The sequence below is a fragment of the Benincasa hispida genome, chromosome 5 (assembly GCF_009727055.1).
Source record: "Benincasa hispida cultivar B227 chromosome 5, ASM972705v1, whole genome shotgun sequence".
Lineage (NCBI taxonomy): Eukaryota > Viridiplantae > Streptophyta > Magnoliopsida > Cucurbitales > Cucurbitaceae > Benincasa > Benincasa hispida.
In genome coordinates, this window is record NC_052353.1 from 54,832,778 (window position 1) to 54,904,866 (window position 72,089).

Genomic DNA, 72,089 nt, shown 5'->3' on the forward strand with positions numbered 1-72,089 from the left:
ATTTGACAAGCATCTTGCCAATATACGGCGCTTGAGATAGGACTAAAGTTTTGTTCTTTCGATCTCCAAAGATCTGAATACCTACAGCAAATTACGTCTCTCCCATTAGTTAACGAATGGGGGTTAATTCGGTGTAATGAGTTTAGCCAATTAATCTCAGATCGTTGGAGTCCATGATCTGTAAGTCCACGAGATTCCCCTACTAGCTCGTTAGCTTTAGAGTAGTGTGATAAATTAATTTGAAACGTTCAAATTAGAATTAAATGAATTAGTAATTATATGAGATATAATTACATATTTAATTTTAAGAATTAAATAGAATTGGAGAATTAATATTTAAATATGATCTAAATATATGATGGTGGATTTGTGTAAAATTAATTTAGTATTTGATATTAAATTAATTAAAATTAATTAAATTGTTTAAATAATTATTTATTAATTTTATTAGAAAATTAATTTTGCAAAATTAATAATATTTTCAATTTTAGAAATCAATTGGAAAAAATTGAAAAAGTTAGAAAAACACATAAAATGGAATTATGCTTTTTTCCATTAAACTTTCAACTTGCTCACACAAAACCCACCCATTTGGCTTCAACAACTCCAAGCATGAGCTGCATCTCATGCAACCATCTTCTTTGCATGATAGTCTGTAATATATTGAGAAGATTGGAGTGGAATTGAGGCATGCAAATATAGAATTTTTGCTAAAAAATTCAGGTTGAAGAAGGTATTCTTCAAGTGGGTTGTTGCTATGAGTTCTTCTCCAAGTTCCCTTCATTCAAGCTTATTTTGAGTCCCATAACTCAATCTAAATCTCCAATAAAATAGTGAGGAAGTTCTTGAGGTGGTCTACATCAAGATTTGGAGAAGTTTGTAGTTGAGAATCAAGATTTGAAGAAGTTTTACAAAGGTATAGCTTGAAACCCTCTTGTTTTAGTATGAGCATGCTTTAGTTATTGCCAAAATTAATGAATTAGAGTGATTATTGATCCTTGTTGCTTCCGCTACCTGCTGATAAACTCCAGCAGTAACCACCTCTCGTTCCTTTAAGGTATCCTACAAATAGACATAATTTTGTACGAGGTGACAATTTCTTAGGATTTGCCTCAAGCACATATGTTGGACAACCCCAAATTTTGAAATGACGTAAACTACCTTTACGACCATTCCACAATTCCAAAGGTGTTATCTTAACACTCTTGGATGAAACACAATTTAAAATATAAGTTGCAGTATGTACTGCATAACCCCAGAACGAGTCGGGTAAAGAAGCATAACTTATCATAGACCGAATCATGTTCAACAAGGTTCGATTTCTCCTTTCTGATACACTATTCTGCTGAGGTGTACCAGGTGCTAAGAGTTGTGATACAATTTCATGTTCTATCAAATAGTTCTGGAATGTAAGATCCAAAAACTCTCCACCTCGATCAGATTGAAATGTCTTAATTGTTTTATTTAATGCATTTTCAACGTCAACCTTAAACTCTTTGAACTTTTCAAAAGCTTCAAACTTCAGTTGCATTAAATAAACATACTCATATCTTGAATAATCATCATTAAAAGTGATGAAATATTAAACCCTCATTTTTCTCTAACATTCATCAAACCACAAAGCTCTGAATGTACAAGCTCTAAGGGTTTTTGGGCCCTATGACATTTTCCAGTAAAAGATCTTTTAGTTGTTTTTCCTTCAAGGCATGACTCACACAGGTACAAAATTTTCTTCTAACTCGCTTAGAAGTCCATTCTTAACCAATCTCTCAATTCTTTTGAGATTGATGTGTCCTAACCTTAGGTGCCAAAAACGGACATTTTCTTTAGGAGAAATTTTAAGTCTTTTATTTTGAGTTATCGCAGTTTTAAACATTTCAGTTTTTAGGAGGGGTTTAGTTGTTAACAGTCTTAGCACATATAAACTATTTTCTAGCTTAATAGAACAAATATCTACATCATTCTTAGAAATAAACGCTTTATTTACAGAGAAATTAACAATATAGTTTTGTTCAATCAAACACTTTACAGAAATTAAGTTCGTTTTTAAATCAGGAACAACAAATACATTTTTAAATAAAATATATTTATTCTGTAAAGTAAACTGGAGTCCTCACACTGCCATAGCTGAGATGGCGTACCGAGTTCCCACACGCATCGTCATCTCCTCAGCTATCAGTTGCCGCCAGGAACTAATTCCCTGAAATGAAAAACAAACATGGTTAGTGGCACCTTAATCAATTATCCAGGTTGAATATGATGGAATGAATACATGCGCAGCGGAAGAAAAAATGGATCTAAAGTACTCTAAATAGTTTAATTACAAAGGACAAACATGCAATTAAAACAAATAAAAAGGGGAAGAAGAAATACAACTTTTGTAGTCTCTATTCTTCTCCAAATTAGCTCCAATCTCCTCACAAACAGTTCGTAGACTATCACAAGAGTCTTCCCGACTATTCTCCGACCTTAGAACGGGATGGTGGGATCCAGTGAGTGACTAATTTGGAGAGGAAAAAGCTAAGTATTTGAGAGAAATATTTATGAGATTATCACATAATTCTCATAAATTTCACTTTGTCCAAGAGTTCTAAAAAAATTAGAACACTCTTCTTAAAGGCCATTACAGCAAAATATACAACTTTGAGTTTGATGAGAATTTGACACTAAAAAATCTACTAACTCAAAGTGGGATTTAGTGGGATAAGTGTCTTCAAATGAAGACAACACTTAATCATACAAAAATTGGCATTTCTCACTCACAAATGTTCCATCTTTTCACTAACTTGATCAAGTTTGACTCTCAAAGTCTAAAGTAACAAATTTGACTTTTTGACTTTCAAAGTTAATAATCAACATATTGACTTCCATTGCAATTTTGACCTAGTTCATTTAATTTCAAATTAATTCTAATAATCAATTTTAAAATTAAACTTAATATTAAATCATTAATTAAATAATTAATTAATTTAATTTAATATTAAATCCAACAATAACCCCAATGAATATGAATCCCTATTCATAATCTTGATATTTAAATCTTATTTAAATATCTCATATTTTCCATCTCTTTATGTTTAATTCACAATTAAACATTAGGTTAAATATATCGTATATATTTACCGTTTTACTCGAAAAACCAAATTTGAATACTTCAAAATCGTTCCTCACACTGTTTTAAGGTTTAGTCCGATATGAGCTAGTAGCGGGACCTCGTGAACCTACATATCATGGGCTCCAACGATCCGTAATTAACTGGCTAAACTCTTTAACCTAATTAACCATCATTCGTCATTAAAGCTCAGTAATTGTACTCCTTTTACTGTAGATATATTATAACCATGATTAGTAAGTTAACCCTTCATAGGTTGTTCGTAATAACGGCTGGGTCAAAAGTTGTTTTACCCCCCAGATTACATCTTGCTTCTTAAGTCTCACTAATCCTCTAATGAACAATTGGTTTGTGATCCAATCATTAACTGAGTCCCTCTCTGGCCAATGAGAGGGTGGGGCCTCTTGTTCAAGACCCGAAGTCAGCACTTAAGGTAACAACCTCTCTACTATCCCTAAAAGTAGGTATAAGTGAATTTCGTCTTGCACTCTATGTCCCCTAACTATCTATCTGGTCTAACCCATAAAATGAGAGGCTTATTGAGCTGGCATTGTTGAGCCAACCCTCACCCATGTAAATCTAAGGATAATCCCAAATAAATAGGAGTTCATAGTTAGCTCAGGATTAATATCGAGTTACCTAGGCCATCACTTTGAAATAGTCAGTTTTAAACAGTAAACAATGTTAAAAAGTAAGAGTGACTTAATTCTTGATTCGATCTTATGCAAACTTATTGCATAGGACGCCCCCGCTTCTCATGTCAATACATGAACAAATCAGGATCACTTCGTTTGTAGCACTTTACAACAAATTGTAATAACTACAGACTGTGTCGCATCCTTTAGTGTTACCAGAATAAGGTACCCAACCTTATTCATATACTATAGACCATTTTGGCTATTTACTGAACTTGATCTACTCTTATGTCTCCACATAAAGTTCACGTATTCAAATAATAGCCATGGATATTTAGTTTATTGGATTTAGACTTTACAAGTGCAATTCACATATTCAATAACAGTTTTATTGAATAAACGTCAATAACATCTTTATTGATAATAGAATATGTTTAACATTATAAACTGCGAGTTTTAAGACATATAACCCAACATAATCATCATTCTCCACTAAACAAGTCTCCAATACAAGTAAATCACATTTACCTTGCTTGGCCTTCTTCTTTTCTGCCAAGTACATGGGACAATTCCTCTTCCAATGTCCCTCGTGGTTGTAATGAAAACAGATTTCCTTTGCAACCTTGGCCTTCTTGCTCTTCCGAGCAGCAGCTGGTTGGTTAGCTTTCCCTTTGCCACTTTTCTTCTTCTTTCACTTTTTGGTGCCGGAAGAAGAAGGCACAAACTTAGTTTCAGAGGACGATCCTCTGCAAAACTTCTTTGAGAACGAGGCAACATTTGCCTCTCCCTTTTGTTCCTTGCTTTTCATCAAGAACTGAAAAGTCTGAAGCTCATTGAGTAAAGTGGTCAGTTGTAGTCAATCCTGTTCATAACAGCATTGCTATGGAACTATAGAAAAATTTCAAGCAAAGATTCCAAGATGAAGCTAACCTGACTGGCCTCATCGATGATAGACCCTTTCATCTCCGCCACGTTGAAGTGAACCATCATGTTGAGAAAATGTTCTCTAATAGATGCCCCCTCTTGCATACGGGTATTAAATATGTGTTTTATAGTGTTATGCCTGATCTGTACGAACGGCTGTCCGAACATCCCTCGCAGGGACTCCATGATCTTACGGGCAGTGAGCATGGGCACATGTTTTTTTGCTAAGACTTCAGAAAGGCTTGCCACGATATACGCTCGGGTTTTTTCATTTGCCCTTATCCAACGCTTGTATGTCTCTCGAACATTTCAAGTGGCATTTTAAACAAGAATAGAAGGACCATCCTCCATAAGGACAAATCGAAGGTCATCGATGATTAGTAGTGTTGATTGTATTTTTTTCATGTTGTATAATTTTCGTCGGTTAGTTTGTTGGCAACGAGTAAACTCAATGTAGCGAAAGTCATAATGAAATTTGCTGAAATCATACAATTTATTTATACCAGTACTCTATGCATTACTCCATTTACAAAAATCAATTAAATTGAACAAAATAATCTAATGCACCCTAAGTGACATCTATTTTGCAATGATGTTTCAATGAGACAAGATAAAAGTCACTGTAGGGTGATCATGTGCCCTTCACTAAAATGAGACTATCTCAACCAAAGATAGAATAACTCCTTGTTACTGTAATTATCAGTCACTATTGGATTAAACCTCGCTCTAATACTAATTGAAAGAATCTGTGAAGGTCCTGAGCAGAAACATGGATCGTCCCCAATTTTTTTTTTCACAGAACACTAACTACAAAAACAATTATGCAATTAAAAAAGTTTACAACATGCAATAAAATTGAGAAAATAATTAGAGAGGGAGACTTACCCTTGAAGAACCTTTTCTTCACGTATTTTTTTTCTCCAAAATAACCACGTACTATAACAAACTCGAAACCCTAATGACTACCACCATGAAAATTTCTTTGTATTTTATAGGATGGGAATTCAAGGAATTGTGTGGGCTCTTGGAATTTTGGGAGAGAGAGAGGTATTTCCTTTTCTCCAAAATGACCACGTACTACAACGAACTCGAAAACTTAACGGTCACCACCACGAAAATTACCTTTGTATTCTTAGGATGAGAATTCAAAGGAATTGTATGGGCACTTAGAATTTTTGGGAGAGAGGGAGATGAAATTTGAGAGGGAAAAGAGTCAAGGAGATTTTTAGAGAGTTTATCCAAGAGAACCTTTTCTCTATTTTCTATAAAACCAAAAAGAAGGAGAAGAAAATCGAATCACCACTCAACTCCCATCTTGATCGTGAGATTAAATCAAGAATTGAGTGGAGGGAGGGAAATTTCCCTCCCTTTAAAGTTCAAATTAAAATTAATAAAATAATAAATTAACTTTAATTTAAAATTTTATATATATATATATATATATAAATAATATCTAACTTATTTTATATGTATGTAACATATAATTTATGGTTTAATAATGTATCATATATAATATAACCTATAGCTTTAATTCTTTCATTAATGGTATTTAATATAAATCTCATTTATATTAAATTCAATTATATGAATCCAATTCACATAATTAATATTTGAATCATATTTAAATATTTATTTCCTCTCAAATAAACTTTATATTATAATGTATCAAATACATTATATTAATTATATCATATATAATTAAATTAAATTAATTATATCACATATACTTAATTCCCTCATTTAATTTGAACAATTCAAATTAATCCAAAATTGATTCTCATTAAATCCTTGTTGAGCTATAGAGGGAACCTCATAGACTTATAGATTGAAGCTCCAATGGTACTTGAATAGTTAATTAAACTCATTTAATTAAATTATTATTTTAATTAATTATTCAACATCCATTAACTGTCCGACACTCCACTAAAGACCGACAGCTGCACTCTTCGCACTACAAATATATTCTTGTATTCATTGGATATAACCAGTCAACAGTGCGATGACCCTTCACAAATTGCTCGTAAGTACATTTAAGCCAAAATTACCGTTTGGCCCCTATAGTTACACCTAACTTTTTAAGTACCACTGATCTCTCTAATGAACAATAAATCATAGTTCAACTATGACCAAACCCCTATTGGGCCTAGAGAGGGTGTAGCGTCACATTGTTTAAGTCCTGAAATTAGATTACCCCGACATCGGGGAAGGAGTGAATTTCATCTTGTGTAGCTGTGTTCCCAACTCCCCAATAAGACGAATCCCCAAAATGGTAGATTTATTGAGTCGGCGATCTAGCCACTCTCGCAAGAATTCACAACTCACTCAGGATTTAGATCATGTCACCTATGGTCATCCTAGTGAAATGTAAGTCTCAATTATGAATGGTGTTATATAATGAGACTAGTCATTTCGTGCTCCGGTCTTATATAAACTCCTCTGTATACAACACCCCCGCTCACATGTCTCCACATAAATGATTAGGATCAGATTATTTGTAGCACTTTACAACAATTGTAACATTTACAAAGTATGTCGTATTTGTAGTGTCACCAAGATAAGGTATCCAACCTTATTCATCTACTACAGACCATTTAGGTTATCACTTATGATCCGCTTATATGTCTCTATATACATGTTTAAGCTACAAATGATAACCTTGGATGTTAGTTTATTGGTTTGTGTGTTTAATGCTACTAAATTTCGAATAAAACATCTCATATTTTATTAAATAAATAAAATATTTGTACAATACAATTACAAACTACAAGACTCTACGAGATTTAGGGCATCGACCCAACAAATGTATTGAATATCGTTTTGGCAAGTAATCGAGGATTGAGTAAGTAGCCATTAAGGATCGAGTTTCTTGGTAATGGCAGGCACGCGAATGCATCTCAGAGGCGAAATGGTAAAATCATAAGATCACTTTCCATTATTTTTCTACATGTCATTTTTTATTTGGGACAACAAGACGACGACGACGACAACACCGCAAGCCTCCTGTCTCGACTTGTCTCGTCGGCGCTTCTTAGCTGAATGCTTCATCAGAAAAATTCTGATCTCTTCCTCTTCTTTGATCGAACCACAGGTAGCAATAGAACGGATCGACATTTTCTTTCTTCTCCAAATGCCAAATAAACGATCTACTGGTTCATTCCATGCCCAATTTGGTGATGATTCGCCGGAGTATTTGGTCTACGAAGACCTTTCGTGCAGCTGCTTTAACAATCTTCAATCCTCAGCAGCATCTTCATCGTCGTCCAGTTATATTCAACATTGCTTGTCAGTTGAACCAGACTTGTTTCTCTTTTTCTGCGAGAGCCAACAGTTTTCAGGTTCCGGAATTCTATTTTCTGAACAAGAAGATCTCTTATTTGATACGAACAGGCCGAATAAGTGAAGCGAGGGAACTTTTTGATAGCATTAAGCATCGAAATACGATCACTTGGAACACGATGATCACTGGGTATGTGAAAAGGAGAGAGATGTTGAAAGCACTCCAGCTGTTCGACGAAATGCCTAACAGAGACATTGTGTCATGGAACTTAATGTTATCAGGCTATATATCTTGTGGCGGAAAGTTCATTGAGAGGGCACGGAATATGTTCGATAAAATGCCCGAAAGAGATTGTGTTTCATGGAACACGATGTTGAGTGGTTATGCTAAGAATAGGATGATGGATAAAGCAGAAGAGATTTTCAATTACATGCCAGAGCGCAATGTTGTCACATGGAATGCCATGGTTTCTGGTTATTTAATGAATGGTTATGTGAAGAAAGCTGTTGAGTTCTTTAAGATGATGCCAGAACGAGATTCTGCTTCTCTTAGTGTACTGGTTTCTGGTCTGATTCAGAATGATAAGTTGGTTGAAGCTGAAAAGATTCTGCTTCAATATGGTGGGAATGATGGTAAAGGGGATTTAGTTCATGCTTATAATACTTTGATTGCTGGATATGGTCAGAAAGGAATGACCCACGAAGCCCGTAAACTGTTTGATCGCATCCCTTCGGGTCGTGATCATGAGGAAGATGAATGTGGCAACTTTAGGAGGAATGTGGTTTCATGGAACTCTATGATAATGAGCTATGTGAGAGCTGGTGACATAGTCTCTGCTCGAGAATTATTCGATAGAATGGTTGAGCGAGATACTTTTTCATGGAACACTATGATCAGTGGCTATGTCCAGATCTTGGATATGAAAGAGGCCTCGAATCTTTTCGGTAGAATGCTGGAGCCCGATACCCTTTCTTGGAATATGATGATATCTGGGTTTGCTGAGATCGGTAATTTGAAACTAGCTCATGACTTGTTCATGAGGATGCCAGAGAAAAGCCTGGTCTCATGGAATTCCATGATATCTGGCTGTGAGAAAAATGAAGATTATAAAGGAGCAATTAACATCTTTTTGCAGATGCAACATGAAGGTAAAAAACCAGATAGGCACACTTTATCATCAATTCTAAGTGCTTGTGCCGGGTTGGTAGATTTGGCTTTGGGAACTCAGATCCATCAACTAGTTATAAAAGCCTTTATTGCAGATTTACCCATAAACAACTCTCTTGTTACAATGTATTCAAGATGTGGAGCAATCGTTGAGGCACGGACTGTCTTTTATGAAATGAATCTGCAGAGAGATGTCATTTCTTGGAATGCGATGATTGGCGGGTATGCCTCTCATGGCTTTGCAGCAGAGGCTCTTAAACTTTTTGAATTGATGAAACAATGTAATGTGCAGCCCACTTATATCACATTCATTTCTGTTCTGAATGCTTGTGCTCATGCTGGATTGATCGAGGAAGGTAGGAGAGAATTCAACTCCATGGTTAACACACACAGTATTGAGCCACGAGTTGAACACTATGCTGCCCTCGTTGACATCATCAGTCGACATGGGCAACTTGAAGAAGCAATGAGTTTGATCAATAGCATGCCATGTGAACCGGACAAAACAGTGTGGGGTGCATTACTGGGTGCTTGTAGAGTGCACAACAATGTTGAGATGGCTCAAGCAGCAGCGGAAGAGTTAATGAAGCTCGAACCCGAAAGCTCAACTCCATATGTGCTGCTATATAATATGTATGCCGACGTGGGACGATGGGATGATGCTGCTGAAGTGAGAACGATGATGGAGAAGAGCAATGTTCAAAAGGAAGTTGGATATAGTCGGGTGGATTCTTATTGCTAAAGATATTTGATTGGCTTCCAATGCTTTGGGTGAGTAGTAGATTGATTCTGTCCTTAGTTTCATAACTTATAAAATACAACCATCTTCATTGGATGGATCTTTTGAACCCTTTTGAGAATAATTTTTAAGTTTTTTAAAAAATTGATATATATATAAATCTAGTCGATGTCTTATTTATAAAGCTATACTCAATTTGACAAATTATGGCTATATTTTTTTTACACAATGAAATTTGCAGTTGTGCAAAATTTGAATAAATTTCAAGAGAGCATTTTTTTTTCTTTGGACCTTTTAAACCATAATTGTTGATTTTTCTCTCTTATCTTAATAAAACTATCGGCCACATTGTTCAGTCTCCTGAAATAATTTCTTCATAAAGTGAGTCTTCAAGATATCTTCTATGATCACATTTGCAGACTTAAATATTAAACCGTAAAATTAGCTAGTTTGAAATAAAAATTTGGCTATACTTTTATGTTGGCATAAGTATTTGCCCACAAAGATGTTGAAAACTAGTGCAAGCTTATTTTACAAGTAATTTGAATTGATTTTTCTTTTTTAATTTATGTTAGTGACACTTATTTAGGATGCAAAGAGTATGCTATTATGTTGGAGCCAATAAATCTAGAGTTGGACACGATTAAACAAATTTATGGTTCGTTTAGATTGACTTGAAAAAAAATATTTTTTTAAAAAAACTCATTTTTTTAAAAACTCTTTTATAAGAATGGTTTAAAATACACTTCAAAAACTATTTTGAGTGGTTGTCAAATACTCACTTTTTTTTTTTTTTCAAAATGACTTATTTTTTAAATTAAACACTTAAAAATGTATTCTAAACACACCCTTAGTTTTGAAACGCCAGCCTATGTAGACAATTTTTTTGAGTTCAATAATATATATCAATGTGAGTAGTGAAATGACTATGATGATAGAAAATTTCTAGTACTACTGAAGTACTATATTTCATTTATTCATATTATAAATTTGTCTTCGTAAATATTAATGAACCTCACTTTAATGTCGGTGGATCCTACTTCATTTCTAAAGGCATGTTGATGTGATGATGTTCCAATCCTAATTTTCATTCCGAATCATAGTCACACAATTCTAAGGTTTAATTTTCGTCCAACATTCCAATAGATCTTTCCTTTTTGTACAATTTTAGCTTCGTGGTCTTCAATCTTATTAGGTTATAGTGAGAAAAGCACTTCAACTTAAAAAATTAACTTCGTCTTTGTTTCAATTGCTTCGTAAGTGTATTTAATACCAACGTAATGAGCAGAGCATTGATTTCCATAAAAGATGATTTCAAGTTCTTTGGTGTGTAGGAGGTGCTAGTGTCCAAGTTGGGGGTTTGGAAAGAGAGGTGAAGGAATGAGGCGAGTGAGAGTAGAGACAGGAAGTTTTTATTTAATTGAAAGTTACCTTGTCATGTAGAAAAGGAAATGAATAACGACCTTTTAAACTTATTATTTAAAATTTTTGGGATTAAATGTGCACATTATTAAATGAGAAGAACTAAAAGAACTAATTATTGAAATTCAAGGACAAGGAAAACAACTTTATCTAGAAAAAATTATCCCAATTTAGTCCAAATTAATTTTCAACCCAATCGAAACACTATAAGTAAAGTTAGGTTACTCAAATTTTACTGTTAAAAAATGGATCAACGTTAAATTTGTTTTTTCTAGAGAAAAATTGTATTGATGTCCCACAAAACAAGTATGTGCTTTTCTTGTATATATAAAATTCTCATTCCCTAATCGAGATATGAATTAATCACTCAAGTGTGAAGAGACTCTGAAGCTTAATAGGAGTTGAATTATCATTAAGACAGTTAACCTAATCTTGGTCTTTGATGCATTTAGGAACTTAGCTAATTGTAATTAGATGTTGAGAATTCAAATGACTTCTCAAACAAAATCGAACTCTTGACTTCACCCTTCGAGAATCGATCCTCTTTATACTCTTCCTCCAACCTTATAGTCATTGAGTTCTCACTTGGAGGTTGATTTAGCTCAACTTGGATCCTTGAAGCGAGCCTTGTAGCGACCATGGCTAGACAATCCAATAAATGGAGTTGGTGTTTCCTTCTTTTGGCTAACCTCTAAGGGGTTGACCAAACTCTCTTTTAGGCTTGTTCATTTGGGCCATCAACCAACAAGTTAGGGGTCGACATTCTTCATGTTCAGTCAATCCTTCAAGATTGACAAAAAGTTCTTTCTTCCCTAAATGCGCTTAACATTAAAGATGTCTATTTAACAGACATGTAGAATCCTTGATTAGATGGGAATGGGGAAGAAGCGGGGAGACTTTTCTCTCCAATGGCTAAACAAGTATGGGGATAGATACGAGTTTGCCTCCATTCCCTACCTCACTTTGCCTAATTAATTAATTATATATATATATATATATATACACACACACATTCACAATTAAGCCAGCTTACTGTGACTATTAGAAAAAGTTAATTATATATCTCACTGTAATTTTCTATACATATACATATATACATACATCATAGTTTCAATAATCAATGATTTTCTAATTTTCATTTTAACTTTTTCATATTTTAATACATTTATTTATTTATTTATTTATATATATATATATTTAAGACTTTATTATGTTTATGTTGTAATATTTAAGTTGAAAATTAGACTTGTAATATTTAAAATTTAATTTTTAGAAATTATGAAATTAAATACTTTAATTATATATTTACATATAAAATATTATTGTTTTTTTTTTTATTATGAAATTTTATATTATTTCCTTTAAATTAAAATTGTATTGAAAATGGTCTATTTAATATATAAAATTTTATTAAGGTTGAGAATAAATTTAAAAGTGGTTAAAAAATGAATAAATTAAAAAAAAACAAAAGGGAAAATTTTCAAGTAGAGATGAGGATTGAAATAGGGGGCGGGGACGGGGACGGGGGCGGAAAGCCTTCTTCGTCCCTGCTTTGCCCAATAGACATCTAGTTAGCACATTTGAGCCATACCCCCCTTCACTTGACCTTGTCTATTAAATAAATATACCTCTTCAGTTAACATATTGAGAAAAAAAAACATTTTTGGTCTATAGGTTTTAGGTCTAGTTTTCATTTGTTATCTAAGTTTCAATATGTTACACTTTTAGTTTTAAAATTTTGGGAATGATTTCAATTTAGTTTCTAGGTTTCAAAATATTACAATTTTACTTTTAAAGTTTGAGTTTTGTTCCCATTTGGTTCATAATTTCAAGATTCACACTTTTAACCTCAATTTTTTATACTAAATATTGATTTTCAATATTTGATGTGAATTTCTATTAATTAAAGTTTAGAAATAATTTTAATAGTGAGGAAAAATTTGTGAAACTTAATTAACTATAATTCTTTTTGATTATTTAATAGACATTAACACTAAAGATTGAAAGTGAGTATTCTGGTGAAGAATTGAGGTAAAAAGTGTATATTTTGAAACCTAAGTACTAAATTGAAATAAAACTCAAATCTTAAAGATAAAATTATTACAATTTAAGATGTAGGGACAAGATTGCAATTAAACTCAAAACTTGAACTACCGCCTCATTTACCCCACTGGAATGAAAAATGCAGTAAACTATATGGATTCCAATTGGTGGATCAATAGAAATGGGTCTGAATCGTAAAAGGGTTTATTGTGTTTGATGATGTTTACCCATGTATTCTTTTCCAAAAGGATTGTGATTGTGATTGAGCCTATTTACCTTGCCGCTCTAAATGAATAGTTAAATTAAAAAGACTAGACTACCTTCAACGTTTAATGAAATTTACTCCTAAACGACAGAATACTCATTGAGCAACATTTCAAAAAATCTCCCAACCGTTTGGGTTATCTTCCTCTCTTCTTCACGCCTCAACTTCTGACTTACATTTTTTAGTGTTCATCATCTGGTCGGTTCCACCATCCATTAGTAACTACAATGCGATTTGTGAAAATCCTATTTTGGAAAGCTTCAAATATAAGGAATTAACACTAACAAATACATGCAACATACAAGATGACTAAAAAAACTCAAAATGTCCCCCAATATTTCTTCGAGGGAAATGACACTAACAACTACATGCAACATAAAAGAGCTTCAAATATAAGAATTTGACACTAACACATGCAACATAAAAGATGTTTAAGGGTAAAACATTTTTTTTTTATAATCCTTATCGAAAAATTGCATTGGTAGAACGGTAAGTGTATTAAAATATGCGAATGATAAAATTCCATTCCAACTATCATGGTTATCGATCATGCTCATCGTAAATCGATAATTGTTGACGTCTAAAGGTAAAAGGTGAAAAATCATTCACAATTATTTTTAAAACAATAGTGGATCCCACTCCATCTTAAAGAAGTGGACCCCACTATTTATTATGATTATAGATAGACATGTAAGCAACAACAAAATTATTCATATATGAAATCCACTTTTTGTACTACAATGGATTAATATGAATTCACTTCGTGTAAACATCACTTAAAAGTATAACATTTGAACTTGAGGAAACAAATAAAAACTAGACCGAAAATGTAAGAAACAAAATAATATTATATCTTTACTAATAGGGAGATTCGAATTTTGAGAAATTTTTTTTCAAAAAAAAAATATATATTTATATTAATAGAAGAAAAACTTAAAACCAAAATTACGTGGCTTTAATCAAAGATATTGTAAATGAAAAGGAGCGGTCAGATGAGGCTAAGAGAAAGATGATTTGCATTGAGATGTGTCTATATGTGTGTTCGTAAACGTGGAGTTCTCGAATAGGCCGATCAAATATAATCCTGTGAGCGACTCCGATGCTCTTTTGCTTCTACTTAAAGCGGTGAACGGCGATTTCAGTTCTTCAGAAGGCAAACCGAAACACAAAATCTTGCGATGGCGATGGCCTTCTTCTTTCTCGATCGCCTATTTTTCCTCCTTGTTAACTGATCATACTGAGATTCTTCTTCTTTTTTCTTTGTTAAAACTTGTTTGGATTCAATAATGAACAAGAGGGCTAGAATTGATGATTCCAATAAAGCAGTCGTCAATGTCTGGAAACGGGAGGTTGGCGAGCTTTCCACTAGGAATTTTGCCCACCGTCTTGGTGCGTTGGAGGTATTGCTCACCGGATAATCCTTTTCTGATCATATCTCTCGATTTTCTGTTTTTATGGATTATTTTTTGTATGCACATTTATCCTGTCAGCTATTAGGTGATTGTTTAATATCGTCCACTGTCGTTTGATCAGAACTGAATAAACCAAACGGAAAGAATCTAAGTCTGTTGCATGGTGATTAGGATTTTGTTTTGATTGTTAATATTTTGTTTCCGTAGCTGAGAATCTGTGGTTCCTTTTTATTATTAAACGTCTAGGATTTATCGTTATTGTTGTTACTGTAATTTCAGGATCTCGTGCTCCGACTTGATCTTTATAGGAAATTGGAGAGGCACAAAGGTTGTGTGAACACCGTGAGCTTTAATGCTGCTGGTGACATTTTAGTGTCAGGCTCTGATGATAGGCGGGTGATTCTTTGGAATTGGGAAACCGGGCATGTCAAGCTCTCTTTTCAGTCTGGTCACAATAACAATGTTTTTCAAGCAAAAATCATGCCTTACACGGATGACCGAAGTATTGTGACTTGTGCTGCGGATGGGCAGGTATATCATTTAGTTCAACCATTGTGACTTACTTTAGTACTCAAGTCAAGAACTCTTTATTCTATATATGTAGGTTTGCTGTACATTTAGCTAAAACTCATTGAAGCCCATGTAATTCTCATTAAAAGTACTATTGTTTCTCTCTAGCCAAATGGATCGTAAAGGTGCTTCAGTTACTCCTTTCCACAATTATTTAACTTTGCTTTTGAGTCACCATCTGAGGTGATTCTAGGAGCCAACGTGCAATGCCATTAGGGAAACAACAGTTTTCCCCCAAAGGTTTTCAAAAGGGATAACCACCTAGGCACCTAACTCCAAACACAACAAATGAAGAGGTGATTCATAAACTCTTTATCCTTTTACATTTTGGGGAACATATGAGGCCAGTTAAAGAGGAAGCAATTTCGTCTTTCAATTCTATCTTGATTGTTTAGTGTCTTTACACATCTTTTCTACTTCTACGCTTCTTTTTAATTCTACTTTTCAAATTTACACACTAGAATTGCCTAGTATTGACCATCATTTATTTAGGCATTTGACGAGACACTGGCTTTACAAAAGTTCTTTTGCAGGTGTCTCTGTATATTATCTAGAACTCTTCCCTTGTGACCTACTGATTGATATCTAGAACTCTTCCCTTCCTATCGTGGAAGAAACATATTGTGATGATTATCACTAGAGGCTCTCCTTTCCATATTTGGCTATTCATTCGAGAGTAGATTGTCAGACTTTCGCTACATCTGGCCGCTTACTCAAAAGATTTCTCCTTCCTGATAAGGTTTTCCTTCACCAAAGCTCTTATTTATACCTCTCAAAGAATCGTCTACTCAGCAAAAGAAACTCCTCCAAATGCGAATAATTTTCTCCCCCTAGAACTGCAAAACTCAATCTCTTTCCACTACTTTGGATATTAGAAATCTTTATGAAATCTTGCCTTGTTGAATTTTTCTTGATCCAAATGAAGCCATTTCCACGATCAATCTTCCAAAATAGTTTTATGTGGAGTAGGATTAAAAGGAACCATCATGGGTTGTCCTAGTGGTAAATAAGAGGGCTTGACCTTAATAAAAGGGCTAAGAGGTCATGAGTTCAATCCATGGTGGCCACCTACCTAGGATTTAATATCCTACGCATTTCTTTGGCACCCAAATGTTGTAGGATCAGGCGAGTTGTCCTGTGAGATTAGTTGAGGTGCGTTTAAGCTGGCTTAGACGCTCACAAATAGCAAAAAAAAAAAAAAAAAAAAGTGGGACTAAAAGGAGGTTTTCCAGTGCATTTGTCATCTGAGTCGCTTTTCGTTTTTCCATTCCAAAGTTCTCACCTCTCCATTATCCATCAAACTCAACCATTTCTTCTTGGCGCTGAATGTTGAATTTATAAAATTATGTCAATTTAAGCAAAGCTTTCTGTTCATTTTCTCTCAACAGAATATTTACTTTGTTTCTCCAAACAACATTTACTGTGTTGTTTGTTGACGTTGATTTATCAAATAATAATTTAAAAAAGAAAAATTGTAACGGATAGCATAATATGTTAGTGTATTTGGGTGGTTTTTGAGTTTTACAAATATAGCAAATTGTTTTCAATCTTTATCATTCACTTTTCTTCATACCGGCTTTACCCTTCATTAAAAGTATATTAGCCGTTTGATATATGAAATATAAAATGCATCACCTATAAAATTTTCGCACATTTTGCCCTTTTTTTTGAGTTTCCAATATATGTGATATAAATTTTAGTTTTCCTTGCTATATATTGTTCTTCCATTTTTGTTTGCTGATTCTAATTTTATACTGTAAGTTATGGAACTTTCTGTAGTTGTTTTTTTGGTCAATAGGATGATTATGGACACTGCTATGAGAATTACAAAATTATTGCAGTTTTGGTCTATGACTCAAATTTAGCGTAATATCTTGGACTTTTAAACCAAGATTCCAAAAGAGATTGTCTTGTTAAAGTAACAGACAACATATCAATATTAATACCAACATTAATTTGACATGCATTTCAAGTATAAAATTTATATATCATTATTTGTATATTATGTATTTTAGTACTAAATCAACAATATCACTGGAGTATCAGTATCAATTCATTGGTGTATTAGCAATCATTTAACATGCATGCATGTTAAATTATTCTTGATACATGGATGATATATTTAATTTACTACTGCATTTAAATGAATGTTAATACACCAATGATATAATATACCTGATTTACTATTGTTAAACGAGGGTTGATGCACCAATGTGTTGCAGGTGATACCTGCAAGTTTTAAAACGTCCCTATCGATATTGAAATTGAAATTTTGCGGATATATCGATAAAATATTGATATCAACGATTATTTTTGTAGATCAAAAGAACTGTAAAAATTATTCAAATTAATAATTAAGTTGTTCTTTTGGTTTCTTATATATAAAAAGAATAATTACGTTGTTCTTTCTCTCAGATTAAGTTATAGAGCTTAGCTTGTTATAGTATTTATATTCCTATTGGAATTGATACAAGACTTTTTATATGTTTTACGAGTATTTGTAAAACATATTGGAGATATCGATTAATCCTTAACATTGATGTGGAACTCTTCGATTTACGTATATATCGCGACATATTTTAATCCTTGACCCAAAATGCATGTTAAATGAGTGCTAATTGCTGATATGCCAATGATATACCTAATTCACTGCTATACTTGAAATGCATGTTTCAGGCCCGTGTGTCCCAGATATTATAAATATTTCACGATATGAAAAATTGCTACATCTGCAATATGCTATTTATATTTTGCGAAATCCGCTTGTGCCCATTCAGAAAAGAATTGCCTTGTTTTCTTAACTTAAGTTAAATGGCCTGTTTATTCTGTCAGCAGAAATTCTACTTTGCTTTGTCCTGCTAGAAAGCTTGTCTATTTGTTCTCTGGGCTAAAACATTCCTTCCTTAAAAAGTATTATTTGCTGAAATTCAGGTGAGACATGCTCAGATTCTGAATAGTGGGCGTGTGGAAACTGCACTACTTGGCAGTCATCTAGGGCGAGCTCATAAGTTGGCCTTTGAACCTGGAAGCCCTTATATGTTCTATACTTGTGGTGAAGATGGATTGGTGCAACGTGTGAGTTTTGATTGTTCGTTAAGTTGTTATATTATGTTCTACCAACATTATAAGTATTACTGCAACTTGTTAAGTTTACTTATTCACAGCCAAAGAACTTTTTACACAGTTTGCAAATTTATTACTGAACTTATGGCATGAAATAAGATGCTTTACGATGACCCTTCGTTTATATTATTGCCAAATTGCATGTGATACTGACTTTACTCTTTTAATAGTTTGATCTAAGAACTGGGGCTGCTGTTGAGCTGTTCACTTGCCAATCAGTTGACAATAGGGCAGGTTATATGTCATCGATTCAGCTAAATGCTATTGCTATTGATCCCAGAAATCCGAATCTCTTTGTTGTTGCTGGCTCAGATGAGTACGCACGGTTGTATGATATCCGCAAGTCTGGGGAGGATGGATCAACTGATTTTGGTCAACTGGTAGACTGCTATTGCCCCCCTCACTTGATTGGCGATGAGCAAGTGGGAATAACAGGTCTAGCCTTCTCAGAGATGAGTGAGCTCCTTGTCTCATACAATGATGAATCCATTTATCTCTTTAATAGGGATATGGGTTTGGGTCCAAACCCAAATCCAGCATCTCCAGTATCTCTAAGTAGTGATACAAGTGAAATGGAAGCTGAAAATGTCGAGAATGTTAGTCCACAAGTTTATAAAGGACATAGAAACTGTGAGACAGTGAAAGGTGTCAATTTTTTTGGACCTAAATGTGAGTATGTCGTCAGTGGTTCTGATTGTGGCAGAATATTTATATGGAGGAAAAAGGGTGGAGAGCTGATCCGAGTCATGGAAGCTGACGAGGATGTCGTGAACTGCATCGAGTCCCATCCTCATATGACCATGCTTGCTAGTAGTGGAATTGAAAGTGACATCAAGATATGGACTCCAAAGGCCCTTGAAAGGGCTACTCTCCCTGAGAAAATCGAACAGGTAGGAATGTCATCTTTATTCTTCAGTTTAATACCAATTCTAGTGCTTTAATATAGCTTATTGAATGGCATTGGACTCTTTGCATTATTGAGATTTCTATCGTATATATTAAATTAAACATCCTTTCCAGTCGTAAGGATAATAGCACCTGCCATTTCGTATTCTTGATACTGGTATTTATTGGTCTTTTCATTATTCATACTACTACCATGTGTTACTATTGCTATCATTATCATCATCGTAATGATCAGAAAAAAATCCATCTTTACATATTAACTTAATGCAAGGGAGGAAAGTGGGGGAGACCCGTGTGCCCTTTTTTCCTCTCATTTTTGAGCTTAACAACCAATAATCACTTTGTTCTGTTTTCTGCTTGTGTGGATGAGATTGTGTTGCTTTTTCCTCTTGATTTTTCTGTAGACTTGTAGAGGTATGAATCTGATAGAACCCAAAAGATATTGCAATATATAAGATGAAAGATACAAGAAAATTCAAGTAATTTCATGTACTTGGACCCTCTCTCTCTTGTGCACTTTCACTCAAACCTAAGCCAACTAAATCTATCCATACCTTCATCTCTCCAATCCACTCTATTTATAACAAATCTCTCCTTAGAAACTAGCATTCCTATCAATGTCCTATAAATTTGTCATTCTATATCACCAATTGTAGTTATGTATGATGACTTCAATAAGCGGTTGGGTTGCTTTATTTAACAAATCAATTTGTGCTTTCTCAAAGACATCAGACAGGCATTATGTTCTTTGTAACACGAACATCTAGGAATACCAAGTATTTTCCAAATACATTTCCCTGACTAATTAATGCCATAAGAACATGATACGGGCATGTGGTAGTCTTTTCTTGTTCAATGAAACGAAAGAAAGAAACCTAGAGGCAGTCAAGATAGCCTCATAAGCTCAACATTCATTTGGATTCCATCGGGTTTCCCATGCAACTATTCTCAACATTTGAAGGTGAATAGGACTATAGCTAATACCCACATTCATTTACATTCTGTTGATGATATGAGCTGAGGTTCATTTCTTTGGTGTTTATAAATTATGTGGTTCAATTGCTTCATTTGTTGAAGAACATAGGTTCCATCTTGATTTGTCTCGTTGTCAATGATGATTATAAAGATAATGAAGGTGGTGTTGGGGATGATGATAAGGGGAACTTGGTTTGACAGTGATGTTGAAATGGAATGGAATTTTAATATGGATTTGATGACAATGTTAATGGTTTTGATGAAATTGCAGATGATGTTAGTAGTTGATTCAATGTTCATACCATTCTTCTGATCTAATGGTTTTCAATTCTGCATTTCACAGAAACCAAAGCCTAGAGGATGGATGCACCGCTTAGCGTTACCGGAGGAACTGATGATGCAACTGTTTTCACTGCGAAGACAGATTATGAGCCCCGAACGCGGAAGAGAACCTCCTACTGTAAGTAGGGAAATTTTAGAGTTGATAATGACATTCAACAATGGCAACAGTGATGACTCTTCATATTACAATGGTGATGATACTGCTGAAGATGATTGATATAATTGAGAACGTTTATGCTGACTCTTAGCTTTAAATTTGAATAACGTGATAGCTTAATTGTGCATAAAATAGGAATCCAGGCATATGCCATTATGAATCTTATTTCACAAATTTTCCTCTGAATTAATAGCTAAAAGCTCTCTTAGCTATTATTATTATGAATTCCTCCCATGTTGGCTGTAAATTGAGTTTGTGCATTCTTCTACTCGGTTTGTTTGTTTCATTTTTCAAGTTCTGATGGAATCATCTGTAGTGTATATAATTTCTCTTCGGGATGGGAAAATTACAACTTTAGAGATTTACTTGCTACATAAAGAAATCTAAAATTTTAAAAAAATGACAAAAACATGGGTCATAGTATATGCTTATTGCATTACAAACAATGTGGATTTGAAATGGATGGTTCAATAAAGGCATCAATTATCGTTTGGAAATTACTTATTTTAGTTGTTTGTTCAATAGGTTTTCATCATTAGGTTTTTTTTTTTTTTTTTTTTTTAAAAAGGTTTTATTTTTTTGTTTTTTTTTTTTTTTTTTTTTTTTTTTTTAACAAAGATTTCCTTCATTAATAGGTTCGATGTCATAGCCGTGCTTGTTTAAGGCTTTGTATATTCTTTTAAGTAAATTCTAGAAGAAGAGGACGAGCCAAATAAAGAAGTGAAGGAGGGGAAAGAAGAAACAAAGAAAGAAGAGATCGTAGCAGAAAGCGATGATGGGAGGGTGAGAAAGAAAAGTGGAGAATGAAGGAGAGAGGGAAAAAAAAGAACTTTTTGTTAATTATATTGGAAATTTCACAGATATTAAAATTTTGAATTTAGGCCAAGTTTATCGACTTGTAATAGATAATTGGATTGCTTTTGATCATGTTTATTTAGAATTATGAATCTGTTGCATGTATTATTATCGTTACAACGGTGATAAGTTCATATTTTTTATATTATAATAGTAACAATAAGAGTAATCATAACGGTAATGTCAATAATATAAGCGTAATTGGATTGAGCATCCTTCACTCGTTAATCAGTTTGTACTTTTTCTTTCTTTTTTTTCTTATTACAGATTTGGGGACTGGGTTCTAAATGTGAGTACGGGTAAATAACACCAAATATATTTAAATTGACTCATTATTTTAGATTACCATTAATTTATTACGTTTTTTTTAAAGTAAATATGATCTAACAATTTCAAACATCGAACATCAAAGACAAAGCATATTTTTCTTGGGAAAAAAAAACAAAGATATTAATTCACTACCATCTACAAAAAGTAAAAGAAAAAAGGGATAAAATGTAAGGAAAAAATCAACGAAATATCTATAAAAAATTTCTACGGTTGAAATTGAATTAGTGTTTGTGAATATACGTACTTTTTAATTTTGGGCAACAATACGTGTGGATAGAGAAGAAAAATGGAGGTTAGGAGAGAGAAAATTCTCTATATATGCTCACTCAATTTTTTTTTCAAGAGAAAAAAAAAAGGACATAAGACACCAACAATATAAAATGGTTAAATATTGTCAAAGTCATTTGTGAAAATGGTCAAACTCATGAGTGCCCCTATCATTTTTTCGTTTATCAACTTATTGTCACTTTAACAAAAGACCACTTAAAATTATTTTCTAAATTTTAGAGATTATAGTGTTATTTTTAAAACTTCATACATCAAATAGATGTAAGGTTTAGGATAGTTGATTACATTTGTTGTTAGTTCAATGAATTGTGGGATCTCCCTCCAAATATGTAATCAAATTGTACGATCTAATTGATGAATGAAGGGTGCTCAATTTGATTGTATTTGAAAATTACGTGAGACCTACTACATTTACTTACTGTTATAGTGTTATTGTTACTGTTACTGTAATCGTATGAGAACTATGAATTTATCACATTTACAGTTATCTTTATTATTACCATTATCGTTTAGAATCAATGACAGTGGCAACAGTGTGACAGATATGTGATTATAAATAAACACGATAAAAAATAATTAAATTACGTTTGTGATTCGAACTTATTACGATTGATCAATCAATGAAATTTCATTACGATTATATCAATTTTCATTATGGTTTGGTAAACGTGACTTAACTTCAAAATTCGAAGACCGAAAATGTATTTTACTATATAATTATATTTAATTAATCAATTGGTTGTAATTCCCTTTGATAATCGAGAATAGTAATGGGCCGGATAGACCGAAAATTGAGCCCACATTGGCCTAAAGGTCGTTCGTGTCCTCAAAACTCCGTTCCCACTTCCCCTTCCCCGCGATATTTTCTTCCTTCCCTCTCTGTTCTGCCTCTTCTTTCCGATTCTCATTCTTAACTGCCACTCCGGCGATCGCTTCTCTCCGGTCGAGATTTCGATTTCCCTGGCTATGGAGTCTCTAATCAACGCTTCTTCTGCTGCGATCGTTTCCTCTTCTTCCTCTTTTCCTATACCTTCTCCCAACAGGATGCTTCCCCTGAGATCTTTTCAAGTTCCGCACGCCTCCAAAGGTATTCATCTCTGAATTCTTTTCCAGTTTCTGTTTCTTTTATTTCTCTGCATCTTTTTAAGGATCGTTGGAGTCGGTGTGTTGTCGATGCGGTTGCTTCTTGTGCTAGCTGAACTATCCTACTTATCGTTTTGATTTTGATTCCTCTTGGAAGCAATTTGTTGTGTTGTTTGTTTTGTCTTTCTTGTTTTGAGTTGCTTGCTTAAGTCTTGGAATGTGTGTTTAGGTAACGAGAACGAATCTGATTCAGAGTCTGATTCGAAGAATATCAGGAACCTTCCAATTCTCAGTAAACGGCATCTCTCCCTTTCCCCTCTTCCAAAGGTATCCTCTCTCTATATTATTATTATTTTTTTTAAATTTAATGCTCTCTTGGTTTGGTTTCTGCAAATTTGAGATGGTCAGAATTCATGCTATGTAGAGTTTCCCGCGAGATATAGTTTATAGCCTGTATCATACGTACAAATACTTGTGATTTCGTGGTTTCCAACTTTTTTTTTCCTCAAAAACAAGAAAAGAAAAAGAGAGATAGAGAGAGAGAGAGAGAGAGAGAGAGAGAGAGAATTGTTTATTCAAATTTCTATAAGAAGAAAAATAATGATTGTGGAATTAAAGACTTCATGAACCTTTATATAGGTGCAATTGGTTGGCTTGAATACCATCCATATTCAGTACAGCCATGAAAGATTATCAAAAATCGATTTCCTAAGTGCCGTTTGCACAATGATGATGTTCTCTGTTAAATAAAATGCTATTCGTAGTCTATATTATTAAGTAGTAAATTAGATATATGGACTTTTTGTTTGGCATCCAATCTTATTGAAGCTTCCAGTAAAATTTTTCTGTTTGTTTTCCTTTCTGCATTAGGATGTTGCAATGGGAGTGGTGCTTAGTGCAGCCAGGGGAAGAGGGTGGACGACAGGGTCTGGCATGGAAGGCCCCCCAGCTCCAGCTGGACTGGAGGGCAAATCAGGCACAGAGAATGTATCCACTTTCCCATGGTCTCTTTTCACAAAATCTCCTCGGCGACGAATGCTTGTGGCTTTTACTTGTAACATTTGTGGGCAACGAACAACACGGGCGATCAACCCCCATGCTTATACTGATGGCACGGTGTTTGTGCAGGTGAGATTTCACAACATTCATGGAATGAATTGATGGAAGTCCATATTTGACCATTTGAGTTGAGTCGAAAGGAAGCAATATAGTTTCTGTTTTTGTTTTTTCTTTTTGTTCGGGTTTCTACTGAAATGGTTTCATTTAATGTTCTTTTGGAGAAAAAATAATATCAAAGAAATCAAAATCTGAGCAGCACAAAGGAATGATAGCAGCCTAATTAGTCTTCACTCTTCTGCATGTAATCGGCTGATAGAACCCTAGTTATGGATATATTAGGATTGTTTGTTTGTTTGTTAGTGAGGCCATATTAGTAATTAGCTAGGAGTTGATTATGGTTTTTTATTATAATTAGAGGGAGTAGATTGGGAGCAAGGGAGAAATGATTTTAGTAGGAGTCTTCATTGTGGGACTCTAGAAGAGAGTAGTCCACTTGGATGACTATCATATATTGTAACTTCTCTTGATGTTGTAATTTGTTACTATCTTTTAGTTCTTTGTATGTTTTTTAAGTTTTCTTGTTAGGTGGTGTCCTAACATATTCTGTCAGCTATATTTTAGTTGTTACATGTTAGGTCCTATAAAGTGTGTTGCTAAGCAAGCTTAAGTAGATAATCTGAATTAAATTTGTGGGTAAACAATTTACAAATTGACAGGAAACTAATCAGCTTACTATTTTGTTTCATTCTTATAGTGTTGTGGATGCAACGCATACCACAAGCTCGTGGACAACTTGAACCTATTTCATGAGATGAAATGCTACGTCAACCCGAGTTTTAACTATGGGAGTAATGGATGGGAGGACGTGAACTTCAAATATCTGGACATAGAAGAAGGAGGAAGCGACGATATATTCCCAATACAATGAGGTAAATACTGTGCTTGTTGAGTATGTACATTCTGGCTCATCAGTACAAGAGTAATTATTTGTTATGTATATTGTTCTATATATCAAATAGGTACCCAATTTGGACATAGAAATTGAATACATAGATTCTGCAGGTCAATCAGTAAAACAAGTTTTAAAAGCATCTTCATCTTCTGGTTAGTTTCCTTTATTGGAGCTTAGTTGCAGTTAAAACTAAAAGGATGATGTAGAAGTTGGATTAATTTAAGAATTGTAATTATTAGTGGAGAGAGTTGTTTCTTTCTGTCCTATTCTTACTCCTATGGATGTGAGTGTGATATGGTGGAAGAAAAGAGAATATGATTATTGAGTTTAAATGGATTAAATTACAAATTTAGTTCCTTAAAAGAATCGAAAGTTCGGACATCTCTTGGACATTTTTTAAAGTGTCAATCTCAAAGTTTAGGAATTGTGTGGTGAGGATTGTGGCAGGTTTTTTTAAAATTGGACCAGACAATTTTAGGAAATAAATGGACATGATTGCCCTTTTGCTGGGTTTGGAAAAGTTATGTTTGTGGCCAGATTTAACTTTTTAAGGGGAGATGAATCATTTGGTTTAGTGGATGATTTGGTGCAGTTTTCCTCGAGAAATGTTTAGAAGAAATAGAAGATGGGACGAAAAAAGGTTAAATTATAAATTTAGTTTATGTGGTTAAAAGAAAGTCAATAAAACTTCATAAATGTTCCATAATATTAGAAGCGAGCAAAACTTAGATGCAGATTGGGTTCCACCCAGTTCTGCAGTTCAGCCACGTGGCCCATTTTTATAGCGTCGTGTCGTTCGTTCACCTCCTTGCTCTTTCTTTTTCTTTATTTTTTCTCTTGTTTTTCTTTCTTCCTTCCAAATCTCAACCTCTACCTTTCTTTTCTTTTTTGATTTCACCATTCCTTCATCTCATATTTCTCTTGGTCTTTCTTTGATTTCTCTTTGATCTTCTTTTTCTGCTTTTTCTTCATCTCATTCTCAATCTCCACTTCCATGCCGTCCCTTTTCTTCACCATGAATTTTCACCCTTTTTTAAAAGTTTGTTCCTATTCTTCATTTTCTGCTTTTATTTAATTTGCAAATTTTAATAAAGCATGGACTCTTGTCGGACGTAGGCGAAGGATTTGGTTGGGTTTGGTCTTCTTCCATCCATGGAAAAGCATGGTTTGGTTGTTAGGGTTTTAATACACACCAAAAGATTTAAGTTGGACTGAGAAAATGGATAATACTTCAAAAGCCTAAAGCCCCAATAAAAATTGCAAATTTATAGTGAAGAAGAGGGGCAGCCATAAGAGTGGAGCTTGAGACTGGGATCAAAGATAAAAACAGAAAAAGAAAATCAAAGAGTAACAGAAAAAAGAAGGAATCAAAGAAAAATAGGGAGAAAAAAAAGTGATGGAAGTAATAGTACAAGAAGGAAAAAGAAAAAGAAAGCTGGTGATTGAGATTGAGATTTGGAAGAAAGAAGAATAAAGAAACAAAGAAAAATTAAGGAGATGAACGAAGGAAGAAGAAGAAGAAAGAATTGAAAAAATAAAAATGTCACGTGACATTGTAAAGATGGGTCACGTGGTTGGGCTGCAAGGCTGACTTTAGCCTAGCCTGCAAAGTTTTGCTCATCAGAAACCAGATGGATTGTCACTTTACTAGCCTTGACTGTGTGGCTTCAGTGAAAAAAAAAAAGGTTAGATATAAAATGTGTGGTTGGGGTGTCTTCTCGTCAACGGGCTTAGAGAGTAATTTGGGTGAATCTTAGAACCTTGACTTTTCTTCATCTTTATCTTAGTGTGCCTGAGTGTCTCTTATTTTTTTCATTAACTGATGATCTACTTTCAGATCTTAGATCTCAGTTACCATCTAAACCCATTTATCCAAGGTCTACTTAGTTACGTTTGTTGTTTGTTGTGTCCCATAATTGTAATGAATTGTGAGAATTACGTTTACAAAATCTTTAATTAAACGTGATTGACTCTTTATGATTGATCCATCAATGAAATTCATTACAATTATACAAATTTTTATTATGAATTGGTAAACTTAGTCTTGATCCCAAATAACATATGTGGGTAAATTTTTTGTAGCGGGGCCTCCTTCGCCACAATTTAGTGACTATTTTCTCGGCCTCTAACTTCCGTTTCTCAATTTAAATATAATAATAATAATAACAACAAACAAATAAATAAAATAAACCTTTCCTTTTTCCTTTTTCCTTTTTCCTTTTTCCTTTTTTTTTTTTTTTCAATTTTTAACTTTGGAATTTGTATTTTGAAATTTGATCTATGTTGGTATTCAGTTTTTGGAAGTTAAAATTTAGTCGATATATTTAGGCTAACAATTATTATTGCTTTAGTTTTATTATGCAATAACTTGAAAATTTTGAAACTAAGACGAAATAATATTTTAATTAAAATAAAATTTATATATATGCGCGCTATTTGAATGCCATAATTACTTCCATAAGATAAAAGTGGATACAAAATTTAAATTTTGAAAGAGTGTTTTAAAAATACACATAGTAAGGGTGTGCAAAATGGACATCGTCTGAAAAAGAATCACTAATTTAACTCTTGGATTAACAATTCTAGTGAAGTGTTAAAAACATAGTAGAATATTCAAGCTATGCCTAACATCCTCTAGCCATGTAGAAGTCCAAAAATCTTTAGTCTAAATACGGCTCTAAAATGCAAAATTTTTAGAGATTGAAACACACCGGCAAAACCCAAGCGGTTGCATCCTTTTCGGCCTGCAGACTGCAATTCTCTCATTTGGCCATGTTCTCAAACATCCGTTGCCTACTTGAAATGTGTGGCTGAAAAAAAAAACTTCTTCAAAATGGATTCCATTTTCTCAATCGTAAGCACAATTATATAGGGGAGGTTTCATCTTCAATAGCTTATATATTATGGAAAATATCAATTATGTACCCCTAAATTTTAGAGGTTGTATCAATTTAAACTTTGAATTCTTAGACTTGTATCAATTTAGTGTCAATTTATTGCAAATTTGAGACTGATTTAAAAATAATTAGAATCACTTGTCATATTCAAAACCATTGTGAAACATATCTTTATTCACTCAAAATTGGTTAAGGGTATGATTTTACACTTTTAAATGCGATTTCAATACAATGAAAATTGATTTTGAATTATTCATACGTGTTATTGAGGTATTTTTGAACATGACAAGTTATTTTGACCTTTATAAAATCACTCCTTATGTTCCATTTAAAAACTTTGTGTGAAACTTAAAACTATATCAATTAAACTCCCACAATTTCGTTTGATGACCATTTTTTTTAAAAAAAATTAAATCTATAGACACACTATTTCTACCTTCAAATTTCTTTCTTTGTTATCTACTTTTTATCAATGATTTAAAAAAATCAAGCCAAATTCTCAGAATTAAAAAAAAGTTATTTTAAAAAAGTTGTTTTTGCTTTTGGAATTTGACTAAGAATTCAACCATTGTACTTAAAGATATAAATCATGTGGATGAAATGGACTTAATTTTAAAAAACAAAAAACAAAATGGTTACCAATCGAGATCTAAACTTTCATAGATGAATCAATTTAGACTAGTCAAAATTTACTTTGAGAATCATTTATGCATTTACTATAATAATTCATTTTGTAAAATCGACATTTGAAGAAGTTCACACACGTTTGAGAATTAATGCATGGATAATTTTCAAAGGTAATTATAATTAAGGTTCTAAACGGACTGACTTATAAAAATTCAGGAATTTAATTGAATCAAATTATAAGTTGCACAAGATTTTGATCGAAAGAAATTTGGAGAGTGTAAAATGATATATTTACGAAAGTTCAAGGTTTAAATTGACTCAATTATCATACAATCCTCCAAGTTTAGTGGTATGAATTTTTACCCGATATATTATGGACATATATACCAAGTTCTCAGAGCTGACGACTAGGCTTCTGAGCTACCGCTGCTACTGGGTCGTTGACTTGAACTACTTGGGGACGCCATCATCATGAGGCTTAGAACTAAAGCAATCATCTGCATAACATTTTTTTAATTTTTAGTATAATTTGTGAATAAATGGATAGGGAGAAGATTCCAAGCTGGTACAAGCTTAGGTACTTACTGAAGTGATGGCAATACACAAAAGGCTGAAGCCGGGGAACTTGAAGGGTGGATGGTCAGACAAGAATAAAGCTGGATATCATCAATGAATAACAAGGTAACTGTCAAGTCGAATCTCTTGTGTTCGAAAGAAAAGAATTTAATGAGTTCATACCTGTGAGAGGACTGAAGATTAAGGGAGCGGCAATTTGGGCGAGAGAGCTCAACCCTGAAAGGCATCCTTGAACCTTGCCCTGAAATGAGTTATTATTAGTTCAATGGAGTAAATAAGTTGAGTCATTAGGACAAAATACACTTTTCATCTTTCAGGTTGGTGATTACTTAGTTTATGGAATTTCAAGAGTTATATTTTAGTCTTGAAGTTTGGATATTAGAGTTTTTTTTTTGTATGAATGACCCATTCTTATCTCTTAAATGATTAATTACTCGCCCCCTACAAACAAATGAAATATAACATTCTGCTTATGTCAAAGCTATCGCATTTTATATCGTATCGCGTTAGGATAACCACATCTATCGTAGTCCTAACGTGATGGTCATGTCTATCGCAATCTTCATTTTTCTCCACTCCATTGCAATTCATAGCGAAAGTGAAGTAAAGTGTGAGAAAAATATACGATCACAATAGATAATGGCTATTGCATTAGGATTACGATAGATATGATCATCCCTAGTGTGATTCTATATAAAATATAGTAGTGCACTTGGATATAAGTTTAATTTATTTGTGGGGGCGGATCATTAATCATTTAGGGAGTTTGGAATAGATCATCTATATAAAAATCTCTTGAAAATTATTTTAAAATGATCCTCGAGTTAATTTGACCTCGGTTGGCTAACAAAAACATAACATCATGATGTGAGAAATTTTAAATGGAGTGGAAAATGGTTCCAAATTTAAAACTATAATAGACAAGGAAATGGGATGGATGATTCAATGGTTGATGAATATGAAAACTTCGTTAGTAAGCAAATTATGAAAATATCTTTATTTACCTGCTCATGTTCACCGACTTGTTTTGATACAAGGCTGCGTAGCTGTATAAATCCGAGAACCCAATGAGCAATGATCATGCACCAGCGAGGACAAACTAGTAGAAGAGATAAATTTAAAACTTACACTTGGACTTACGAAAACAGAGAAAATAGAAAATATAGTCACAACATAAGGAACCTGGGGAAGAAAGAAAAAAAAATACATGAGAATTGGGAAACAAGGGATTTTAAAGGAGGTAATCACCCCTCAAATATTATCTCACACAATGCTAATATTTAATGTTTCTTTTATGTAATTGTTAACAAATTCCTCCAAACAAGAACATTCAAGAATAATACAGAATACAAAAATATTAAAATATAGAAATGTATATTGCAATACAACAAAGAACTACGATATACCATAATCTTACGAGACAACAAAGTTCTTCACTCCTTGTTTCCAACTCACTCCCTCTATTTATAACTAAAAGCCTAACAAACTTACTAGCTCATTACTACTATGCCCCTTCCAATAACTATGCTAACAATCCTAATAGTTCCTTAACTAGGGTCTTACGGTGATGAGGTTCAATTTTACACCTCAGACCTAGGGGAAAAGAAGAAAAATAATTCAAGTGCATCCTAAGTTGCACTTATTTTTGTACATTCAATTGTTCAATTATAATTTGTCATGTGGAGAACTTTTTTTATTTTTTAAATTACTTCTTTTCTTCGTTTGTATGTGATTAGAGTGGGATGAAAAGGTAAAAAAAAAAAAAAAAAAAAAAAAAAAAAAAAAAAAAAAAAAAAAAGTGATATTTGAATGTAAGCAAAAACAGGTTTCTGCATAGGATTTTAAGGCAAGGGATTTACCCAAATTGCCCAGGCAATGCTGTTAATAACCATCTGCAATAAATCAACTTATAGTGAGCAATGTTGATTAAATGAATAAATGGTTCACTGGTTATATAGTAGACAAGAAGGGAAAAAGTTGATCATGAAATACTAAGGGCTTGTTTGGATTGAGTAGAGAAAAAAATGTCTTTTAAAAAAGGTCATTTTTATGTGAACTCTTTTGATAAAAAGGGTTTAAAAATACACTTTAAAAATGCTAGTGGTTGCTAAATACTTTAATTTTTTTCTAAAATGACTTATTTTCAAAATTGAATACTTGAAAAGTTAAACCAAGCATACCCTAAGTTACAAGTCTGAGGTGCTTACACCAATGCTGCTGACCAAAAGGCCTAATGAAAGTAACTTATCTTCTGATAGAAGAGGAGCCAACAGGGGCATCAAAACAAGCTGCATATATGTATAAAGCAGTGTATTAAAAACAAGAGGAAGAGCAGAAGCCTCTTAATAAAACACGTAGATTCTACCTGCGAGATGGTTCCTGCAGCCCCTGAAACCAGCATCAAATCTGCGAACTGGTTCTTATCGAAGTGAAATCGAGCTTTCAAATAGTACTGCAGTGCAATACAATTTTTAACAATTGAGAGAAAGCAGTGTTTTCCCCTTTTCTCACAATATATATAATATATATATATATATATATATATTTCTGTTTTATAAACTATTTTCAAGAATAATTAATAGCTAATTTGTAAGAGTAAAGATTATTGTGGGTTTAAATATTTCCGGGTGATAATTGGAAATAAAATATAAAAAGAATTCAAATAAATAGTAATCTAAACATGTTTCTGTCGTCTTAAATTATTGATTGATCAAAAAACTGGAGGAAAAGGGTAAATTTAGTATTTATATAATATAATACTATATTTCAGGGGTTTAAATATAGGATTTTCTAGACCATTGCTCTGATACTATCTTAAATCACCAATTGACTAAAAAACTTAAGCTTCTAAGGGAAGGTAAATTTAATATTATATTATCTAATAACTAGAAAACACTCTAACAGCCTAACAAAGTCCTGATTTGTAGAGGCATTGGGAGATGAAAAATTTTCATGACATTATTCATCTCTAAATTTTTCATCTCTTCAGGTTTCTGTTTCATTAATCTGTCATCAATTACGTATGTCAAACTTGAGTAGAATTTCCATTAGCCGACTTACGATTCTTAGTATACTTATTTCAGATACTTCAAAGCAACTATTACAGGCCTCAAATCTCATTAAATATAAAGGCAATAGCGAAGAAAAGTACTTATATACCAATATCGAGGCTTGCATTCCTCCCTCACCGACGCCGGTAAAGAATACAACAACTGCGGCTAGTGAGAGTAGCGTACTACAAACAATGAAATTGTATCCTATGGTTACTGAATAGAATGGCTTACTGCAGGGTCATAGGAAGAATGAAGTGTTCTCACAGTAAAATGCTCAAGCATATAGCTGACAACTCTCACTTACCTGCTCTTGAATAAGGTAATAACATCATTCAGAGTCGGCATCTTTCTGAAAGCCGGTGTCGGTCTCGGCAATTCATTGCCATCGTCCTCACGGTCAGTAAATTCTGGCACTTCTTCCTTCAACATTGGCTGTACTAAATCACTTCCACCTGGCAAACAATCCTCGAGAAAGATTCTCATGTATACAGTTCCGACCACAGAGAAAATTGCAGCAATCTGATTGAAATCCACAGCAGAACAATAACATCACTACCATTGAATCTAAAAACATAAAGTATAGAACAAAAGATCACTGGACAGTTGAGATCATAGAGGAACAATCTCATTTATATAGTAGCAATTATAGATGAAATGGCAGCAATCTACTAGAAATTTATGGCAGAACAATAACAGTATTACCGCCATTGAATCTCGAAACATAACTATAGAATAAGAGATCAATAGACAATCGGTAACATTCACATTTATATATCTTCACATTTATATATCTTAAATTACCGATTGACCCAAAAGCTTGAGTTAGTGCATAAAGACAAATTTAATTATATTATCAAACAATATAGTATCGATTATAGAGAAGATCACAGGAATATCGTCGAAATACATACAATAAAGCAATAACAATATCACTACCAGTCTACAATTAAATCTCGACACATAACTATAGAACAAGAGATCAGTAGAAAGTTGCAATCATGGAGAAATGTTCTCATTGTAGAGAGAAATCAGCAGTAATTTGATCGAAATAAACAGCAATACAAGAACCACAACACTACGTATTGAATCTCCAAACAGAACAACAGAACAAGAGATCAGTTTCATTTCGCGAATAAAGAGAAGTACCGGAAAAATATAGTCAGTTGCAAGGAAGCGAGATGCTAAGGTTCCGCAAACGAAAGCAGCAGAGCATACTCCAGTAAGCAAACCAAATGCGGACGCTCGTTTTTCCAGTGAAGTGTTATCTGCCTGAGAATGAAATCGGAGGATCAGATTGATGAGAAATTGGCGGAAACTTGCATGAAATTGGAAGAGATGGGTGAAGAAATTACCAGATAAGCGAGAGCGAGGCAAGCAGTCGTGCCCTCGGAGACCATGGCCGTGAGAGTCCTCACAGCGTAATATGCATAGAAGAAGTTTCTCTCCCTGCTGTATGCTAATATCGCTGCACGCCAAGCCAATGATCAAGTCGCCATTAATGCGCCTTTCAGAAGCTAAGTGCGTTTAATTAAATAAAATAAATAATAAAAGTAGAAAAAGAAAAGGGAAAAAAATTCTTTTAAAGGACAAAGAACTCTATTTTCATGGATAAATTGTCATAGACTACTATCATGATACATATAAACACAAATAATAGTCTAGAGATAGACAATAAAAATTTTTACTATATTTATAAATATTTTTATTTATTTTTCTATATTTTAAAACAATCTAAAAAAATTGCAAATCTAATTTCGTTGGTCCAAACTTTAAAAAAATCAAAATTTAATGATAGTAATTTCAAAACAAATGGTCGGAATAGTTTCTGAATACAAAAATGAAAGTTAGACATGATTGAACTTTAAAAAAAAGATTAGGAATGGTCAAAATTAAAATTTTATTTTTTAGGAATCAAATATTTTAAATTTTTCATTGAAAGTATAAAAAGATGTTTTCAATTCAATAAAAATACTTTTTAAAAAATCGTAAAATTATATGTACTTTCAAGTTTGGTGAGAATAGATAGAATACTAAAAACTCTACTTAGATGAATCATGTAGTTGGTTATCTTTTTAAAGTGCTCCAACAAATATTTTAATTTGAAGTATTTTTCCCAAAGGACATTTTAAAAATCATTAGATGTAAGAGAAACTAAAAATTACATATAATTATGTATATATTAAATATCATCGTCTTCTTTGATTGGAGCGTGATTGATTTTTGAGCTTTGATTAAATCATATATAAATTTAAAAAGAAACATAAGTTAAGATGAATACAATTCACTACAATCTAAACTCGAAACATACAAGTGCAAGACCTTAAAAGTTAAATAGGAATTCAACCTATACCATTGAAAATATGAGACAATTAGGCCAATTGTCCACTTCGACCTTAAAGGCCAAGGCAAGTTTATTCCCTCACTCTTTTTGAGCCTTGGGATTACTTTCCATCTAATTGGTCCATTTCTACCTTCTTATTTCCTTTTTGAAAGGAAGAAAGGGAAACTATACATTTGCCCTCTTATAAATGTCGTTATAACTTCATACAACTACATCTTATCTCCTAAAAATCTTGCTACATCTATTATTCTAAGTTAAATTAACATCAAATTTTATGTAGCAAGCAAGTATCACGCCGATGTGTTACTTTTAATTTAGAAAAATACTTGAGTGCATCTTAAGATGTACATTTTGTGCATACCATTTAAGTGTGCAATCATAATTGTCACAATTTTTTTTTTTTTTTTTAAAAAAAATACTCGAGTGCATCTTGATGGACACTCATCTTTGTACACCCTACTAAGTATTCAATCATATATTTCTATTTGTAAATTTTCCTGATGTATCTTAAGATGTACCAAAACATTACTCTTTTAGTACTATATATATTTTGTGATCGAAGAGAATGTACAAAGATAAATATATTCTAACCGCAATTATTACTAAGAAGTTTTTAACAATAATTTCCTCAATCATTTTTGGTACGGAGCGTGCACACGAAACGTGGGCCACCGAACTCGAGGGAAACCAACAAAAACAATAATAATGAGGCAATTCAGTTGACGCAAACGTGCATAGAAATGGAAGTGCAGCACTAACCAGGAACAGAATAAGGCAAGCACAGTAACGAAACACAATCTCAAACAACAATTATTATATTCGTCCTCAAATTTTCATTATTTTTATTTTTTTAAAAAAATAAAATCATTATTTATATTAATTTTTAATAGGTTCTTAAAGTTTCAAATTTATAAATATTAGGAATTTTTTTAGTTTTAATTTTATGTTTAATAAGTTAAATTTATTAGATATAAAAATTAAATTTTATGTCTAATAAAATTCTAAGCTTTATTATGTTAGTAAATTTGTGATTTTTTTTAAAAAACATTCAAATAGATTAAATACATATATACATGTTATACTAAAATTTTGAAAATTCAAATATCTATTAAACATAAAGTTGGAAATTATGATTTATTAGATAGTTTTTAAAAACAAAGGTCATATAGAAGATAGTGTTAATTTAATCTCGAATTTCTTTTTTACTTTTTGAAACAATCGCACAAAAAATAATAAAAAATTAAATTAAAAAAAAGACCATTTTAGACAAAAAAAAAAAAATAGATATATCCGATTGAATTATGTTGATTTTAGATAGGAGAACTTATAATTTTAAAATCGACCATATAAGTATTGACATGTTGGTTTTGACGTTATATGGTAAATTTTGGTTCGATAATTGAAAAAATATTTTGCAACAATAATATGTATATAATTACCGAGTGGGATAATGGAGACTGTCATGGGTAATGTCAGCAGTGCTTTCCTTCCATACTTGTCCGACAAATTTCCTACCAGCGGTGTTATCACTACTGCTCCAAATCCTGATAGCTGCAAATTTCAATCGATAATATTAATTAATTTCACAAATTTTCATAGAATCATCCTTCTATAACATTTATTTTCGTGCATCTCATTAGATAGTATATCTCATTAATCGTTCAACTATAATTTACCGTGTGATAATATCTTCTTATTTTTTTATAAAACAGTTTAATTATTTTTATATAAGTGATGAAAAGGATACATAAGGATGTATACATCTTGGAATGAATCTAAATATTATCATTTTCATATACAGTTATCCATATTTTTATTAAATTATAAGTTCAATCTTTTAATTTTGCTTTTCAAAAGACTAATAAGGTTAATAAATAATGCTTCTATAAAATTAAATAATGATTTAAAAATAACTAATAAATTATATTATACTTAATTCAACTAACTTAAATTTTAATTCAAGCTATAAGCCTAAGTAAACGTGATACAAACTTTTAGTTAAATGAAATGAAAGCAAATAAGTAAATAAAAGCACTACTGACCATGACTAGACCTACTAAAGTAGAAAACTTTTGAAGTATGTGAAATAAAGATTCATAACTTAGCGAGATAAAGGTGTGTTTGGTATTGCTTCTAGAATAAGCATGTTAATAACAAAAGCAGGATTTTTCAGTACAACCTAGATATAGTAATCTGAACTTTTTTTTAAAAAAAAAAAATTATTATTATTTATTTAATTAATTAAAAAAAACTATATCTCAATTACTATCCAACTATTAAATTATTGAAAAAAAAAGTACAGATGGGATATTCTCACTTTAAAACTTAGCAAAATACTTCAACCGTAAGTATTTTGTTATTGATTATTTTTTAAGTGATTAGTAGTAGGGTAAATATTAATTTATCCCCCTAATTTGAACTCTAAATTAAGAATGGTATCAATTTAAACCTTAAACTTTTGGAGTTGTATTAATTTAAACACTGAACTTTGAGATTTATATCAATTTAACCCTCAAACTAATAATTTATCAATTTAAACTTTGAACTCTTTATAAGTATATCAATTTAAACCCTGAACTTTCATAAGTATAACAATTTAAATCCTACACTTTCATAAGTGTATTCAAATAAAACATAATGAATGAAATGTTTAAGTTGATACAATTATGAAAGCTCAGGACACTACAAGAAAAAGGGACTCTCCCGACGTCTAAAATAACCATGGAAAAATACGTCGTCGGGAGAGAGCATATCTCCAAATAACATAAGGGTGTCCTCTGGAGTACTTAATAACTCCTGGCGCGGTATGTGCCTCGTCGGCAGTTTAAAATAACTCTGACACCTCACCATGCCTATCTAGAGTTGGGAACGGAGGCCAATATGGACAGGTCAAACTCCTGACAAATTATTTAATTCGTCGGGAGTTGTGTAGGAATTCCTGACGGTTACGATAGCCCGTCGGGAGTTCTGATTTAAATCCTCAAATCGAACCCCCCAACTCCAGATTTGCTTTCCCAGCACACAACAGAATATAAAACGCCAAATTGAACCAGCTAATTTTTGGTCGTCGTCCGTCCGTTGTCGTTCGTCCTTTAATCGTTTGTTCATACGTCAAACCAACCATTGATAAGGTGTTTATATAATATGTATGCATGTCAATTAGGCAAAGCAATGTTAGGGAAGCTCTAAGAATAACCTGGGTGCGTCTTCCATTTTTTTAGTACCTAATTTTGTGGTACGACCTTACTTGAACAGGATTTGTTATATAAATGGTACATCTGTGTCCTTGTGTTCTAAGAAGTACCTAATTTTGTGCTATTAAAAAGTTCATTATTATTATTTCGGTTATGCGTTGTTTTGAGGATAATGACATCATTCATGTGAATGGAAAAATCAATCCAAAAACTGATATTTATGTGATTAACTTAGAGCTTGTTTTTTCAGATCTGGACCAGGTAATATCATTGAGACCTTTTATATAGTTCTACACAAGTTTTGTTCATTTTGGAATGCAGACTATAATCATGCAAAATTTTGAATTCTACTCCCAACAACTTTAATTCATCATAGATTCATATGATAAAAGAGGGTGACTTGATGAGATCCCATGCTTTAGAGTTAGATATAGAAACAAAAACAAGTTGTCTTTAGAAGCTGTTTGGATGTTTTGCATTCTATCTCCTCTTTGATCTCTTCTTTCCTTGACGGTTCGTTATGATATATTGATAATATAAAGTTGTTCTTACTAGAGCTTTTATTACTAACAAAAGTATTGTAAATAAATAAATAAATAAATCCTTGTGTTCATTTAAATGAGAGTTGGTTGATTTAGCCATTGACATTATGAGGAACAGGCTTCGTGCTTTTCCATTTTAGATATATGGTCCATCCAAAAAAGAAAAAAGACTTGAAAGTTGATACATCTATTTAAAGTTCATTTTACTCTTCCTTGTTTATTCATAGAGTGTCAAAAATTATTATTATCAGCATTTTTTTTTTAAAGAAATGACGTTCAGCAAAAAGAATAAAAGGAAAGAAGGGGAAGATAAGCTATCCTCCCAACTTATACTAAAGAAGATTGTTATAAAAATTGAAGAATGGTGTAGTAGTTATGGCGCCGCTATGGTTTAGATTTTGAACTTAAAATAAAAATGAAACGCACTTTAACCATAGTTAAATTTAGCTCATTCTCTAAGTTGGGTGCATCAATGACACAATGTTAGGGAATTTTCTTGTGGGGGGAGGAACCAATAACATAATGTTTAATTTGTAAAACGAGGTGTTATTTGCAGAGTAGCAAGTTGGTTTCCTTGGGGAAATTGTCTTACCGTGTAATTCATTTGCATAGGTATTTGCGTGTTGTTCTGTCATCTATATTGTGTGACTAATTCATTGTATGTCTCATTTAGTTGAATATGATATTTCTCAACCGTCGATATTTTGCCATCTATATTATTGTCCTATAGCTTAATGATTAATTATATAAATGAGATTCATATAATTAAATCTAGTGAATATCATGATTGATTGAGAATATTAAAAACTATAGGTTATGTCTTATATATATATATATATGATATTTATTTAAATTAAAATTAATTTTTTTTAATTTTAATTTTCAAAATTAAAGGGAGAGAAATAATTTTCCTCCCCTTAATTCTCTCTAGGAAAAACGTGATGAGTGGACAGTTTTGTTGTAATCATCTTCTACACAGAAGATTGGTTACAGATGCACTTTATGTATGATCTCTCTCAAGTTCCCCTTACAAAAAGAAAAATTTCCTCTATCAAATCTCAATCACTTTCCAAAATATTCAGAGTCCACACCTCTTGAGAATTCTCTGTTGGGGTTGATGTTATAAATCTCGTAAGATCCTGTAGTTTGTAAATACTTGTATGAATAAACATTTGTGATTTATAATATACAATATTTTATTCACATTGTCTATAAAATATTTGATATTTTAGTTGCATTAACCATAAACCAATAAACTAAGATCTATGGTTATCATTGTAACTTAAACATGTATGTGGAGACATACAAGTTGATGGTGTTTTAAGTGATAACCTAAATGGTCTGTAGTATAAGGATAAGGAGGGATGGTGACACTACGAGTATGGCCCGCTTAGTAGATGTTACAAATGTTGTAAAGTGCTACAAATGATCTGATCCTGATCATTCATGTATTAGAAATGCGAGTGTCGATATTCTATACAAAGGAGTTTGTATAAGACCGAATTACGAAATGTTTAGTCTCGTTATATAACACCATTCATAATCGAGACTTTCATTTCACTAGGATGACCATAGGTAACATGACCTTAATCCTGAGTGAGTTGTGAACTCTTGCCCATAAGGGCGGTCCTTTGATTTGCATGGGTGAGAATGACAAGATCGCCAACTCAATAAGCCTACCATTTTGGGGATTCGTCTGATTAGGGAGTTGGAAACTCAGTTACACAAGATGAAATTCACTCCTTCCCTGAAGTAGGGGTAAGTAGATAAATTGTTCCCTTAAGGGCTGATTCCGGGTTTTGAACAATATGGCATCACACCCTCTTTTGGCCTAAGAGGGATTTATCTATTGTTCATTAGAGGAACCAGTGGTACTTAAGGAGTTAGATGTAACTACAGGGAAAAAATGATAATTTGGCCCAGCTGTACTTACGAGCGATTTGTGAAGGGTCATCGTACTGTTGATTGGTTATATCCAATGGACACATAAATATATCTGTAATGAGAAGAGTACAACTGTCAGTCTTTAGTGGAGTGTTCGATAGTTAACAGATGGTGGATAATGCGATTAAAGAGTTTAGTCAGTTATTCATGTACTGTTGGAGTTTCGAGCTACAGGTCCATAAGGTCCCCTTGGTAACTCAATGGATTCAAGTTGAGAATAAGTTTTTGGATTAATATGAAATGTTCAAATTAACAAGAGGGAATTTGATTATATATGATATAATTAAATTAATTCAATTATATATGATATAATTGATATAATGTATTTGATACATTATTGTTATGTTTGGATGAACTAATATTTGAATATGATTCAAATATAATTTCTATGAATTAGATTCATAGTTATTACATTCCATAAAAGAGAAAAAGAACTATGGTTTATATATTGTATATGATGCAATATTAAGACTATAGGTTATAAACATAATATGATAAGTGAGTAATTGTATTTATTTATAATTTATTAATTATATGATAATTAATTTCTTTTTCTCCATAATCACCCTTAGTGGGTAATTGCACGGTTTTATGAAAATTGAGGGATAAAATGAAAACAGTTTTCTAATGTTCCAACAAGTTATCCAATTCACTATAGAGTGACTACACGATAGCATCGAGTTTACTAGACGATAGATTTCTCATCTAAACAAGCGAGTATCCAGTCTATGCAAGTTTACTAAATGATAGCTTTTCCATCTAAACGATTGAGTATCCAATCTATTCGATAGACTTTCCTCTTCTGCACGACAACGTCATCGTTTACTCGATTGTCTCCTCCTACACTCTAAATCTTTCCTCAAACCAAAATAAGTTAGAGTCCACCACTCATGGATTCTCACATCGAGAATACCAAGGTAATTTAGTGATAGTGTCCAGATCTGTTTGAGGATCGAGTTTTTACTCGTTGCTATTCGAGAGAGTTTGTCTTGCTCGTTGCGTTCGTGTTGTTTGACGAGTTGGTGAACGATCGAGGGATACACTTGAAGAAGGGTTCTTCAAAGGTAAAGTCTCTCATCCTTTGTATTTAATTCAAAGCGTGTTGTAATTATGACTTAATGCATAATCTGTTTAGTATGACTGTAAATGTATGAGTTCTTTCACAATGGAGTTTGGGCCATTCGCTTCCACTCATAGGTCCTCTATAATTAGAGTTCCTTCATTCTCTTCCCCTACAAAGAATACAAAAGGCTCCGCTTGGTGGTGTTATCATTAGTTGTTCGTGATCAAATTGATCGTGATAGTTCGCGACCGTTTTGGAAAGAGGATTTCATAAAGAAGAAGAAATTGTTCTTCAAGGATAAGTCCTTAATTATTTTTTCCCTCCCTAGCATGTTGTAAAATTGTTAATGCATAATTATTTTTCGTTTTGTAAATTTTGATTTTGTGTAAAAATTAAAATTGGGAACAATTCCCACTTCTGCTGCGGAACTTCACTGTTCCTTCATAAAGTAAGAAGGTGAGGAAATTGAAAGCTAATTTCGAACAATATCAATCGAGGATTAAGGAACTTGAAGACGTTAAAAAACAAATGAGAGAGGATCATGAAGACAAATGGAAGAAATGAAAAAAAAAATGATTGAAGATATAATACGATCACAGAGAAAAGGGTCATCGAATTAGGTATGATTACTTCACTATCTAGTTGGCTAGTATGTTGCTATCCTACAGGTATGGTAGCAAAGTAGTTATGTCTTACTAGTAGCTTTATGATAATGAATTGTTGGCTATCTTGCAGTTATGGTAGCCAAAAACTGGATTTTGATATGTTTTCTAGAGTTATTGTGTGTTTGTGGATATTTATGAAATTTGAATGTTATGTGGGGGTGGGTTGAGATTGGTTATACTTGTTTTGGAGTTCAACTTATAAATTTTTGTCTACTTGTGGAAGTTTATGAATTTTGAATGTCTCGTGTGGGGTGGGTTGAGGTTACTTATACTTGTTTTGGAGTTCAACTTGGAAGTGTGTTCATTTTCTTCGTTTTGTACTCTTGGAAGCGTGTTTATTTTCTTCGTTTGTAAGATTGTAAGATTCATCTAATGACATTTATTTGATTGTGAAAATTTATGAATTTTGAATGTTGTTTGGGATGGGTTAAGATTAATTATTCTTTTGGAGTTTAACTTGTGGTCTTTGTGTGTTTGTAGAGGTTTCAGGTTGAGAACATTTAGTATTGAAAATGTGTTGATTGTCTTTTTGTAAGATTGTTACTCATTTTTTTGTTTTGTAGGATTGTAGGATTTTCTTTGTTTTGTAGGATTGTAGGATTTTCTTTGTTTTGTAGGATATGTAGGATTTACGTTATTGTTTTTGTTTTCTTATAGGACGCTGTTTGAAGATGATGCTGGAAATGTTGTTGGAGATGTTGTGTTTGAGATCGTATGTTTGGAGATGTTGTGTTGGAGACGTTGTTTTCATGTTCTTTCTTCTATGTATTTGTGAAGACATATTTCTTTTGTAAACCATTTTGCCAACTTTTCTCTATTTTGTGTAATAAAGAATACTATCAACTTTGTTTGTTTGTTTTATTTCTTATGTGAATATTTTTGAGTTACTTAATAATGTTAAGTAGGTTATTCATATCAAACTAAAAAAAAATTAAAAGTTAAAAAAATAACTACCTCCTAACGAAACGTTGAAGTGTTAGCCGTCGGGAGCTCGAAGCACTCCCGACGATGTCTATACATGCATTGGGAGTGTCAAACTCTCGACAATATGTGTTTCCACGTCGGGAGTTGTACTCCCAACAGGCATATCCCAACCAAAATTTCAACGCATTTTTTACCATTGTCCGATGGTTTCAAGCGTCGAAAAATGAGTGTTTTCTTGCAGTGGGATTTAAATTTATACATGTATAAAAGTTCAAGGTTTAAATTGATATAATTATTAGTTCGAGATTTAAGTTATACAATCCTCAAAGTTCAGGGTTTAAATTGATATATCACCTAAAATTTAGGGGTATAAAATTGATATTTACCCTTATTAGTAAAATATTGACTAAAAGTACTTGGAAGTATTTTTTTTTCCAAAAAAAAAAATGAAGAATCACTATTTGGTCATGTCAGCCTAAATAAATGTTATAATATCTTTTTTGTGTTGCACTTGAAATATGAAAATAAAAATCCAAATTAACTTAAGGAAACAAAAAAAAAATAGATATTCGAATCTTTGACATTTAGGGAAGCGTTTGATTCTTCTTCTTCTTTTTTCTTTAGGAATGTAGATTTTCAGAATCGTCAGATATTTTAAATCATAAATAATGTGTTTCTATAATTACCACGAAACAAAGGACCCCTTAATTTGATCGAAGTCCACAAGTATGAAAGTGGAGAGCACTTGTCAGGAAAGGTTGGAAAAGTGGGGAAGTTTCCCCCACAATGCTCATAAAAGATCACGAAACTTCACTTCAAGCCAATTAGAGGTGGCCGGTGGTGGAGAGTGAAAATTGAAAGCTACAAAAATAAAAGGTGGGTGGGCCTACTTGCTACTTTTTAAAGTTTCTTTCTCTTGCATTCTTTCTCTATTTGGAATTTTATTTGATGTTGAAATTCAAGAATCTTTCACTTTAAGAATTTATATATATATATATATACCACAACTTAATTAGTTGAAATATGTTTAAGAGTAATTTCTGACTTACTTGACAAAAATCACTTTCTTTTTTCAAATACATTATGTTTCGCAAATGTTAAAATTAGTTTTTAAAACATAAAAATTATATTAAAAATATTTACAAATAGTAGTAAAATATCACAGTCTATCTACGATAGACTACTATACCATAATATAGATAAACATAGATAATAGTCTATCAAAGTTTATTGCGAATGACAACGAAATTTTACTCAATTTGTAAATATTTTAGTTTATGTTTTTATATTTGAAAAACAAAAATCTAAAAGTGATTTCAAATTGATTTTTTTATAATTAATTGAGAGTTGACTCTTGGTGAGTTTGTTGACCGGATGATTCCCAAGAATTTGTTTTTATTTCATTCATTTATTGAAATACTAAAGTTGCCCCTTATATTTAAGAATTACTTTTTTTTTTTTCCTTTTAGTTAAATAATTTCACAAATAAAAATATTATTTTTAGTAATTTAATCATTCTAAAATCCACTATGAAACTAAATATAATACCTCTAACGCTTTTAAATATATGAAAATCATATTACAAATTTGGAGTCAAACATTAATATGATGGTATGAAAATCAATTTAAAAAACAATTATACCTATATCTTTTTTTCTAAAATCATTATTTTAAAATCATCACTCCTAACATATGCACTTAAACTCCACTCATGTCCACTACAAGCATATTTGGGATACTAAAAATTTAATTTCATAAATATTAATGGACTCTACACTAATGTAAATAGATCACACTCTATTTTTCAAAATATGTTGATGTGACAAAAAGTAAATAAAGATAGTATTAAAAAAATTGTAGTGCTATAAAATTTTCCACATGTTAGGAAGTGAATTTTGTGAGGTTCAAAATCAATTTCAAATAAACATCTTTATCTTTAATCATTCAAATTAAATTTAATGTCTGATTTTCCAAATTTTAAATTATCAAAAGTTAAACAACACGAAGTTGATTGGACACGAAATCATTCGGGAACACGCTCCACACATGTGTTTGGGACATGTGTCCAATAATGTACCACTTGGGAAATGCTTGAAATTTAGAACTCATTTTAGAAAGAAATTAAAAGGGATAGCTCATTTAACTTAAAAGGAAGAAAAAAAAAGGGATTGGCTACCCGAATAACTCGAATAGAGTCTCTAATTCAGATTAGGTTGTCGGGTTATTTATTTTTTCTGTTTTTAATTACATTTTTATTAACTTAAAATACTTAAGTTTATGTGCATCATATATTAATAATTAAAATTTCATAAAACTTAAATATTAAATATCAAATCTAAGATATCTATTACAAACTTCAAACAAATATCATAAAAATATATATGAGTTATAATATTTATAAATTATAATACATATATATATATATATATATATATATTTAGGTTTAGATTAGGTCAACCCGAATTTTAAAATTTGTAATCAAAACCCAACCTAACTCGAAAAAATCATAAAAAATTCAATCCAACTCAACTCAAAATTAAAACTAACTAAATCATATCCTTACGAGTTGGGTTGAGTAGTCAAGGTTGATCAAGTTGTCTTGATCATCATCCCTTTTAATGTGATTGTCTTTTTTTTTTTTTTTTTCTTTTTAATTGACACGTCGTGTTCTACGCATGTTTTGTTTTTAGATTAAAGCATATTTTGAATTGATTTCAAGTAAATAAATAATTTAACATTTTTAGATTAAATTTAAAATACAATAATTAAAAAAAAACACATTCTTGAAATATAAATTATGTGACTAAACTGATTACTTCTATCCAAGATACTCTCTAAATATATATTATTTCTATTTAGTCTATGTTGTACTCTAGATTTCTTAGATTAATCAAACCTATTGTTTTATTTTCTTTCTTAAAAAAAGTAGTGTCTATATATATAAATATATATATATGATAAGCGGTAATTCGTAAATTAAGAAATATATAAAAGATTTTAAATATGTTATTAATCAACTTAAGTATGGATCACACGTAAGTTCACCACTAGTTGATCTTTTGTTTAATAACTCCTAAATAATAATAATAAAAAAAAACTAGAATAAATTAAAAAATTTGAAAAGTTAGTGAGGAGCTAACCATCATATTTTTTTTCCCTCAAGAAATCAATCTCAAAATCTATATGTTAAAGATTTTACAAACAACTTTGAGTGATTTTGTTTGGGTTAATTAGGTCTCGTTTGACAATTATTTGATTTTTTTTTAAAAAAAAAAATTAAATATATAAATATTATGCATCTCCAAATTTCTTTTTTAGTCATTACTTTTTACTAATAGTTTAAAAAATCAAGTCAAATTTTGAAAGAAAAAAATAGATTTCAAAAATTTGTTTTTATTTTTAGAAATTGATTACGAATTAAACAATTATACTTAAGCACAATGCATATCATTGTAAAAAAAAAAATAAGGAAATAGACTTAATTTAAAAAAAAAAAAAATGATTATCAAATGGAGTCTTAATAATTCTTAAATCCCTCCAAAATCTAACTTCAAACATACTCTACAAGTAAAATTGAGACATTTAAAAAAAAAAAGTTAAATTCAAATTCACAAAATTACCTAACAAAATTGGTTTACAATGCCATGAACGTTGCAAAAACTTTGAACAAAATAATAATAATAATAATAATAATAATAAAAGAGAGAGAGAGAGAGAGAGAAAGTTGTAAGAAGAAGAAGGAGAAGAAGAGTAAAAAGTAAAAAGTAAAAGATTAAAAAAAAAAAAAAAAAGTAAAGTTACCGCCTGTTGGAAGCCACTGAGGTATATGGCGAGAGAGCACTCATCACGGCCAGGGCAGAGCGCCGCCATTGTGACGTCGGTGATCGCTGGCAACACCATAACCGCCGCCGCCGTCGACAGAAACACCGTCACAAACAGATGCCTTACCCCATTACTCAACAATTTCTCCATTTTTCTCTCTAACTTCCTTTCTTATTCTTCTGTCTTATATATATATATATGAATGCTTTGGGTTTAATTCATAACTTGCTTTCGGCTTAATCGAGAAAAAACGTGGGCCCAGCTCAAAAATAAATGGAGCAAAGTGGAAAAGAGACAAAAACTTAATTAATTTGTCCTATTTAGAAAAAAAAAGAATATATAAAATATTAATTAAGGTCTCTTCTTTCTTTTTTTTTAGTAATTTATCTCTCTTCACTTTTTTTAGAATTGGAAGAATTGGTAGGTAAAACGTTTAATAGGTTAAATTTCAGTCCTCTTGTAGAATCTTTATGTATGGCTTAATGGAGAGATTATTTGGTGACATTGTTCTAATGTGTTAGAATTTATGAGAGAGAAATATCTTAAATTTATATTTTGAATTCAATATTAATTGTCATGATGACAACTACATTATAATAGCCTCATAAAATAATTTGTCCTGCTCTCTAGATTAGAGATCGTAAATGGAGTTGCATGATTTAGTGGTTGAGATTCGTAGGTATCTCTACTTTTTCTAAAAAGTTGTAGGTTCGAATTGTGTGTTCTAATGTTTTTATTTTAAAAAAAGAAAATCATTAGTATTTTTACTGTACATTTTTGTCAAATCTAACATTTTTAATTAAAAAAATTAGAGTGAAATTGCACTTTTAGACCATAAGATTTGAGGTTGATATTTATTTGGTCTCGAAAATCTTAAAAGTAACAATTTGGTCATTCATATATTTGTAAAATAATTCTAAATAATGGTTCATAACTTAACTTCAACATAATAGAATGGTAAAAAAATCGTTATTTGCTGATGTGGACTGTTGAAATGTCGATCTTATTTTATTACTTTAGAAAATAAATTGAAATTTAATCTAAAATTAAAGCAAGTAAATTAAAATTTATAATGCAGAACTCAAAGAGGACATTAAATTTCTCTTTAGCACCTCTAATTAAAATCTATAATCCCAATACGTCAATATGACTCTCTTTCTTTACTAACTCTTATCTATATATGAGTACAATAGGAGGGGAAGATTTGAACCACGAACCTCTTGATTGCTAACATATATCAGTTGAGTTGTGCTCGTTTGGACATGAAAAAACATATATAATCGTTCTTAAAGGAGAAAAATTATTGAATGAAAAGCTGGCACCATGTGATTTCCTCTAAAAATTGCATATGAATTTGAAATTTTGCTTACCCTAATAATCAATAATCTTAATTACATGGAACGAAAAATTTGGTCTCTCCATCAATAAATTTGTTCTTCTTAATGGTCAATGGTTTATTTTCCAGCCTAAAAAAGAAAAAGAAAAAGAAAAAGCCTCTATTTCCATAGGAAAGCAACAAGTTTATAATTTTCCTTTTGAAAAAAATGGAGGAGAGAGAAAACAAGATCAATGTGAAAGTGAGAACATGAAAAAAAAAGGAGATAGAGAGATGTTTAATTTTGAAGAGGGAACTAGGAATGGTCGATGACACACTAACAAAGAGGAGGTGAGGGAGAGAAGTTTAAACATAAAGTAGAAAGGTGGAAGGAATAAAAACGTAGCTTGTAAGTTTGGCAATCACTATATTTTTGCAATATAGTACAAGTATAACACAATACGTGGAAGCAATTACAATTTGATTAGGGTTTGATTAGGGTTTATATATATATATATATATATATATACACACACACACATTATCATATTAAAAATGTTAAGGCTAAACATCGGGTTTTTTCTTAGTACAACAAATGTGTGTGTCGAAATTTGAATCTCTATGTTTAAGAAATGGATAAATATACTGATCTTCTAAACTATTGTGGATGGAAATTCTTAATTATAACTTTTAGATGAAATAAAAATATTTTTGTTGAGTAAAAAATTTGGATCAATTACAAATCATCACGACATTTTTTAAATTAATAACGAAATTATACATCATCAAATTTGGGACTACTTAAAAATTAATATGTGTCATAAATTGAAATTGAAGCATAAGTTAGAAAAATCTCCACGTGTTTTCATCGTCACGGTTAGATTGAAGATAATAATTTAGTCTAGTTTGATATTAATATTTGATCTTAAGTCCAATTGAGCTCTCAAAACAGGTTTAATTTGACCTAAAAAGCCAATTGATACCCAATTAAAAATTGGTTGGGCCTAAGGGTCAAGTCCATAGACTAACCAAACCCAAGCCCGCAAAACCCAACTTAGAACTTTATAAATAGAGAAGTTCTCCTTCATTTAAAAGATTCATTAATTGTACACTTAGAAAACTTAGATAGAATTCTCCCTTCAGAAGACTATCTGACTCTGAGACTAAACCACACTTGAAGACTGAAATTCTTTAGAGATACAAATATTCTTTCAAAACTTTAATTTCAAGAACATTCACATACTACGCTTCCTCAAATCAAGCATATACATTTAACACCCAGAACAAGCTGCAAAGCCCTCGAGATAAAGTCACGTTCGAGAACAAGCTACAAAACTCTCGAGACAAATCAACATTAAAAACAAGTTGTAAGGTTTTTAAGACAAATCCAACATCGAAAACAAAGCTACAAACCCTCGGAGACAAATCCACGTTTGATTGGGAACAAGCTGCAAGGTCCTTAAGACAAATTAACATTGAGAACAAGCTGCAAAGCTCTCAAGATAAATTTACTTTTCAAGATAAAACATCAAATGATAAATTATTAGAGACCATACTTACAATTTAGAAATGAATATACATACAGAGATTATTTTTAACGAATTAAATTTCTCCAAAAATCTCGTACAACCATTATTTTTAAAGTTTATTTGAACAAGAGAAATTAGTATCGGTTAAATGGGAATTAAATTTATTGTTATTAACATGTTGGGTATTTTTGTATATCAAAAGAATTGATATTGTTGACATAAAAATTAATCCATGTTTTCATTATAGGTAAAAAAATATCAACGATAATGGGAAAATGTTAACAAATGTGAATATAATACTAATAATAAAGTTTTCTTTTCCTTAATTTAAATTTAAATGTTCATTTCTATGATAATTTTTTTTAGAAAGACACATATTTACTTTTTGGCCCTTGAAATGTTGGTTCATAAGCACTTTGGTTTTTTTTTAGGTTCTAAACTCGATAATTTAAATCCTGAGATTTACGTTTGGCAGCACTTTGGTCTCTGGTTAACAAAAGTTGACATCTTTTTTTTTTTTTTTTTTTTTATAATAAAAAAAAAGACTAAATTATACAAAATATCCCTAAACTTTCTCATTTGTGTCAAAATATTCTTGACCCCTCAAAAGCTTCAAAAACATCCTTAAACTTTAAATAGACATTTAAAAATACCATTATCGTTACTTTTGGATGAAATCCTAGTGTTTGTTTCAAAAATATTCTTAAACTTTTAAAAAAGTTTCTAAAATATCCTTACTGACATTATATGAATACAAACCGTTGATACTCCTTTCAAATGTCTTTGAACTTTTAAAAATTACATTAATACTCCTAGTCGTGCAAAAAAAAAAAAAAAAAAAATTAAGAATACTCCTACCGTTAGTATCGGGATAAATTTATTTGAAATTTTATTGGGCTCGAGAATAACCAAGTTTAAAGCAACTTGTATAGATATTTTTTCTCCCATATAGAATCTCATTTTTCTCTCATTTGTAAAATTCTTATACCAATTTTGTCATGACAAAATATAAAGTATAACTTTAAGTTAAAATATAAAACCCCACGAAACTCCAAAAATAAAAATCTCTCTAAAACTTACTAAAACTATAAAGAGCCAAATACACAAAAAAAAAAAAAAAATGTAGCTGGAAATTGTGATGAGGTGTAGATTAACAGCACTTTTAAAAGGAAGTGGAAGGGCCGAGTGAGAAAGAGACAGTCTAATAAATCTACATTGGTCTATCTCCTCACTCCTTTTAAATAAAGATTATTTAGCTGATTGCCAAAAACGGTTAGCAATTAAGATGTTTTTCTTAAAAAAAAAAAAAAGAAAAAGAAAAAATAACGGTGATGTAAGAAGTTTCCATTAAAAAAAAAAAAAAAAGCAATGCAACCATAATTCCCCCTTCTCATATACCAATTTTTTTTTTTTTTAATATTTTTTTAAAAAAATATCGTATAACAGTTTTGATTAAAAACCACTTTTAATCCCTAAACTTTCGTAGAAATTAACAATTTAGTCAATGGACTTTGGATTGTAACGATTTAGTTCTTAAACTTCCAATTTTGTAATAATTTAATCTATGAACTTTATTATGTAACAATTTAGTCATTGCATTTTAAAATTTGTAACAATTTAGTTCCTTTTATAGAAATTGGTGTTAAGATTTAATGAGATTTATTGCATAAACAAACCGATAAACTAATTAGAGACTAGATATTTTTATAAAATACAAAGTCTACGTCATAAAATAATAAAAATTGACATCTAATTTTGATAAATTTGTTTATGTTAAAAACTGACCCATTTACTATCTATTATTTGATTGATTAATCTTTTATATTGCAATGGCTGAAGAGACTTAATATGGAAAGGATGTCTCTACGATGTTTTTCATGTTCTGCCTCAGACTTGGAATAGATCAAAATATCATCTATAATTACAATCACGAAATTATCAAGATAGTCCTTAAAAATTCTATTTATCAAGTCCATGAAGGTTGCTGGGCATTCGTTAATCCAAAGGGCATCACAACGAATTCATAATGCCTATATCTTGTTCGGAAAGCAGTCTTAGGTATATCCGACTCCTTGATTCGTAGTTGATAATATCCAGATCGTAAGTCTATTTTGGAGAATACTGAGGCTCCTTGTAATTGGTCAAATAGGTCATTAATGCGTGGGAGTGGATATTTATTCTTTATTGTCAACTTATTTAACTCCCGATAATCTATACATAAACGCATTGATCCATCCTTTTTCCTAACAAATAAAACAGGTGCTCCCCATGGAGACACACTAGGGCGTGACCAAATTATTATGAATTTAAAAGTACAAGGACTAAATTGTTACATACAAAATTTTATGGACTAAATTGTTACAGAATTAAAAGTACAGAGATTAAATTGTTACAGAACTAAAAGTACACGGACTAAATCGTTACAAATTAAAATTGAGAGACTAATTTGTACTTTCATTTAGGGATCATTAAGATTTTTTAACCAACAAATTTTTATTGAATATAATAGAGACGGCACAAAAGATAAATGCAATTCAACTGCACTTAAATATTTTCTTCCAAAAAAAGGTTGGCACAATCTTTCCCCAAACACCAAAGGCCTAGCTTTCTCGCAATTAGTAGCATTCTAATTGAGCAGAAAGAAGTTCTCTTTAGGTTAAACCAGACCCCTGATGCTACTTCAAATCATTATTTACTTAACGTTTGGGCACCAAATGTTCGAATCTTTTTCTTTTCTTCCTTTAATATTAGCAATTCATAAATTTATTTTAAATCAAATTACCCGAAATATCTTTAAATATTTGATAAATTTAAATTATAATCTTAGGCTTGAAAAAGTTTCATCTTTTTTTGAAAAAATCTTATCAAAAAAATTAATGATTTAAATTGACTAGAAGATGTATGTGATATTATCTACAATTGTAGAGAAAATTAAAATGGTACAAGTTCTATACTAGTTGAGTTATACTCATTTTGAATACTATAATCTATTTTATCTCAAAAAATGTAGCAACAATCATTTACCTACGTAGTCAATTATTATACGTTAGTTGTCGAATCAATTAAGTGATTAATTTTATAATTTGTAAATGAGGTCATTTATGTGCTTTCTAATTTTTAAACATTATCAATTGCATCATTTTGTTTCCATCATATTATTACGGGAAAAAACTCTCCAACTATATAATTAAAATTTATCCTAAGGTTTATGGGTTCTATAATTTAATAACCAATTTACGATAATATTTGGGTGCATCTTGAACTATACTCGTCTTTTTGCATCTAACTTTAACCTTCCGACAAAAAAAAATAAAGGAAAAAAACTCAAAAAGTAACTTAAAAAACAAAAGAATAAAGAAGAGTTTGCTACATGTAAATTTGTGAATGGATATATAGTCTTTGTATTACAGTTTGTTGTCCGCTATAGATAGGTCAACAACTAATTCCCAACGTTTTAATCCTCGAGATTACTGAAGGATAAATAAAAGAAAAAAAATACTTGAGTGCATCTTAGATTACAATACATATCTTTGGGTATTCTACCTAGATGTCCAACTATATTTTTATGTGGCAAATTCTTTATATATATATAATATTTTTGACATTACAATAAAATGGATATTTCATGACACATGGCAATAAAAAAAATTTAGAGAGGAGAGAGAAACAATCATAAAAGCTAAATTCATGCGTTTTTCGTACGAAAAATAGAGTTTTTCAGATTTTTCAAAATATATGAGTTTTTAATGTCATGAATTCATGATTGAAAAAACAGTAATTAAATGTAGGAAAATAAAAAAAAAGGTGCAACTTTGGAAGAGAAAGACGAAAACTTTTGGATTTTTAGGGTCATTAAATTGAAAAAAATGGTTTTGATTGGAAAAAAAAAAAGAAGAGAAATTTAGATTTTAGACTTTTAAGGCTGTTTTTTAGTGTATCAATATATAACTGGAATTGATTATCATTGAATGGACATTTGGGACAAGGAGTTGATTATTATAATCATAAGTTATTATAGTTGGGTTATAATAGTTTGTGTTTCGGATGTAGATTATTTTAGTTTAAGTTATAATAGCATGTGTTTGAGGTGTAAACTATTTTAGTTTGAGAAGAAAATAGTAAATACTACCGTAAAAACTATAACAAATAGTAAATACTGTAGTAAATGAGAGTTTTAAAATAATGTTGACTGTAGCTAATTGGGGTTTTGAGAGGTAGTTATTATAGTCTTAGAATAGTCATTGCCCCAAACCTCTTCTAAAAGCAATGAAGTGTTAGGTTAATGAATTTTAGGTTAAAAAACATTTTTAGTTCCTAAACTTTCATGAAAGTAATAATGAACTAAATTTTGCTTTATAACGATTAGTCCTAAGCTTTCAAATTTACAACAATTTATTAGTCTATAAACTCTAGTCTAAAAAAAATTAGTATTTATACTTTAAATTTTATAACAATTTAGTTCCTAGAGTAAAAAAAAATAATCAAAATTAGATGAAATTTTTATTATTTTATGACGTAGACTTTGCATTTTATAAAAACATTGAGTTTCTAATTAGGTTAATTGCTTTAGGTTTTTTTTCCCTCTATAGTTGTTAGGGGTAGGCTTCAAAAAGATGGGATGCACCTAGGTATTGTTCCAAAGAAATTCTCAACCAAAGAATGTTCTTAAGTTAAGAGATATTTTTTTCCACTTTAATTTTAAATTGTAATCTTGTCAAGTTGAATATCAAATTTGCTAAAGTGAGCAATAGTCCAACGATAATTTAGATGTACTCATTTTGATAGGTTTAAATCTCCCATACCTCTACTTGTTATACTTTAAAACTATAAAAATAAATATATATCCTTAAACTTTAATAAGATAAAACTAATTGTATGACTCAACTAATGATCAAAACATTTACCAATTACCTAACTTACCAAGTCAAAGGTTTAAAAATTTTCACCTTTTATAGATTCCTGGATTTTAAAAGATTCAAAATTTCAATGAACAATAACCAACATTAATTTATGTGTACTCAATGTAGGTTTAGATCTCCCATACCTCTACTTATTATATTTTAAAAATATAAAAATAAATATATAGCCTTAAAATTTACTAAGATAAAACTAATGTGCATGACTTAACTAATGATCAAAACATGTACCAATTACCTAACTTATCTCCTTACAAAAGTCAAAGGTTTAAAATTTTCCAACTTTTTATCGATTCGTGAATTTTAAAAGATTCAAAAGTTAGTAACTAAGTTTAAAATTTCAAAAGTTTAGAAACGAAATAGACATAAATCTCAATGTTACGTTGATGGGACTAAATTTGTAATTTAATCTAAAATCACTAATATGAATTTAACTTAATTGGCATAAAACGTGTACAATTCCTTCGATTTGGGTCGAATCATGAATCAAACCATATCAATTGGTTCAGTAATTACGGAAATCGAACCCCAAGGCCCAAGATCCAATAAAGGTCAAAATGAATGGTTTGATTTTTAGCCGGTTCGACTTCTGAATGGTTCAGTTTTTGGTTTTGGGCCCAATTGAGTTGGGCTAGGATAAACGACAAATTAAAGGAAAAAAATCACTAATGACAACTTAAGGAAAGAAAATGGATACGGAAAAGGAAATACCACTTGCCTTTGGGTTTCTTCAATCCAACGGCTAATTAAGCATGAATAAGGAAAAAACAAACTTAAAAACACTCTATAAATATCAACCCTTAATGGCATAAATAAGAAAAGAAAAGAATGAATTCTGTGTTAATTAATTTTCTCAAAGACTAAAATCTAGCTTTAGGGTTAGGGATGAATATAAAGACACCGAAAATCGATTCAATCGATCGAAACCGATCAAATTGAGGTTTGTCGGTTTCGCCTTTCATATAATTTTTTTTTTTTTTTTTTTTTTTGAGAAACCAACCAACATAAATATTATTGTTTTAATTTTCTTTCCTAAAAAATAAGTATAAAAGTAAGCTCACTACTATCAACCAAAGCTCAAGCCTATTGCCTTAGTATTGATTTATTATTTTCTTTTTTAGGTTACATAAATTTCAAGCCCACTACATGATTGATTTAACTTTTTTTCGTAAAAAATGATTGATTTAAATTTAAAAAATTTGTAAATTATGTTAACATAACAATAACGCTTCATCAATTCATCTTTCATTTTTATTCACTTTGGCTTTGCTTGAAAAAAAAAAAAAAGAGACAAAACCGATCGACCAATGATCAAATTTCATGCACTTTTTTGGTCGATTTTCGATGCCAGTTTTCTCTTAAAATCGACATCAGCTGGCCAATGAACATCCCTAGTTGGGGTACTCGTCTAAGTTGTTCTCTCTCTAAGGCTGTAGAAGGCGGCTATCGGTGTTTGAACTCATATAACAATGGAAGTTGAAAAATCATATTTGGTTGGCAAAAACATGAAGCTGACCGTCGCAGAAGAAAAAATTATGGATATTCCTTATTATATTGACATCTACGACGCTGACTAGATTCTTCGGACAACACTAGTGTGTAAGATTCTAACACCCTAACTTATTATTCCATAAAATTTCAAAACCATGATTCGTGAGATTTAGAATTTCGTAGATAGTTTTTCCATCAACATTCATAATGTTGGTAGAAACACATTCATATGTTGTTTCAAGAGTCTCGGGGATCATCTTGAGAGTATAAAAAATGAGTTGTGGTTCTTTGATGATGCCATGATACTATTAGCCAAGCCAAGAGGCTCGCACAACTGCTCAAACTTTGAATTTAGGTATTCTTCATTTTGGATTCATATTCATACTTCACCTCCTGCGGGGCAATCGAAAAAGATGGCTATGGCTTTAGGAGATATGATTGGACAATTTCAAAAGGTGGATATACAGATGAATCAACTGATGAGTATTGTTAGGGATAGATGTTGGGAATGTCCTAGAACTCGCACTTCATAAATTTCGTGTTAAACTTTCTATTTATCAATAAAAATATTGAGTATTTTATTCGATAAAGTTGTTGATATTACATTTTATTATGAAAATCCAATAAACATATCCATGGCTATAGTATGAATACTTTAACTCTTTGCAGTGACATAAACAGAATCAAGTTAATAGTATATAGCCTAAATAATTTGATTGGGAAGTTCAGTGGCAAAAAGAAGGAGATTTTGTATCTCATCCTGATAACACTATAGGATGCGATCCATTTTGTATAGGTAATACAAATGAGGTGATCCACAGATCATTCATGTAGAGACCTGTGAGTGGGAACATCCTATGCAATGAGTTAGCGTAAAGACTGGACCACGAAATAGTCACTTTTTTTTATAACGATCATTTACTGTTAAAACTGACTATTTCATACTAAAGTAACCTAGGATAACTCGATCTTAATCCTAAGCTAGCTATGAACTCCTGTTTATTCGAAATTGTCCTTTGATCTGCATGGGTGAGAGTAGTCCAACAGCACTGCTCAATAAGCCTTTCATTTTGGATAGATAGCTAGAGAGATAGCCCTACAAGATGGAATTCACTCATACCCGTTTTAGGGTTAGCAGATATGTTGTTCTCTTAAGTGCTGAATCCTGGTCTTGAACAATCTGGGGTCCGCCCTCTCATGATAGAGAGAGACATGATTAATAAATGGTATTGTGAATCAGTTGTTCATTGGAGGGTCAATGGGAGCTTAAGAAACAAGATGTATTTACAGGGGTAAAACGGTAATTTTGACCTAGCTGTAAATACGAACAACCTATGAAGGATCGACTTACTAATTATGATTAACATGGACAGAAATACATCTATAGTGAGGAGAGTACAACTATCAAGCTATAGTGGTGTGTTTTGATGGTTAACGAAAAGTAATTAACTCGGTTTAAAGTGTTTAACCAATTGATTACAAATCGTTGGAGCTTATGATCTGTAGGTCCAGTAGGTCCCTCTACTAGTGTTGGGTTTTATGTTCTAAAACTCGCAGTTTGTAAAAGATAAATATATTCTATAATCAATAAACTTATTATTGATTCTATAAATTGCATAATAAAAGCCTAAATCCAATAAACTAAGATCCGTGGCTATTATATGAATACTTGAACTTTATGTAGAGACATAGAGATGGATCAAGTTCGAGTAAACAACCAAAACGGTCTATAGTACATGATTAAGGTTGGGTACCTTATTCTGGTAACACTATTAGATGCGGCCTACTCTGTAGTAGTTACAAAGAGTTGTAAAGATACTACAAACGAAGTGATCCAGATTCGTTCATGTATTGACATGAGGAGTGGGGGCGTCCTATGTAATGAGTTTGCATAAGATTAGACCAAGAAATAAGTCACTCTTACTTTATAACGTTGTTTACTATATAAAAATGACTATTTCACTTAGATACCTAGGTAACTCGATCTTAATCTTGTGTCAACTATGAACTCCTGTTTATTCAGGATTATTCTTAGATTTACATAGGTGAGGGTTGGCTCAACAGCACCGGCTCAATAAGCCTTCCATTTCAGGGGTAAAACCGGGTAGATAGTTGGGGACATAGGGTGCAAGACGGAATTCACGCCTACCCAATTTAGGGATAGGAGAAAGGTTGTTCTCTTAAGTATTGAATCTAGGTTTTGAACAAGGGCCCTACTCTCTCATGGGCTGAAAGGGATCTGGTTTAGTGACTGGATCACAAACCAATTGTTCATTAGAGGATCGGTAGGAACTTAAGGAACAAAACGTAATCTTGGGGGTAAAACATATATTTGACCCAGTCGTTATTACAAACAACCTGTGAAGGGTCAACTTACTAATTATGGTTAAATCGTGTGGACATAATGTATGGGGAGTGCAACTATGGACTTTAGTGGAGTGACCCATTAGTTAACAAATGAGGATTAATTCGATATAAAGAGTTTAGCCAATTAATCTCAGATCGTTGGAGCCCATGATCTGTAGGTCTGTGAGGTTCCCACTAGCTCATAAATGGATTAGCTTTAGAGTAGTGTGATAAGTTAATTTGAAATGTTCAAATTAGAATTAAACGGAATTGGAGAATTAATTAATATTTAAATGTGATTTAAATATTAAATTCATGCATAGGATTCATGAAGGTGAAATTTATGTAAAATTAATTTAATATTTGATATTTAAATTAATTAGAATTAATTAAAATTTTTAATTAATTATTTATTATTAATTTTATTAGAAAATTAAATTTGTAAAATTAATAAAGTTTTCAATTTTCAAATTAAGATTGATTTTTCAATTTGATATTAAAAAAGTTTGGAAAACACAAATTTGAGAAAAGATGGTTTTCTCCACTACATCTAACCAAATAGCTCACTCTATTTCCCACTTGTTCTTGCTTCAATTCACCAAGCATGAGCTGCATCTCATGCAACCTTCTTCTTTGCATGAATGTCTTGCAATAAATAGAGAATATGGAAGCAGAAATCGGGCATGCAAACTTTTAGAACTTGTTGAAGTTTTGTTGAAATTTGTAAGGTTGAAGAAGGGGTTTTCAAGTTTCATCAATGGTGTTCTTCTCCAAATTTCCTTCGTTCAAACTTATTTTGAGTCTCACAACTCAATCTAAAGCTCCAAGAGAATAGTAGGGAAGATTTTGAGGTGGTTCACAAGAAGAATTGGAGAAGATTTGCAACTAAATTCGAGTTTTAAGAGGTTCTACAAAGGTATGATTTGAAACCCTCTTATTATTGTTTGAGCATGCTTTATTTACAGCCAAAATTAATGAATTAGAATGCTTATTGATCATTGTTGCTTCCGTTGCATGCTGTTATACTCTTTCAACTAGCTCATAAATTGGAATAATAAATTGAGCATTGATTGGATGAATTTTAAATTTAGGGTTATGAATTTGAAATGTTCAAATTCAATTTTAGGGTTTTCAATTAATTGTATACGATGCAATTAAAAACGTTTAATTTAGTCGAAATTAAAACGAGATTGGAGAATAAATTAATATTTAAATTATGATTTAAATATTGATTATATGAATTTGCATCATATTGACGTTTTATTAATTTAATATTAAAGATATTAAATTAAATAAATTAGTTTTATTTAAAGTAATTTTAAATGAAATATTATAAAACTAAATTTTAAATAAAATAGTTTTATTTAAAAAGAAAAATCAATTTCATTAAAATTGATTTGAGTTAGTGGATTTTTCCCAAAAATTGAAAAAATCTACTAACATCACTTGTGGTGTTTTATCACCAAATTCTACCACGAGTTCTTCAATGAATACCAAGTAGGAGTTGCCCTACATGCAGTCATGTTCTAATGCATGAAATGAGTCTATATAATGAAGTTTCATGCATGAAATTTAGAGAGATCTCTGAGATTTTTATCCAAGTTGCTGCAAAACTAAAATCCCTAACACTCTCTCTCAAGTTCATCTTCAATTCAGCTTGTTTAGAGTATTTCCACCACACATTTCTTATTGAGCATAGTGGAGAAGATCTTGGTGGTGGTCTATCTGAAGAATCCAGCTCAAACTTATGGAGATTCTGCTGAAATCGTGAAGAGAACTACAAAGGTATTGTCTTGTTCAAACCCTGTTATGAAAACCTCATGAGTAGCATGTTTAAAACTCAAATTAAGTGTAGTTTAAGTGCTTATTGATTTTGAATTCTTCCGTTGCATGTTACATTACTCCTTCAACGGACTCTTCAAATCCAAATCAAAATTGATGTTTTGGAACCGTTGAGGTGTGGGGTTAGGGTTAGGGTTGGTTCGAGCATGGATAGTTAGATAAAAATTTCATGATGATTTATGCTTAAATTGGTAAGTTTAGATTACAAGTTAGTCTACGAATTTTGAGATTTGTGTTTATTTGATTCTTTAATTTTAAGAGTGCCCAATGATACTTAGATCAATTCAACCTTTGACTTTGAGTTTGATAGTAAAAATAGATTTATGCTCATTTTGACATAGGTCTCCAAACTTTAAAGGTTAAACATACCACAAAAACCAAATCAGTAATACTATACTTAGATAATAAATTGAAACTACACACCACAAAAACCGAATCGGTTATTTAATCAAATTTAATTTTATGAAGGGATGATCAAAAGTCTAGCAAAAAATTGTATTCCTAAAGAGAAAATATGGCAAGGAGTTCCAAGACATCATGTGCCCTCGCTAGTCACACTATATATCCATGGAACCATTCACGACCTTGTTCCACTAATTATTCTCCAACAAGAGCTAGATGATGGCGTTGGAGATTACATCTTAAATCTTATTAATATCAACCATATATTTTAATGTACAATTTAAGATTTAAAATATCGCAGTTAAAAAATGTGAATGTTTCATATTTTATGAGATGGAAATATCAACGTTAATAAACGTTTCTAAACATTAAAAAATATTCAACTTAATAAATAAATATCTTTTCATTTTTAAACAAGTTATAAATGTTTATTGTTTTTATTACATTTTCATTAACGATATTCTTTCACTCCTTTTGTTGATGAATCTATGAAAAGGTGAAAATATTGTTAAAAATGTTGACATGTATCTTCTTTCTAAAGAGATTCTATTTGAAACTATTATATGTCCAAGAAAATTTAGGGAATGTTTGGAATACATCTTCAAATATTTAATTTAAAAAATAAGTCATTTTTTAAGGGTTTGGAGTATTTAACAACTTCTCAAAATAAATTTTCAAATGTATTTTAATCAGTTTTTATGAAAAATATTAAAATAAAAATGATTTTTTAAAAAATATTTTTCTCAAGTCAATTTAAACAAATACTTAATTTCATGTGTACAATAGTGATATTTAATCTCGTGGGTACAATAATGACATCCATAAAACTAATGGTCATTTATGATTCAAAGTTCAATCTTTCTACTGCAAATAATCTAGAGTTTAGGGTTGACAACGGGGTCAGGGATGGGGAGGGGACTCCCATCCTTGTCCTCATGGGGACCTATCCCCATTTTATTTATATATAATATTTGTAATTAATATATATATATATATATTAAAAAAATAAAAAATTTTAATCGTTCCCGTCCCCGACTGGAGACTCGGTGACCAGAGATTCTCCGTCTCAATCGAGGTGGAGACCTGACTCACAGGAATTTTTGACAACCTTATTAGATTCAAAATTGTTGCAAGGTGTACATGGATTTTTCTTTCATATAGCTCACAAGTACATGTTTGAATAAAATATTAATCAGCGGACACTATCAGCATAGCCGTCTTAGCTCAGTGGTAGAGCGCGTGGCTTTTAACCACGTGGTCGTGGTTCGATCCCCACAGACGGTCGTTATTTATTGCTTATTTTCTAAACTTTCCAAAATTTTAAAATAATCAAATTAGTTAACCTATCTAAAAAAAATGTTAATTTTTTCTTCACTTTTAACTTACTTATATGATTTGAGTTAAGTATCAATTGTTCTAGATCATAGTAGTCAAGTTTATCATAAAAATGATTGAATCATAAGTCAATTAAATTATATGATTAAGTATATAGACTTTTTTTCGATAAATATAAATAAAACTTTGAACAGCTAGCCAATCATTTGACCATCTAAATTATTTCATACCAACCTTATAAATTTTGGGTCAAAATTGATATTTTATTTAGGATCAAATTTAATCTCCCCAAAATAATGCCACCCCAATTCTTTTCCACTACCAACATTACAAGAAGCAATATATTATATATAGTTTAAAACAAGAATGTTCTTGACCAATCACTGTGGGCCAATTAAAATATGTTTTACAAATATGCCCCTCTGAGATTCATTTGTTGCCAATAAATTATATTTCAATATCCGCATAAGTAGGATTTGCATGTGGAAGGTAGGCTCATTTATTTTATTTTATCTTATTTTTATTATTACATTATTACATTTATTCAAAAGAAAATTCGGTAGGAACATTTGAACCGCTTAGGTATGTTTTAATCAATTAAATTATATTCGGATTTATATAGAAAATATGCTAATTCTTTTTGACAATGTGAAGATTGAGATTGAACCTTAAACCTCAAAATTATTTGTATAAGTTAATGTCGTGTTAGCAAAGATATGCTAATTATATGTCAAGTTACAACTTCTTATTCTCTTTTATTACTATTATTAAATTATTATCATTAACCGAATAGTTACAAGACAATTTGACATAGCTCGTCTAATTTAGACATATACTCAAAAGGTGAGAGATTCTAATTCCTTCCATCTATATGTTATTGTAGAGAATTAAAAAAATCAATATATTGAATTTCTTCTTATAATATACAAAATTTTCATTTTTAATTCATTTACTCTATCATTTTCAATCTCTTTACCTTTTAAGTTATTCTATTTTTTTAAGTAAAAAAAAGAAAAAAAAATTGAACCTTCGGATAGTACTACACATTCAAATTTGCTTAGACAATCAATCTCTTAAACAATTATGGAAAAATAACAGCATTTACTAATGCGATTTATAAAGGTTAACAACTAGAATATATTTTGGATGTTCTTGATAAAATGAATAAACCTAAATTTAAGAACCAAACAAAATTTAAACCGATTGATCTATTTTATGTAATGCAAACTCATTTCTATGGAATGCAAATCATCAAAATTTGTGAACTAAATCCTTGTTATTTAATCCTTAGTATCCTCTACTCTCTATCTATTTTCTTTAATTGAAAACAAGTTATTAGAAATTAAATTATAGAAAATTCCATGAACTTTGTATTTTGTTTACACAAAAATATCTCTAATATTTTAAACGGGACGTTTGGGGTAAATATTATAATAAGATTATAATAATCACCTATTGTTACCGTAAATACTATTTCAAAATCCCAATTACTATCATATTTACTATTTGCTACAGATTTTACTATTTTACATTTATCATTTTTTTATTTTTTGCTACAGTGCTTACTATTTTCTTCTCAAACTAAAATAGTTCACACTTACGCATACTATTATAACCCAAACTAAAATAATCTACACCCAAACACAAACTATAAAAACCCAACTATAATAATCAAACTCAATTATAATAATCTAAGAGTATAATAATCAATTCCTTGCTCCAAATGCCTCCTTAAAAGTTGCATTAATACCATTGAACTAAAAAAGTTTTGAAAAAACAAAAAACATTTGTACATCTACTGTATGGATGGAATTTTTAGTGGTGTTTTAAAAATGACTTTCAACTTTTGAAAGTTGCATTAATACCCTTTAAACATGTATTAACAAAGAGTTAAAAATGCTCTTAATTTATCAACGCCTCATTACCTTACTCTGCCATATCTCTTTCCTTTGCTTTAATCAATGACCTAACATTTATCTATTTTTTTCTCCTTTTTTTTTCAATTTATCTTCTTTAATATCTTATTACTCTCATCTTCTTTCACTCTTCAATCTCTGTAACTACCTCAAAGGTATTTTTCAGAACAACCAATTATGAAGAAAAAGAAAATAGGTGGATTACTAAGGACTAGTAACAATTTGTAGGTTCGAGAGATCGAGGAAGAGAAATCCCAAACAGGATGAATTTGTAGGTTCAATGTTGCTGACACTGATCGAAGAGCGTAGATGACAACGACAGCAGGATGAAGCTAATTTAGAGGCACATGAAGACAACCCATGTGGGGTAAGGGCCAGGGGGTCGTCTTTAAATTTCATGTAAACTTTTATTTTCAAATTAAAGAACTAATTGTAAATCTTCTTTAGTATCATGACATTTTTTTAATATGAGTGCAGAATAATTATATTTTCATTGTAGATTAAATATATAATTAAGTTTAATAATGAAGGAATTTGTAGACCTGGTCCTAAAGTATTAATATTGTTGTATATCCCTGATTAAAAAAATAATTAGTCAATCTATTTTTTAAAAAAAAGAAAAAAGAAAAAAATCATGGACCTCGTCCACGAGTCTCTCTTCAACTGGTCAATCAACTCAACCGACGTGATGCTGACGGGATTAAATGCTAATAGTGTACCTCGTACACGATTTTTCTTCCTACTAAAACTATCCTATTTTTGTCAATACTTTTCATTCCCACGTATTTTTAAAATTACTTTTCTATGTACCTCATTTTTGTCAATAATTGGAAAATCCACCATGTTTTTGAACTTGATCCCTAAATTTATAACTTTGAAGATTTTAATCATCTTTTTTGAAATTCAAATTGCTTTGTTTACTGTGGTCGGGTCCGAAGATTTACCTCAGTGATCAAAGATAATATTCTTAGACTCGAAGAAATTTTGAACCATTATCTACCAAAAGGCAAATATGATTTAATAATCCAATCAAGTGCGCCAAGATGTGTTGCAGTGTTTGGTATGTACCCCTTTGAATTCAAATTTTCATACCTCAAATTTGTTGGGTATAAAATTTAATCAAATATCCAATAGCTAATACTTTCTTTGTAATTGCCGCAAACTAATTATTTATTATCGTTCTCTTCAGAATATATATATGTTTAATTTATTCTTTCTCGTTAACTAGAATCAGGAATTTTCAGTTTTGAACCAAAATCCAGCTTTCCAGCCGCGTCCGTGCAATTTAAATATTCGCTAAACCTTCATATATAACTACTTAGTTCCCCTCTCTCTATTTATACATCGCGGATTCCGATTCCAATTCCCCCCAATTTGAACCGATAACAACATGATCGATGGGAAGCAGACCGCGTCACCCAACGGAGCTTTCCGGCGACTTTTCAGAGCTCGGTGCCGAAAAAATGCCAAAGCCAATAGTCTATTGGAAGCCATTGCCATAGCAAGCAGAGAAGGAACTGGTTTTGTTTCTCAGAGCGAAGAAGGCGGAGTCGTACGGATAAAAATGGTGGTGAAGAAGACAGATTTAGCTCAAGTTCTCGAAGCTATGGGCGGCGGCGGCGGAGGAGGAGGAGGAGGAGGAAGAGTTGCTCCGGTGTCGGTCTCCGTCGAACAGCGGTTGGCGCTTGTGAGGCGGAAGCAATTTCTCCGTGCGAAACTAGCCGCCGCGACTTGGAGTCCGGCGCTGCAGAGCATTCCAGAAGAGATCGATTCATTCTGAAGATGCGAAACTAATTTCGGGTTTTTTTTTTTTCTTAAAAAAATTTATTTAGTGTAAATTATTTTTCCCTTTCTCCTCATGATTTTTTTTAATCGATCCTTTTCTTATGCGGAATTGGATTTGATTTCCTCTCTTTTTTTATGTTAATTTTTTACTGTTTATTTCTTCGCGAAATAAATGTTTGAATGTATTGTGTGTAGCTAATTTGAGGAGCAAGGCACATGAAGGATCATCTTAATGTAATTAAAGCTTTCATCTTTTTTTTTTTATCTTTATTTTTATTTTTTAAATTTAGATTCAATCTTCGATCTTAAATATATATAGATGTACTCTTTAGAACAATAAATCTGAACAGTTGTTCATGCATCTCCTTCAATTACATAGAAGAAAAAAATATAAAAATATATTTATTTTAAAATAGTAAAGTTTGTCAGGTACATGGTCATCTATGATTTGACACTTAAGTATTAATAGATAATGACAGATTACTATAGACAATGATAAATTAATAGCATTGATTGTATGATATTTTGTTATATTTATAAATAAGACTCATTTTACTATATTTGAAAATAACCCGTATATAACTATATTTTAAAAAAATTACTAATATAATAAAATCTATAAAGACTTTTATTATTGATAGACCCTACTTTGTTAGAATATTCAAAATAATAAAAAATTATTAAAAAAAAATTTCTTATTTGAATAAACAAGCATTTCATGCTTTTCACTACGTTCAAATTCATTAATATTATTATACAAAAGACTCAAACTCAGTTAGAACTTTCATTATTTCTAACTTTTATCTTTGCATTTTAAATGTATAGATAGTGATATTGTGTGAGTAATTTCATATATTTTAACGTAGAATTACTCCAAGTTAAATAAATTTAACTTTAGAGTTCCTATAATTGAGTCATAGAAAAGAAAGGTACACTTTGTATCTTGACTCATTTATATACTCTCGTTTCTTACTCATACTAATTTCATGACTTCATTTTCAATTATTAAGGCCCCTTTTGATTATCATTGTGTTTTTACTTTTCTTTTTTTAAAATTTTATGCTTATTTTCACTCAAATTGCTTACTATGGTTTTCACTTTCTTTGCATAAACATTTGAATTTTTAGTTCAAAATCTTAAAAAAAAAATAAAATAAAATAAAAAAATCAAAAACTACTTTTTTAAGTTTTCAAAAAGTGATTTGGTTTTTGAAAATATTAATAGTAAGTAGACCACATAACATAGAAATCTAGGGATGAAGGTAGAGTTTAGAAACTTGATTTTCAAAAACAAAAAACAAAAACGTAAATGACTGCCAAACTGGATCTAAAATACACACAAGTTCCCATAAAATTAATTGCATCATAGTAAATAGAAGAAGAAGGAGAAGGAGAAGGAGAAGGAGAAGGAGAAGGAGAAGAAGGTACGCATATTTTCTATAATATCAAAATGACATGTCCAATATCGTGTGCGAACAAATCGAATCAAACTCTTGGATCGGATTGGTTGTTTAGAGTTAATATGAAAATCTTAAAATGCTAAGAGTATAATTAAAACATATTCTAGAGTTTTAGGGATATAAATTGAAACATACCACTTACACCACATGTACCACTATTTAGAAAAAAGAAAGATTTAAAAATTTAGAAGCAATGTTGAAACATATACCCTAAAGATTAGGGGTATTTTGTATAATTTAGCCATTATTAATATTATATTCATATTGATGATATCATGTTGACATATTTATTTCGCAATATATTTAAGCTACAATTAACATATTGATTAATTTTTTACGTTGACTCTAAGTCTAACCCTACTTTATTTTTAAGGAAAACAAATGTAACAAAAGGTACTAGCCAAATATAAGCATAACCTTCTCAACCCCAACAATCACTACTACAAAATCTACATTACTTGACACTTGTAATTTTTAATTATTTAATGTTTCTTTGGAAAAATGTCAAGTAATGACCTTTTATAAAAGAAAATGTCAAGTAAAAGGGTTAAAAAAGCAGAGATTGACGGAATGTTTCATATATTTTCACGCGAACCATTACTTGACATGTTTTTCGTGTTAAGTAATATAAGGTTTTGCTTGACACGTTTTTCGTGTCAAATATAAGAAGTTCTTACTTGACATATTTTTCATGTCAAGTAAAATATAAAATATAATATTTTTTAATCTTTACTTTTGTTTCCCTCTCTCATTCCCATTTTCATTTTCCTCTCAAATTTGGTTTCCCTCCTACCAAAATTATCAAATAAAATATGAAAAATAATTAACTTCCCCCTAGTAAAAAAACCCCAGACACCCTAGTAAACCCCCCTTCCCCTCTTCTTCGTTTTCTCTCTCGCAAACCCCCCCTGAAACCCTCTCTTCACAGCACCACCAGATCCGTGCCCAGCCTCCACGTACAGACGCCCAGCCTTGCGCTAGGCATCCGTTCACGCTAGATTGCAGCCGCACCGATCAATCCTCCACCGTACAGACACCTAGACGGCCAACATCGTACCAGACCTCTGTTCACGCTAGATCGCAGCCGCATCGGTCAGTCCTCGATCGAATCCACGCCCAGCCTCCACCTTATAGACACCCAGACGCCCAGCCTCGTGCCAAACCTTCGTTCACGCTGGAGTGCAGCCTTGCGCCCAGCCTCCACGTTCACGCTGGATCGCCCCCATTGTCTCTCATTTTTCCTTTTCAGGTAAGCACCCCCCTCAACAAAAAAAAAAAAAAAAAAAAAAAAAGAATCCTACGCAGATGTTGCATCTGTTAGTAACGAATATGAGTATTTTATACTGTCATGTCTTGTTTTAGCACCACGTTATATCTTATGCCATCACATATTCGAACATTTCACCTGCAGTCGTTGAGACGTCGATTTGAGCAAACACTTCGGGTAAGTGTTTTGGATGTATTGGTATGAATTTGTGATTTGGGCTATAATGTAGCATCTTCTGTAATGATTTACTTGTTTGAATGTTTGATGATGAGATTGATTTTGAAGTATTAAAAGGAGTTGAGTTGCTGTCCAATAGGTTTGAGACCGATCTTGGCAAGGTTTTGGTAAGTTTGGAGGTTAGTATTAATAGTTCTTTATTACCCATTGAAGTATTGGTCTAATAATTGAGTTATTTTCAATTTTTTTATGTTCAATTCAAAGATTTCAAGGGATTGGAGCTACTGTCCAGCAAACTTAACAATGTTTGGACGTTTTGATAGGTATTGAGGCCTTGAAACTCTTTTGAAATTGTTACATAGTTGCTGGAATTTGCGTTTTGTAACTATTATTATTGAACTTTTCATAGGTTGGATTACTTTATTGTAGTTTTGAAATGGCATTCGAATCAAGCATACTTTGGGTAATTTATTTGGAGTTAATTGGTTATTTTGGTGAATGAAATTGTGAAGAAATTTTTTATTGCTTGTAGATAAAATTGGGCTTCCAGTATTCTCTATTTTTTGTGAAAGTTGTGAAAGTTGGGGGAAAGGTATCTGCATTCTTCTATTTTAAATTTTAGCCTATACTTGATTTGTTGATAATCTTCTGCCTCTTTATTCTATTTTCTCAAATCTCTCCCATCTTCCTTTATTTTACAGCGAAAGGTAATAGTTCCTCCTGGGCTGGATATGGTCAAGAGAGAAGGAATAAAATCCCAGTAAGTTCCTAACTTTAAGTTGTAGATATTTTTTAAGTTTCGAGTATGATATTTTTTTCATTGCATAAAGTAAGCCAATCATGTACATTTTTCCTTGTGCGTGACTTTTTGTCATTGTTGTATCTTAACACTTATTTCTATATTTTGAAATTTGATGTTATCGCACTTTATTCTATTTTGCAGGTTGACTTGCTTAAACATGGCTTGCCTGACCCTTAGTTCTCGATCTTTAGACTTCAAAGCTCAATGTATAGATTAAATAATGTACTTTGTTGAGAGGTTACTTATTAAACAATGTCACTTTTGTGTTTGTTGAAAGTTGAGTTTTGTATACAAAAGAAATAGTTGAGATTTTATTTGTCCATGTACATTTGAAAGAGATGAAGGATCTCATATCTAAGAGTTCCATGAGCACGTTCAGATCGCTTCGATTTCACAGTGACCGAAATACAAATTATACATTCAAATCATACAGTTATACAAACAAATCTTAATTAACAGCATGCTAACAACAAGAACATAACAAGGGAAAGAGTTCTATCCCAGTTGAAGACATTCTTCACACTTCGGAACTCCAACAAAGCGGAAAACTCCAAGCGATCTACCAACGCCCAACAGCAGCATCAACAATAGCAGTACGAACAATTGCACGAACACAAATGCCACGGGGACGACACCACCACTAAAGAGCCCCGGGTATTCTCGGAGTGAAAACTCGAAGGGTGGCCATTGGTGAATTTGGTAAAGGAAGGAGGAAACACGAATCGTGTAGGCGATAAGCAAGCGTGAGGGAAAAAGCGCTATCGCATAGCAGACTGCTTATCATTTAGGAGAAGCTACACGATCGTATAGTATTTGCTGAACGATCATTTAGGAAAAGATATACGATCGTTTAGCTAAATCGACACACTATACGATCGTTTAGAGAAGCTATGCGATCATGTAGTCGACAGTGTGCAATCGTTTAGGCGCAAGGTAGACGATCATTTAGGCGGAGAGGACTATCGTATAGGCTCTCGTTTTACGTAAGCGATCGTTTAGCAAAACATCAGCGCGCTCTCTCGAATTCTTTGGACGATTGAACTCCGGAGGATTCAAAATGAAAACATTTTTTTATTTTAATTCACCGATTACAATAACCGACGAATCCCACTAACCCACGTCCAAACGTGATTTATGGATTAATTATCATATAACTAACCAACTAATTAATTAATAAATATAATCATATTATATTTTTATTTTATAGTTTGATGTCACATATCTACTATAGTATTTTCTCCTCTACTTGATATAAATCATATTTAATCTAATTTACTCCAAAATAATGTATCTCATACATTTAGCCAATTATATCATATATAATTAACCACTCCAATTATATCATATATAATCGAACTTCCTCTTGTCCATTTGAACATTTCAAATTAACCCAAATTCTGGTTCTTGACTTTATCCAAGCTACCCAGGGGACCTAATGGACCTGTGGCTCGAAGCTTCAACGGTCCGTGAATAGTTGACTAAACTCTTTAGCCACAAGATCCACCATCCGTTAACTGTCAGGCATTCCACTAAAGACCAACAGCTGAACTCTTCTTACCACAAATATATTTCTGCGTCCATCGGATATAACCAATCATGAGTACAATGACCCTTCACAGATGCTCGTAAGTACAGCTGGGCCAAATTACCGTTATGCCTATATAGTTACATCTCACTCCTTAAGTACCATTGATTCCTCTAATGAACAAAACAACATAGTCCAACTATGTGTGAACACTTCTCAAGCCAAGAGAAGGTGTGTGACGTCACATCGTTCAAGCCCCGGAATCAGCCCTTAAGGGAGCTACCTATCTACTTACCCTTGCCTCGGGGAAGGAGTGAATTTTATCTTGTGTAGCTGAGTTCCCAGCTCTCAAATCAGACGAATCCCCAAAATAGTAGGTTTGAATCGACAAACTGGCCACTCGCACCCATACAAATCAAAGGACCACCCTCAATGGCAGGAGTTTCCAATTCACTCAGGATTGAGTTCATGTTACCTATGGTCATCCTAATGAAGTGAAGTCCCTGTCATGAAAAATGTTATATAACGAGACGTTAACACTTCGTGGTCAGGTCTTATACAAACTCTTTGTATAGGACGCCCTAGCTCGCATATCCCCAACACGAATAATCAGGATCAGACCATCTGTGACAAGTCACAACACTTGTGACCATTCCACAAAGCGGGTCGCATCAGTAGCATTACCAGGATAAGGTTTC

General features: G+C 31.6%; 4 protein-coding genes and 1 non-coding gene across 7 annotated transcripts; 4 read left to right on the forward strand and 1 right to left on the reverse strand.

Annotated features, from left to right (window-relative positions):
• Positions 1 to 7,588: 7,588 nt before the first annotated feature.
• On the forward strand, positions 7,589 to 10,042 carry LOC120077123 (pentatricopeptide repeat-containing protein At1g62260, mitochondrial). Its single transcript, XM_039031018.1, has one exon. It carries the CDS (start codon positions 7,830 to 7,832, stop codon positions 9,855 to 9,857), a length of 2,028 nt encoding a protein of 675 aa, XP_038886946.1. The 5' UTR covers positions 7,589 to 7,829; the 3' UTR covers positions 9,858 to 10,042.
• Positions 10,043 to 14,640: 4,598 nt separating this feature from the next.
• On the forward strand, positions 14,641 to 21,337 carry LOC120077937 (DDB1- and CUL4-associated factor 8-like). Its single transcript, XM_039032059.1, has 5 exons — positions 14,641 to 14,984; positions 15,276 to 15,527; positions 18,498 to 18,641; positions 18,860 to 19,579; positions 20,914 to 21,337. The coding sequence occupies exons 1-5, from the start codon at positions 14,871 to 14,873 to the stop codon at positions 21,127 to 21,129; spliced, it is 1,446 nt and encodes a 481-aa protein (XP_038887987.1). The 5' UTR covers positions 14,641 to 14,870; the 3' UTR covers positions 21,130 to 21,337.
• A 2,045-nt stretch (positions 21,338 to 23,382) lies between these two features.
• LOC120077156 lies at positions 23,383 to 25,912 on the forward strand. Its single transcript, XM_039031060.1, has 4 exons — positions 23,383 to 23,629; positions 23,855 to 23,952; positions 24,496 to 24,753; positions 25,439 to 25,912. Exons 1-4 carry the CDS (start codon positions 23,509 to 23,511, stop codon positions 25,610 to 25,612), a joined length of 651 nt encoding a protein of 216 aa, XP_038886988.1. The 5' UTR covers positions 23,383 to 23,508; the 3' UTR covers positions 25,613 to 25,912.
• A 768-nt stretch (positions 25,913 to 26,680) lies between these two features.
• On the reverse strand, positions 26,681 to 47,467 carry LOC120077154 (tetracycline resistance protein, class D-like). Of its 3 annotated transcripts, XM_039031058.1 has the most exons (15): positions 47,264 to 47,467; positions 36,570 to 36,681; positions 34,142 to 34,254; positions 33,936 to 34,058; positions 33,094 to 33,308; positions 32,896 to 32,971; positions 32,102 to 32,188; positions 31,944 to 32,024; positions 31,596 to 31,628; positions 30,865 to 30,918; positions 30,741 to 30,782; positions 29,899 to 29,977; positions 29,746 to 29,816; positions 29,524 to 29,657; positions 26,681 to 28,446 (listed from the first exon to the last, which is right to left on the reverse strand). In XM_039031058.1, exons 1-14 carry the CDS (start codon positions 47,432 to 47,434, stop codon positions 29,568 to 29,570), a joined length of 1,347 nt encoding a protein of 448 aa, XP_038886986.1. In that variant the 5' UTR covers positions 47,435 to 47,467; the 3' UTR covers positions 26,681 to 28,446; positions 29,524 to 29,567. The 3 variants fall into 3 exon arrangements, with proteins under 3 accessions (XP_038886986.1, XP_038886987.1, XP_038886985.1); XM_039031059.1 differs by lacking the exon at positions 26,681 to 28,446 and having other exon boundaries at positions 29,359 to 29,657; positions 30,877 to 30,918; XM_039031057.1 differs by lacking the exon at positions 26,681 to 28,446 and having other exon boundaries at positions 29,359 to 29,657.
• Positions 47,468 to 62,338: 14,871 nt separating this feature from the next.
• TRNAK-UUU lies at positions 62,339 to 62,409 on the forward strand. The gene has a single exon. It is a non-coding gene; the product is annotated as a tRNA-Lys (tRNA).
• Positions 62,410 to 72,089: the final 9,680 nt, after the last annotated feature.

Excerpts from the sequence above, each read along its gene's own strand:
- LOC120077937 (XM_039032059.1), top strand. The coding sequence starts at position 14,871 with ATGAACAAGAGGGCTAGAATTGATGATTCCAATAAAGCAGTCGTCAAT. Across the intron at positions 14,985-15,275 it reads ACCGTCTTGGTGCGTTGGAG|GATCTCGTGCTCCGACTTGA; the intron begins GTATTGCTCACC and ends CTGTAATTTCAG. Across the intron at positions 19,580-20,913 it reads TCCCTGAGAAAATCGAACAG|AAACCAAAGCCTAGAGGATG; the intron begins GTAGGAATGTCA and ends TGCATTTCACAG.
- LOC120077154 (XM_039031058.1), bottom strand. The coding sequence starts at position 47,434 with ATGGAGAAATTGTTGAGTAATGGGGTAAGGCATCTGTTTGTGACGGTG. Across the intron at positions 30,783-30,864 it reads CTGTTTTCGTAAGTCCAAGT|CTACGCAGCCTTGTATCAAA; the intron begins GTAAGTTTTAAA and ends GGATTTATACAG. Across the intron at positions 29,978-30,740 it reads AAGTCGGTGAACATGAGCAG|GGCAAGGTTCAAGGATGCCT; the intron begins GTAAATAAAGAT and ends AACTCATTTCAG.
- LOC120077156 (XM_039031060.1), top strand. The coding sequence starts at position 23,509 with ATGGAGTCTCTAATCAACGCTTCTTCTGCTGCGATCGTTTCCTCTTCT. Across the intron at positions 23,953-24,495 it reads CCCTTTCCCCTCTTCCAAAG|GATGTTGCAATGGGAGTGGT; the intron begins GTATCCTCTCTC and ends TTTCTGCATTAG. Across the intron at positions 24,754-25,438 it reads ATGGCACGGTGTTTGTGCAG|TGTTGTGGATGCAACGCATA; the intron begins GTGAGATTTCAC and ends TCATTCTTATAG.
- LOC120077123 (XM_039031018.1), top strand. The coding sequence starts at position 7,830 with ATGCCCAATTTGGTGATGATTCGCCGGAGTATTTGGTCTACGAAGACC.